This window comes from Ischnura elegans (assembly GCF_921293095.1).
Source record: "Ischnura elegans chromosome 13 unlocalized genomic scaffold, ioIscEleg1.1 SUPER_13_unloc_3, whole genome shotgun sequence".
Classification (NCBI taxonomy): Eukaryota; Metazoa; Arthropoda; class Insecta; order Odonata; family Coenagrionidae; genus Ischnura; species Ischnura elegans.
In genome coordinates, this window is record NW_025791659.1 from 419338 (window position 1) to 491426 (window position 72089).

Genomic DNA, 72089 nt, shown 5'->3' on the forward strand with positions numbered 1-72089 from the left:
ACTGGGAAGCCTTCAACAGAACAGTACAGGCTAAAACAGGAGACATCGGAGCTCTACACAACGTTCCGGAAGTCGACGCAGCGATAAAGACTGTGGAGAGGGCCTTCGCCGAAGCCGCCATTGCTATCCCGATGAAGACAATTGACACCGCCTGTCTGCCGCTCGCCCCACATATAGTGAAACTCATCAAAGAAAAGAGGGCGCTCTACCGAGAATGGATCCGGAACAGAGACCCGGCAGTCAAACAAGAGTGGAACAGGCAAAACGATGTCATACGCAGAAATTTTATCGAAATGAAAGAGAAAGCCTGGGAAAATGCCTGTAAAATCCTCGACTACCGGAATGGGGGTGCGTTCTGGAGAAAATTCAAGCTGCTGGCGGGACAGCTGACTCAGACGCACACCTCATTGAAGGGTCCCGATGACAACCCGATAGCAGAGCCAGCAGGAAAGGCAGAAGAATTCCGGAGAGTACTGCAAGACGTCTACTCTCCGATGCAAGACCCCCTGTTCAACAATAAGAACATGGAAACCTGTACCTTCCACGCCAGATGGAAGAGGGGGTGATTCCTGCCGCGGGAAGAAATACCTGAGGAACAAGAAAGAACGGGCATCCTCAGAAGCATCACCGAGGAGGACATGGCATCTGCTAAACCGAGGAAAAACAAGGCACCCGGAGAGGATGGTATAAAGGCCATACATCTGATGCACTCACCAGCGTGCTTACCACCTCTAAGGAACATCTTCAACGCAGCGCTTGCACTAGGATACTATCCCCAGGGTTGGAAGAAAATGATCATGGTAATGATACACAAGCCTGGAAAGGACAACTCGAAAGCTGAGAACTACCGACCTATCAGCTTAACCAGAACCATAGGAAAGTGGTTTGAGATAATCATAGTGCAGCGCTTGACAAAACTACTGGAAGAAAACGGAACACTACCACAACTCCAATATGGATTCAGACCACACCGGTGCACCACGGATCTCCTCACTCTCCTAACCAGCACACTAGCAGAAGGGATCAACAGGAACAGATACACAGCAGCACTGTTCCTGCACATAGAAAGGGCATTCGACAGCGTGTGGCAGGACGGGCTTATGTACAAGCTTGAGAAGCTGCCCGGGATGGAACAGGACCGCCTGCGGCTTATCAACTGTTTCATCAGAAACAGAAGCGCGAGGGTTAGAGTCGGGCTCCAGCTCTTCCCCGCTTTCCCCCTACAAGCCGGTGTCCCTCAGGGCACCGTGCTGTCCCCCCTACTCTTCTCGCTGTACTGCCACGACATACCCACGGACAAGAAGCAAAGAAAGACCGTGGAAGTTATCCAATACGCCTGCGACACTGCCCTATGGAGCACAGCCCTCACACCGAGGACGGCGGTAAACTACATACAGAGCATGCTGTCGCGCCTTGAGAAGTGGTTTAAGGACTGGAGAGTGAGGCCAAACCCAAAGAAGACACAACTGATCATCATTAAACCTCTTGGGAAGAAGCATCATCAACTGCAGCAAGTGACCCTATGGAATCAAAGGGTTCACCATTCCACCACGGCAACCTACCTGGGGGTGCTAATTGATCAAAACCTCAATTTCAGGAAGCATGTCGCCAACATCACGGCGAGGTGCAACAAAAGGAGTAACCTCATTCGCGCGGTCAGAGCAAGGTGGCGCGGAGTATCAGAGAGGTGCGGCCTGCTCCTGTACTAGTCTTTCATTACACCAGTTATGGAGTACGCCGCACTTGCTGTACTCCCGTACAACAATGCCCTACAGAGATACGCCTCGTTTGAAAGACGTGTCCTACGGCAGACCTTGTTGCACCCTCGCACCAACAGGAAGCAAGTCTACAACATAACTAATATCGAGCCTCTCCTCCACAGATTATGCCGGCTACGGAGAAACGCCGCAGGGAGGATCGCAGAGCACAACCCACGACTTTTCAACGACATCATGCTTTCTGGGAACGGAGTCGTCGTAAGATCAAACAAGCAGAAGCTCTACTCCGCTCCAAGATTCATCAGCGACCACCTTCACCTGTTCCTGCCCGACGTAGAACTGCCTCCACCATCATCCATTGCACCAGTGATCCCCGCCCCCTCAACGATGACCATCATACCAGGGCTCCCACTACGAGAGGCAGAAACGGAGGCAGAAAAGGAAAAGGAACAAACCAGCATCCCCCACCCTAGTGAGGACGACACCGTCCTAGAGCCCCCGCTTCCCCCCCTGATCCCCCAGTGATACCAGTGACAGAGCAGAGACTATCTACCTATTTATTAATTTATTTATTTATCTATTTAATTAGAGCAAAGACTATATTTATTGTTAATTATATATATTCTATTATTGTTATCATGTTAGCGTATTTTATCCTTGGCACGTTATAAATTCATAGTCTATTGTACCGTGGTGGCCTGACGGCGGTTTTACGGGTTTCCCGCCGTCCTTAGTGCAAATGCCGGGCCAATACCACTCCCGTACCAGTGTTTAACCCCAGTAGTGCTGAAGAGGCGCAAGCCTAAACAGCTCCACGAGATATAATTGTATGTATCGTTATTGTTATTGTTTCTGTTCATATTTTATGTATGTTGTCTCGTGGAAATAAACCTTGTTGAACTGAACTGAACATTCAAAAATGTTTTCGTCGATTTGAATAAGGATTTGGAAAAGGAAAATATGCGGAAAATAAGCTCAACCTCCTGAAGTATGTTGGTATCAACATTATCCACCACAAAAGATAAGGGGACCAGCCGCCGGGTGGCAGCATTTCTGCGCCATTCGTAGGAAACAGCAAAGCGGAACTATCTCGTACCTCTGCCTGCGATAGTGGCGGAGGAGTACCGAACCCTTTCCGGGCTCGTCCCCGCGGGACCCTTAACTGAAAGGCGAGTAGAAGATGCGAACGAGACTTTCCGCAACATCATTCTACCAATGGTTCCAACAATATTGGGCAGAGACCCCTATAAGAACTTCCCCGACAACCTGGATGAGGTCATCTCCTCAAACCTTGGGAAAAAATTTCAAACTACTGAAGAAATGAGAGAGAAACGAAGAGAAAAATATGAAGATTCGGTTGGCAGACAGCGATTTGACATTCTCGCCATGATGTCCTACATGTGCGACAAAAAATCTTTTCTAGTCATGCTGTGGAGAAGGAAAGGCTCCGTCTCAATTGGCCAGAAACCCAAATCTAAAAAAGGCAGTGTTTAAAAGCGGTTTCGTTATCATAGGAGAAGATTAAGCGAAAAGGAATAGCGCCCGTGGTGGCGATTCCCAAAGTTTAAAATTCTGTGTGTGAGTGGAACTTCACAGTTCACAAATACGATCTCCAATTGTATGTTAAATAGCGTGCATAGCATGATTGCTTATATTGAATTTCACTTTCCAGATTTTTTTTAACAATCACGTTTATGAGGACCTGGCAATGATGTCCGAACCCCATGAGCAACTAATATCACAATCAAATTTGGATTATCCACATCAACATCTGTACACATGTCATCTTAATGTTTCCCTTCCAGTCATTGTGGCATGTATGCAGCAGAGGGGGAGGGGTTTCAGTGGGCATGGCCTTAAGGTGAGTCCCACACTCCCCGAGAACCAAAGCTCGGGGTTGCGTAACTGCATTTCCCAACCTCTGTAACAAAAAAGACGGGTATACTGTACGTGAAGTTTGGTATAGATTAAAATTCGTTCCAGTCTTTGAATTCCAACAATTTGGACTATCACAGCCAACGCGTTTGGCATAAGAAATTGACCACTCTATGCTACGTGGATAATATCCTTACGTAGCTTAATTTTCTAATAGATGTTCCACTTCAACTTCAAAAAGCCATCGTACAGATTTACGCTGTAAATAACTTAATGGAAGATACGGCATTCAAAACACCTTAATTCAATTAAGAAAGATTCTCTGCGTCAGAATGTAAGAAGTCGAACACGTTGAACAACTTTGGCCCACGTTTCGGCCAAGTCCAACACTTGGGACCTATACTATTTGAATGACGCTTTACTATTTATTCATCTGAAAGTGTAGATTCATTTCATTCACATTTATGACGAATAGCAGAAGATTGACCTTAATATGCATCAAAATCTGCATCAAGTGCCTTTTTATCATTAATGGGAACCAGGATTTTAACGAGGACAGATGTCAAGTTAAAACATGTTGGACTTAAGGCATTGATATCAGATCCGTGGCCATATTTTGAGCTGGTATGTCTCGACATTATTTCATTGTTATTAAAAAGTCCGTCAGCATTTCATAATTAATGTCGAAAGCTTTTACATTTCAGAAATTCATAATATTAATTCCAAGGGAGGTATTTTGTTTTCGTGCAGCTTACGTCAAGAAGGCATTAAAGAACATTTAATATTTATTCATCTGGTTCGGAGTTTAGACTGACTACATGCATAGTATTTTCGAAAAGCGGAGGATTGACATAATCGTTCCTTGAAATCCGAGGACATCTAAGGGAATAATGGAGCCAAGGAGGAGGAGCCAAACGATGAGAGGAAGGCAAAAAAGAAGGCAAAGAAGGAAACGGAATGATGAGAGAATAACAGAACACGTCAAAAACCATGGTTTTTCAGACTGATTCAAATGTTCAGCTTAAGGTTCTCCACAATCTTTGTAAAGGTAAAAAGTTGGATTTTCTTGAGCAGTTGGAAATTTTAAGAGCATGTCGCAACAAAAATGTTCGGGTGGTGAACGACCTTTTGTACCCCTCCCATTCCTCCTCCTTATTATCAGTTCTGCTGGACTCGGCAAGTAAACCCACTGACCTTGAGGAAACTATTCCCTCTCCCACCATCACCGACTCCTCCCTATCTTAACCCCCCTCTCCCTAAGGTATATATAAGCTCGCAAAATTTTTGTACATTCACGTTGATAATAACGTACTGTGCAGTCGAAACCTGGGTCGGTATTAAACACTCTTGAAGAACATACATAAGTGTCTCTTCATTATGTTTCCTGATTCAAATGTGACGGTTGCAGGAGTTGATGCATGTGGAACAAAGAAGGTGGTTATTGATCCTGAACTTATTTAACGAAAGAAATTTGATCCCACCGAGAAGAACGTCAAAAAGGCAAGCCTCAGTGTTGAGCCAAGGGATGGCTCAACGTATTTCCGTTTTTGTTCCCTCACCTGACGAAGAGTGAGGAGGACACGACTGAGAGGGACGTTGAAAAGGCAAGCCCCGCTGTTGAGCCAAAAGATGACTCCGCTTCGGATTTCGTAATCCCAACTGGTGATAAATCTCACCGGACGCCAGGGTCCGGTGGTATCGAGCACTTCTTCAAATCTGCCAAGCAGAAACAGATGTATCACGAATAGAATGGCTCTGGACACAGTGGGGGCATTGAAACCGTGCCCCGTGTGCGGGAGAAGAATGGAGACACACATCGCACGGCACATAATGTCTGCTCACAAACACATTTACTACTCCCTGGGGCGGGATAAATTGGAAGCATGTGCGAGATTTGTGACTTTCTTGCACGGCAAAGGAGTATTGAGATACCCAGAGGACTATGTGAGCTACTTATTTAGTCCTTTATGGCAGAATAATAGAAAAAATTAATCAGAGGACTTGCCAAGCTCGGAATCCAAATTATCTCGTCAAGAACCAACTTGTTAGTGGCCTGCAGCACCGACATGAGAGAGATGGAGGAAGAAGACAGCTTTTCTCCTGTCATTAAAAATGTAAGTCGATATTCTACCATTGATACGTTATTCTTTAGGCAATAAATGAATTCCTATTTTAAATAATTTACCGTTCTCTTTCTAGATCGGGGAACGCCGTTCAAAAAGTTTCAAAGGAACGACGAATGACTTTTCACAAGACTGTGAAAGTGAAAAGGTGTGTTATAGATCACGTAATAAATACTCTCGTCATTGATTAATTTCGCGAAAACATCTCACTTACCATAGATGACTTCTCTTTTAGGAGTCAGTTCATGATGAGGTGGCGGAAGACGGTGACTTAACACCCGCTGCACCCGCCTCTTCTATCGATGCAGGCGTGAGTGTCAATTCAGAGAATATAGACTCGTCGCCCGAAGGGGTAACAAACCAGCCGGGTATCGAGGAGGCGAAGAAGGTAAGTGTTTTCGCCAATTCCTTAACGAAACTCATTTTTCACGAATTTCGTTTTTCGGCATTTTAAATGTGGTAAAAACGACTGATGAACATGATTAATTTATCTCCAAGAGCCCCATTAAGTGAACAAATCTATTCATATTTCAGTCCCTCCCGACGTCAACGATAGCTGCTATGGGTGGTGATATCAAAACCGTTAGACTTGCGTAAAAAGCAACAGGCCTAAATGATGGAGGAGAATACAACGATGACCATCATTTCATCAAGCAGCTTTACGACCATTGGAAGTTGCAAAGAGGAAAAGATTAGCCAAGGAACTACACCAGGAACGTATGCCGTATCCTTAGTTTCTCTACCAGATTGAATGGGTACACGGGCCGCAATGCCTACAGGGAAGCATTGATTGATTACGAGGGACAAATGCGGTATTTACATCTGTATGCGGAGGCCGGAGGATCACCGGCGTCGGCGAAGAGTTATGTCCAGAACATTGTCCAAAGCTTGAAATTTTCAAGGACATGGGCAGTCAAAGAAAACTGGGAACCGACAATGAAGGAGAAAATAAAGCAAGCGATCCTAGCCTGGGAGGATTATCGTAAAATGAATTCGAGGAGAATATCGGAAGAAATTCAGAGCAAAACATTACTTCGGGCCCAGGCAATTGACAAAATTGACTTCACGGAGGAGATGGGATTAATAAAAGAACTTGCAATGAAGAAACTGCCCGGTATCAGGAAGGACCTCGAATTTTTAAGAAGCGGGCCGTTTTCCTGTGGCGGAAAGATAAGTATTGCCCGGGAGCATCAGAAAACGGCCTATGGCAAAAAACTCAGCAGATACACACCGGAATCACAGGAAATCGCCAACGCATGGTTGCGTGTAGTCCGATTTTTGGGATGCGTAACCCTCACGAGGACCGCACAAAGGAGCGGAGTGGCCACTAACATGACGATTGCAGAAGTCGAGAATGCCCTATTAGTCCCTGGACGCAAATTATATGTGATTTACGTGGCAAAGCATAAAACTGCCACCACCGGATGCGCCCAAGTAATAGTGGAGGAAGACCTATGGGACATATTTGATATGTACCTCCGTCTAAGGGTGAGTACCAAACCATTTTCATTTTTTCTTCCATTTAACCCTGGGTATGCAATAAGTCGTACCAGACTCGAGAATGCATGTATTTACACAGACATTTAAACTTATTCCAAGTGAATAAATTAAAAATTTAGCAAATGAACTAGTATAACCCGGTTTACACTTCAGGTGCGCAAATAAGTCTTCACCTGTTAACTGTTCTTTTTCCCACAGCTACGAGTGCTGAACGCAAAGACGGACGCGTTCTTAATAAACACCGAAGGAAAACTATTTTAAAACATTTTCTTCGATTTGAATAAGGAGTTAGAAAAAGAAAACATGCGGAAAATAAGCTCAACCTCCTTAAGAATGTTGGTATCCACATTATCTACCAAAAAAGATGAGGGGACCAGCCGCCGAGTGGCAGAATTTCTACGCCACTCTGAGGAAACAGCAAAGCGGCATTACCGCGTGCCTCTTCCGTCGAGGGTTGCGGAGGAGTACGAAACCCTTTCCTCTCTCGTCCCCGTGGGACCCTCAACAGAAAGCCAAGAAGAGGATGCAACGGAGATTTACCGCAATATCATTTTACCAATGGCTACAACAATATTGGGCACAGACCCCTATAAAAACTTTCCCGACAACCTGGATGAGGTTATCTCTTCAAACCTAGGGAAAAAATTTCAGACGACTGACGAAATGAGAGAAGAACTTAGAACAAAATATGAAAAATCGGTTCACAAGAAACGAGTGGAAATTCTCGCCGTGATGGCCTTTATGTGTGACAAAAACAACTTTGCAAGTGACATTGTCGAGAAGGAAAGGCTTCGACTCAATTGGCCAGAAACCAAAATTGGCAAAAGGGCGTTTTTGAAAGACGTTTTGTTTTTATGGACGAAGATTAAGCGAACAGGTATTGTGCCTGTTGTGGCAGTCCCCAAAGTTTAAAATTATTTGGGTGAGTGGAACTTCAGGGTTCACAAATACGATCTGAAATTTTATGGTAAATAGCATGCATAGCATTATGTCTTATATTGCACTTTACTTTTCAGATTTTTTACAATCATGTTTATGAGTGCCTAGCAATGACGTCCAAACACCATGAGCAACTGATACCACAGTCAATTTGGATCATCCACAACAAAATATATGTACAGATTTCATGTTAATGTTCCCCTTCCAGTCATTGTGGCATTATTGCAAAAGAGATGTTTGGGGAGGGGACCGCACGAAGGAGCAGAGTTGCCACTTACATGACGATTGCAGAAGTCTGAATGCCCTATTAGTCCCTGGAAGCAAAGCATATGTGATTTACGTGGCAAAACATAAAACTGGCACCACCGGATGCGCCAAAGTAATAGTGGAGGAAAATCAATGGAATATATTTGATATGTACCTTCGTCTAAGGGTGAGTAACAAGACATTTTTTTCATCGATTTTGGCATGGGTTTGGCATTAATCTTACCAGAATCAAGAATGCAAATAGTTATTCAGATTATATAGATTATATGGATTAATACTGGATATCACTTAGTTAATGGATCAAAGGGTATTTTTAAGGCCCGACACTCCACCACGCCACCTTTATATATACAGCGAAATAACATTTTCTACGCCAATATGCCAGTGGTCAAACACATATATCATAGAAGGCCTACATTTCGGCCAAGTTTTTACTTTCGGACCAAAAGGAGTAGAACGACCCCCTAATATTAATTCGTCTGGTACGCAGTGTAGAATAAATGCATCAATGTAGCTTTTTACCACTGCAATAGTTATGTAACTATGAAAGGAAAAATACAAATAATGTCGCTGCATCATGATCGGAAACGGACTGTAAAACAGGAACAGTGTCACGTCTAACAAGTTTTTAAACTCAATACAAAACTGAAAGTTGCTGGCTAGTATTTTTTTACGCAGAAAACTTTAGTGTACGGAAGAAACGAGATTTAAATTCTTTCATTTTGTGAACTCACTGTCGGTAGTGTAGCACAATAGACAGCTACGGATAACGATGTGGCCGACGACCTCTCAATATATATTCACTGGTACGCCGTATAGATAAAGTGCATTCATGATATTTAATACACGTAGAACATGTACGTAAAAATCTTCGGAAACTACGAAATTCCGCTTCATCCTTATTCGAAATAGGACCCTCAAATGAGGAACGCTGGTATGTCCAACCTGAAGGGCTAATTGAATTGATGTCTGATCGCAATTGAATTCAGTAAATACAAATTTCCTGCGCTCGAATGCCGGAAGTCAAACCCATTTGAATATTTCGGCCCACCCTTCCACCAAGTCTAACCCTTGGGACGGATAGGAGTGGAATGACATGCATATATATATTCATTTGGTATGAAATGTAGAATCACTCCATTCACAATTTTGTCGACAAGCGGAATATTATCGTAATATTGCATCGGGAATCGCAGACAATGTCGCTTCTTCGTAATTAGAAAACGGATTTATAAAATCGGCCGCTGATAGGCCAAATGTGTTGGACTTATTAGATTGATCTTATAATTACGGCCATATTTTGAATTGATATCTCAAAAGGTACTTGTTATTATTTTCAAAAATATTCAGTGCCATAAAGACGGTAAAATTTATTTATATTAAATTCATATGGTGTCTTTAAGCTAAATTGGGCGATTTTGTTCACTTAATTCTGTGATGATTCTTCTGGGGGATTAAATCTGTCCTAATTGTACGTGTTTCCTTATCTTTGGTGTGTATTGAGAATTCGCTTTCTTTTAGTTGAAACAAGGTAACTAGTCCTTTTTTAAGTTACACTGGATTATGAAACGGTTTTTCTCTTAAACAGATGTCTTCAATGCCCATATCCCCATCGAAGAAGAAGAGAATGAGGAAGAATTAATAAGAGGAGAATCTTAGGTTAGCCCCAACTTATTTACCGAAAGAAATGTGGCCCAACCAAAAATAACGGCAATAAGGTAAGGCCCTCTGTAGTATCTAGAGATGACTCTGACTTAGATTTTGTTCCCTCGCCTGAAGAAGAATCTCAGAGTGAGGAGGACTTGACTGAGAACGTTGAAAAGGCAATCCCTCATGTTGAGCGAAGGGATGACTCCGCTTCGGATTTCGTAATATATACTGGTGATAAATCTCCGAGAGAGGCGGACGGACACCAGGGTTTGGTGGTACCGAGAACTTCCTCAAATCTGCCTAGCAGGAGCAGATGCATATCAAATAGAATGGCTCTGGACACAGTGGGGGCCTTGAAACCATGCCCCGTGTGCGGGAGGTGTATGAAGACATACATCGCTCGGCACATAATGGCTGCTCACAAATACATTTGCTACTCCCTTGGGCGAGATAAAGTAGAATCATGTGCAAAAATTGTCACTTTCTTAGACGGCAAGGGAGTGTCGAGATACCCAGAGGACTATGTGAGGAGCATATTTGGACCATCATGGCAGACTAACAAAAAGTTAGTAATCAAAGGACTTGCCAAGCTTGGAAATCAAATTAATCCCTCAGGAACAAACTTGTTAGTGGCCTGCAGCACCGAGATGAGAGAGATGGAGGAAGAAGACAGCTTTTCGCCCGTCATAAAAAATGTTATTCGATATTTTACCATTATTACGTTATTCTCTAGGCAATAAATGAATTGCGATTTTTAATAACGAAGCGTTCTCTTTCTAGATCGTGGAACGCCGTTCAAAATGGTTGGAAGGAACGATGAGTTACTTTTCGCTAGACTGTGAAGGTTAAATTCACAGTCTCTCGCATGCCGCAGGATAGAGGTTATCCCTTCGGAGTCATCTCTCGAGGAGGCATGCGGGGTGGAAGAGGAGAGAGATGATGACGGGGTAAGTGACGGGTCCACGGGTTATTTACTATGTTTGATTTATTTTTCTACGAACACATGTTTTCTTTCCAATAAGCTTATTTAATTATAAATTGTTATTTTCGGGGAAGCAGGCGTAGTTTTTTGCTTCTCTTTATTAAACGTTCGTGCCTATTTAAATAAATACTCTTCTATTTTTAGAGATACGGACATGAATACTGATATAAAATGGAGGATGGTATCAAAAAACAAGGGCAGCGGCTCACCAAAGCCCTGCCCTCTTTGCGGAAGAAGATATAGCACACAAATGGTCCGCCACATTGAACGTGTGCATCCTTCCATGTTTCCCAAACATGGAAAGGAAACCATTGAGATGTGCTCCCGGGCAATAACTTCGAAAGTGTATTTCGATACCCGGAGCACTACATTTTGAACATAATCGGGTCACAATGGAGGAACTCCCCTGAACAAATACGAGAGAGCCTCGCATGCCATTCTAGATAGAGGGAATCCCTTCGGGGTCATCCCTCGAGGAGGCATGCGGGATGGATGAGGAGAGAGATGATGACGGGGTAAGTGACGGGTCGTCCTACGTCGAGACATGATATTTCTCAATATTCTCATACATATACTTGGGAGACAGCAGCTCAGCGTCGTTTCCATAAGTGGGAAATTGTTAATGCTATCCCCATTGACTTTATGTTTTTCTTTTTAGAACGCTGAGACATCGGAAGAGGTAGGAGAATCGTCGTCATCGCCTCCTCAGGTGGATTCAGATCAGCGGAAAAAGTACCAACAGAAAACTGGTTCCGCCATTGAGAGCCTAGATTTTACTCCAATAAACCGCTTTTCATTTGCACAAACAATGGTTGCCATTGTCTCATTTTTTCTTCTTTCATATCAAAGAACACAGTTGGATGCCTTTACAACAGCCTGGGCATCACTAACTAAATATTTATTATATTAATGCTATGTATTTTTTAATATTCATATCGCACATATTTTTTTATTCAATATCGTATTATGACATTCATTCAATTGGCAACTGCAATCCATCATGTAATACCTAAGCTCTCCTCGAGGTGGAGACTGAAAATCTCCCGGATGTGAGTCAATGAATTATTTACACTTTTTATTAGTATATAGGACACTTCTCGTATCCCATGATTATTTTATTCCTTACGCCCTGTAATTTTACATCTTCCCTTTCAGGACACTGAAGGTACTGCTACAGAGGAGACAGCGTGGCCTGCGGTGAGGTGAGTACTTGGATGAGAAATAGAAATAAATGAGAGGTTTTTGTATATGGATACAGTTTGCACTCCACTTCAATCTTACTTCAAATGTCTTACTTCATTCTTCATTCATATCTTAGGACAGAGTCGAGGTTCACCAGCAGGAGGCAGATGTCAAAGAATCTATGAGTTAATGCTGCATTTATATTTGACTCCTAGACTTGAAAAATACTTATTACATATCATGGAAATCATCCAAATTCAACTTTTAACTTTCCTGAACCAACATAAGCATAAATGTGACTTTGGGTTTCTTTATCCTCTGTTAGGGATACATAAATGACTTGACCATTTTTCTTGCATCGAGGATTTGAGTCTTCCCGCGACGCCAGACATTTTTCAGCCACCTCCGACGCCGCGAGATAAGTAAAGGAAAAACTGTTTCAAATTGTGACATTGAAAGTTTAAGTGCTAATGTAAGCGAAAATTCTTAGCTAGATTTTTTTTATTTCAGGGGAAGACCTTGATTGACGGATGCTCGGGGGAAGGGAATGAAGCCGGGAAAATGGAACGATGTATTCTCGCGGAAGTGAAGCCTTGAAGTAAAGTATCTTCACGGGCCAACCGGCTTTGTAGTGTGCGAGAAACCCGGGTTAGAGTATCCTGCGCCCACACTGATTTTGTCCAGACCTTCTTGAGACGTTTGGACTACTAGGGCAGGCGTGTGCCCGAAATTCTTAAACCCTCAATGTCGAACACAACCAGAGGTTTAGTGCCTCGGATGGCACGGGACGCTGGTCCTCGGCCCGTGCAGCACCGGAGAGGGGCCGATGATGATGGCCCTTGCATCGACACGGCTTACGATGGATTATTTACCCGTTGGAGCGGGAGAGCCAATGTGATCTCTGCGCTGGGACATTATCCACTTGCAGCTCACTACGACTTCATTTGAAAGAGACGCACTCTGGTACGAGACAACGATTTCGCTGTGCGAAATGTGTTACTGAGTTTCGAACCTATCAATCAGCAGATTGTCATTACCGCACTGTCGGTGGATTGACGCCAGAGTGCCCGGCGAAGGCTATTTCACTTGCGAGGCGTGTCCCAGGTTCTTTCTATGGCAAAGAGGTCTGTCGACACACGAGCGGCACACTCAAGGTGAGTTGCGAAATGAGAAGTGCCTCTTAGCGACCCTAGTCCCCAAGGTGTTTAAACCGAGGGTCGGAAGGACTACGTCTGGAACGAGTTAGATACAAAGAAATTAGAGAGATTGACGCTGGAGACGATCGCATTTACGTTAAGATCGCCGCTGAGTTAGGCTCGAAAATAGCACAGAAGGTGCGAGCTCGACGGCGAGTCTAGCTTGGTAGGTAGCAAAAAGAGAGAAACATGGATTTGACGAATACCTCCGCGTTCTCCTCGGAAGATCCGAGTAACCACACCCTGCGTGACGTGACGGCAGTCGAAGGTCAGGATTTGACTTGCTACAAGAACCCGGGAGAACCGAAAGGGTTGAAGGAGGAATCGTTGCGTGCGAGGTGGCACGAGACAACGAGGTATACCCGGAATTGACTGAAGAAGCTATTCGTCAGTCGGCGTGCAGCCCCGAATGGGAATTGCGCCGCTGGCAGAGTTCAATTCTTCAAAAGGCGCTGCATTTGCGAATACCAAAAGGGGAAACGGTACGCAAACTGTGCGCAAAAATCGATGTTGTGATCGCCAAGGCGATCTTTGGAGTACCCGAAGCGGACGCACATCTTGGAATTGACAATTATGTAACCGAATGGCTGTATCCGATCCTAACAGGCACAGGGGCGAGGACGAGGCAAAGCCCCAGGATCGGACAAAATGTCGATCCAGTAGGACCTACCGGAATGGGGAGGCAGAGAAAAAGAAAGCTCATGGAGCAGCTCGAAAGCGCTTTGAGTACGCAAGAACTTCGGATATGTATCTGAATTGCCCCGGAAAACTCGCCAGTTTGATCGTGAATGATAGGTTGAGCTCGTTACGGGCAAGTGGAGACGGTATTGAGAAACAGACCGCTTCGGCAGTTCGGTCCCTCTACGAGAAACTCCGGGCAATCACATTGCTTTGTGCAAGCTCTATAACCTACTGCTGGCCACTGGCCACTTCCCAGACGAATGGAAGCGAAACCGATTGACACTTCTTTCGTAGGAGTACAAGGATACGAGAAAACCTGAGAACTGTCGGCCGATAACGACTAGCTCTCTTTTGTCGCGGGTTTACTCGGGCCTCATTGCCCAACGATTGGGCGAGACGGTACCCTTGTCCCGCAGACAAAAGGCTTCGTATCGGAGAATGGCTGCTTTAACAACCTTTTCTTGCTGAATGAGACGGTGAGGCACGCGAAGAGAAATGGCGACGTGCGACGGCGGCCCTATTGGACGTTTCCAATGCATTCGATTCGGTGCCTAACCAGGTTATCCTGAAGTGCCTCAAGTACAAGGGAGTCGGCCCACACATGACGCGCTATGTCCCTGGGATGTATAGGGGCGCATGGACAGAGATTGGCCGATTCGGTACGAAGATCCGGCTAAACCTTCTCCGGGGGGTGAAGCAAGGGAATCCCCTGGACGGCTGGACTCGTCCGGCCTAGGGGTTGCCATTCCATCGGGTCGGCTCTCGGTACGAGCGTTCGCCGACGATCTCGTCCTCCTCGGAGACACCCATGCTGAATGCCAGATTCTATTAAGCACGGTGGTGGAATTCCTGAAGTCCATTTGGATGGAACTAAACCCGAGTGAATGTGCTTGTTTCGCTGCCAGGAGTTTGGGAAAGACTTTTGTTCTGGAGGAACCGACCCTGACTATAGCAGGGGAGCATGTCAAAACTGTCGAATCAGAAAATTCGGTTACTTACCTCGGAATGACTGTAAGCCCATGGTTCGGGATTGGGCTGAAGGACGCTTCCGAATGCTTGCTATGAAGCGTTGAAAGCAGGGCTCGAATGCAACTAAAGCCAGCGGAAAAACTTCATCTAATCCGCACGTCCATCATTCAGAAGTTCATATATAACCTAGGCGAGGAAGGACCGTCGGTCGCGGCTCTTAACAGACTAAATCTTCGGCTGCGGACCGTCTATCGGCAGGCTGTTCACCTTCCAAATTGCGTCGTTTCGAACGTGTTCTACGCGAGAAGGCGTGATGGAGGGCTGGGGCTCCCCCGGTTACGGAACGCAGTGCTGCTAAGGAGCATGAAATCGATGATTCACCTAAAAGGGTCAGACGATCCCGCGACCCGGTCCTTGAGTACGCAGAGCATTGACGGTAGAATTTGGGGCTTAGCCCGCGGCCTAAGAATAGACGTGCCTGCATGCTTTGCACAGGTAAAGAAGTACAAGGAACTCCTTAACCGAAGGGAGATCCTCGAGTGGAAGCCGAGGAAGTATCAGGGTAAGGGCGTTGCCTGCTTAGTAGACGACCCTATCTCCAACTGCTGGCTTCTGGACGGCGAGACCCTCTCTCCTGGCCGGGAGAGATAGAGGCGATCAAACTTCGGACACACACCATTGCCACGCGCGAGGCTCTTAACCGTGGAAGACAGAACAATGGACGAGACCCCATTTGCCGAAGATGCAATGCTCAGATTGAAACCCTGGGCCATGTCTTGGGTCAGTGCTTCGCGGTGAAAGGCCTTCGTATGAGACGCCATGACTATCGTCAATTACCTATGTGACCGCTTGAGAGAGAACCCGGAGGTACGGTATGCGAAGGAGCAAACTTTTCGGATTGAGCAAGGGGACGAGAAACTGAAGCCCGACTTGGTGGTGGCGTTCGGAGGAGTAGCTTACATCGTCGACGCTACTGTCAGGTTGGAGGTGGAAGTATCTCTACCCGAAGCTCACGCCCAAAAGGTCCTCAAGTACGAAGTTCTGGCTCTGCAGGTAAATTGCATGTTCGCCGGGAACAGGGCAAAACTGCTGCCAATTGTGGCAGGTGCCCGAGGTGCTCTTCCAAAGCAAACTGAAGAGAACCTTGCCAAGCTCGGCCTGGGAACGAGAGGGAGACGCTGTCCGTTGAAACCCTAAAAGCAAGAATGAATATGCTCTCGTGCTTTATGGACTACGGGGAATGACGGGTGCGAGAGGACAAACATTCTTGCTACAGTCGAAGCGAAGCCTATGTTGGGGAAACTGGACGCACCATCGAAAATAGGCTGAAGGAGCATAAGCGGGACCTAAGGTTGGGACAACCGGAGAAATCGGCCATGGCTGACCACAGCATACAACACGCCCACGTCATCCAGTTTGATGAAGCCGAGATCCTGACGCGTTCCACCAAATATTGGGATAGAGTCGTAAAGGAGGCCATAGAAAATTGACTGGACCATAAAAACTTCAACCGTGACGCAGGCTATGCCATCAGCAACACCTGGAAACCCGTTCTGGCAGCTCTAAAAAGCCAAAGGATCAACGGATTGGCTGCCAAGACGCCAGTCCTCAACCAATCACGTGACACCTGACCTCCAAGCAGGGTATATAAGATAATCAAACCATCAGTCCGACATTCAAATACCCTGATGACGATGCTCGAGTCGAGCCTCGAACCGTCGGCCATGGAAAGCCTCAACCGGTGGAAAATCCGAGAAGGATTTATTCAATAATAATTAAATTTATCATTGTATTTTTTAAAAATATTTATTGTACTTTATCTCGCAGATGTACACGTGTTTTACAATGTCGACAACGCGATTCCATGGCCGGGGCGAAGGCTCCTTTAGGAGTCTGTTTTGAACACTGGAAAATTGCCTTCATTTTTCTGGTTTGTTGTCACTCGATGTTCTACTTTCATTAAATTATAGCACCCATTGACGCTACTTTGACTAATCCATTAACGTATCGTCATATATATCCTTCAGTTGTGTATGAACTTCAATTGATGTCTCACCACGCGAGTGTAGAAAAGAATGATAGCACGCAGTTCGTGTGAGAAAAACACCATCATTTCCAGTATTTAAAACAGTTTTCATTCTAGATGCTGCCGAAAGACTTGTCTTACAGTTCAGTCATCACTTTCAGGTATTGTCAAAAAGTACGCACTCCTTAGAAAAGCAATAGATATGTTTCTATTAGTTTCCAGTCTGGAGAAAAAATATTGGGGACCATAGAACTTGAATGCACCTCGTATACGAGAAAGGAAAAAAATCACCTCCAATGAGGCATTTTAAAAATGTCCACAAGCAAGAGCCAAAACCCCAAGCGGAGAAAAGGGTCGAAGCATGCGCAAGGGCCGTGTCATTACTATTTGGCAAGGGTATATCTATATATCAAGAACATTTCATCCTGAAATTTTTCGGGATATTTGGACACAAAAAAGGATGTAATAAGTTTTGGAGATGTTAGGGATTCTCAATTTATTTGGGGATCAGTGGAAAAACTCCCCAGTGGAGATGTCAAGAAGCCTTGCATGCCTCGGGATAGAGGTAATCCCTTCGGGGTTATACCTCGAGGAGGCATGCGGGGTGAATGAGGACAGAAATGAAGAGGAGGTAAGTGACGAATCTCCGGGTTATTTACTATGTTTGATTTCTTTTTCTACGAACACACGTTTTCTTTCATATAGACTTAGTAAATTACATAATGTTATTTTCGGGGAGGCAGGCTGTAGTTTTTGCTTCTCCTTTGCAAACGTTCGTGTCTATATAAATAAATATTCTTCTATTTTTAGATATATGGAAATGAAAAAAAATAAATTGGAACATGGTGTCGAAAACTAAGGGCAGGGGAACACCTAAATCCTGCCCTATATGTGGCAAAAGGTATTCTACCCAATTGGCCCGCCACATCAAGATAGTTCACCCTTCAGTGTACCAAAAATATGGAAGGGAAGTTGTAGAAAAATGCTGCCGGGGAGTAACCAGCCTGGTTTCGAAAGGTATAAGCAGGTACCCGGAGCACTTCATCTTGAGTGCATTCGGTGCAGCATGGAGGGACTCCCCTGATGAATTTCGGGAGAGCCTCGCATGCCTCGGGGTTGAAGTAATCCCTTCGGGGATATCCCTCCCGGAGGCATGCGGGGTGGAGGTGGAGAGGGATTTTGACGGGGAAGTGACGGGTCGTTCTCCATGGATTCATGATATTTTCCATTTTTTTAATAAATATTCTTCGTCGTTTTCGGTAGTGGAAAATTGTTGACGATATCCCCATTGACATTATGTTTTCTTTTTTAGAACGCTGACATCGGAAGAACGGAGGAAGTGGAAATTTTCGCCTCCGTCAGCTCTCCTCGAGGTGGAAGCTCAAAATATTCCAGATGTGAGTCAATGAGTTATTTACACTTTTTATAGTACACATGACACTTCTCATATCCCATGAAGCTTTTTACTGTACGCCCTGTAACGTTACGTTTTCCTTTTCAGAAATCTGAAGCTACGGAGGAGACAGCGTTGCCTGTGGTGAGTAGAGTACATGGATGAAAATAGAAATATATGAGAGGTTTTTTTATATGTATACAGTTTGCACTCCACTTCACCATTTTCAAATCATACAAACATTCGTTGCAAATGTCTAAGTTCATTCTTCATCTCTATCTTAGGACAGAGTCGAGGTTCCCGGACAGGAGGCAGATGGTGGAGAATCTGTGACTTAATGATAAATTTATATTTGATAGACTAGAAAAATACCTATTGCATATCATGGAAATCATCCAAATTCCACTTTTCATATTCCCGAACCAGTATAAGCAAAAATTTGACTTTGGGTTTCTTTATCCTGTTAGGGATACATTAATGACCTCATAATTTTCTTTGAGTCGGAGGAGTTGAGTCTTCTCGCGACTCCGGATATTTTTCCGCCATCTCCGACGCCGCGAGGTAACTAAAGGAAAAACTGTTTCAAAATCTGATATTGAAAGTTAAAATGCTAATTTATGCGAAATTATTACCTAGTATTTTCTATATTTAGGAAAGGACATTTCCCAGATTAATTAAAGGTATTCACATAATTTTTAGAATTGTATTTTTTAAAATATTTATCTTATTTAATATCTGTGTTTTTAAAATATTTATTGCATATAATATCTGTATTTTAAAAAATATTTATTACATTTAATGTGTTTTTTTTAAATATTTATTGTATTTTATCTGTGTATTTTTTTTAAATATTAAGTGTAGCTTATCTCTGCATTTTTAAAATATTTATTGCATTTTTAAATTGTATTTAAAATATTTAAAGTCTCTATTTTTTAAATAAAAAAATATATATGATATATATTCGATACATTTTTATTACCAATGAGAGTATACAATTCATTCGATTTATAAGTACGTATTTTCAAAATTTTAATTCGGATCTCCAGTGGCTCAAGAAATAAAGGTGTCCCAAATTAGAATATAAAGGCCCTATTGGTCTTAAAATACATCGAAACAAAGAGCAATTGGAAAGAAAAATACGAATCTTTATATGCCATAGAATACAAATTCTTATAAGATATACTGAAGGTCATTGTTGAATCTTTAACAAATTTTGAGAAATTTAAGCTCAAAATAGGACAGATCAACGCTTTTAATCTCACACGTTTGACCTACCATCACTCATATGTAAAAATTTATATTTGGTTATTTACTTTTTATTAATTCCATTTCTACGAACACACGTTTTCTTTCAAATAGACTTAGTAAATTATATAATGTTATTTTCGGGGAGGCAGGCTGTAGTTTTTGCTTCTCCTTTACAAACGTTCGTGTCTATATAAATAAATATTCTTCTATTTTTAGGTATATGGAAATGAATAAAAAAATAAATTGGAAGATGGTGTCAAAAACTAAGGGCAGGGGAACACCTAAACCCTGCCCTATATGTGGCAAAAGGTGTTCAAACCAATTGGCCCGCCACATCAAGTTGGTTCACTCTTCAATATACCACATATATGGAAGGGAAGGGATACCTAAATGCTCCCGGGGAGTAACGGGCCTGGTTGCAAAAGGCATAACTAGGTATCCGGAGCCCTTCATATTGAATTTATTCGGTGAAACATGGAGGGACTCCCCAGAGGAAATGCGGGAGAGCCTCGCATGCCTCGGGGTTGAAGTAATCCCTAACAATTTTTGGTTATTAACTTTGTATTAATACCATTTCTGCGAACACACTTTTTCTTTCAAATAGACATAGTAAAATATATAATGATATTTTCGGGTAGGCAGGCTGTAGTTTTTGCTTTTCCTTTGCAAACGTTCGTGTCTATTTAAATAAATATTCTTCTATTTTTAGAAATATGGAAATTAACAAAACCATCATGTGGAAGATGGTAACGAAAAAAAAGGGCAGTGGCACGCCCAAGCCGTGCCCGATATGTGGAAAGAGATTTACTTCTCAATTATCCCGCCACATCGCAAAGGTTCACCCTGCAATATTTCAGAGATATGGCAGGGATGTGGTCGACAAGTGCTCCCGGGGTATCACCAGGCTGGTGGCAAGCGGCACTTATAGGTACCCGGAGCACCATGTGTTGAGATGTTTTGGGGCCCTGTGGAGGGACTCCCCACAATAAATGAGGGAGAGCCTCGCATGCCTCGGGGTGAAAGTGATCCCTTCGGTGATATCCCTCCCGGAGGCATGCGGGGTGGAGGAGGAGAAGGTTTTTGACGGAGTAAGTGACGGGTCGTCCTCCATGGAGACATGATATTTTCCATTTTTTCATAAATATTCTTCTTCGTTTTCGGTAGTGGAAAATTGTTTAAGATATCCCCATTGACATTATGTTTTCTTTTTTAGAACGCTGACATCGGAAGAAGGGAGGAAGTGGGAATTTCGCCTCCGTCAGCTCTCCTCCAGACGGAAGCTGAAAATATTCCGGATGTGAGTCAATGAGTTATTTACACTTTTTATAGTATACAGGACACTTCTCTTATCCCATGAAGCTTTTTACTGTACGGCCTGTAACGTTACGTTTTCCTTTTCAGAACTCTGAATCTACGGAGGAGACAGCGTTGCCTGTGGTGAGCAGATTACTTGGATGATAATAGAAATATATGAGAGGTTTTTTTATATGTATACAGTTTACACTCCACTTCACCATTTTCAAATCATGCAAACATCCGTTGCAAATGCCTAAGTTCATTCTTCATCTATATCTTAGGACAGAGTCGAGGTTCCCGGACAGGAGGCAGATGTCGGAGAATCTGTGAGTTAATGTTAAATTTATATTTGATAGACTAGAAAAATACCTATTGCATATCATGGAAATCATCCAAATTCCACTTTTCATATTCCCGAACCAGTATAAGCAAAAATTTGACTTTGGGTTCCTTTATCCTCTGTTAAAGATTGATTAATGAATCCTCTGTTAGGGATACATTAATGACCTCATAATTTTCTTTGAGTCGGAGGAGTTGAGTCTTCCCGCGACTCCGGATATTTTTCAGCCACCTCCGACGCCGCGAGGTAAGTAAAAGAAAAGCTGTTTCAAATACTGATATTGAAGTTAAAGTGCTAATTTATGCGAAATTATTACCTAGGTTTTTCTTAATTTCAGGAAAGGACATCCCAGAATAATTTTATATGAATTTTATAAAGGAATTCACATAATTTTTAGAATTGTATTTTTTAAATATTTATCTTATTTAATATCAGTGTTTTTTAAATATTTATTGCATATATTACCTGTATTTTAAGTAATATTTATAACATTTAAAATCTGTGTTTTTTAAATATTTATTGCATTTTATCTGTGTATTTTTTTAAAATATTAAGTGTCGTTTATCTCTGCATTTTTAAAATATTTATTGTATTTATAAATTGTATTTAAAATATTTATAGAGTGTCTCTATTTTTTAAATAATGAAATATACATGCATATATATTCAATACATTTTTATTACCAATGAGAGTATACAATTCATTCGATTTATAAGTACGCATTTTCGAAATTTTAATTCGGATCTCCAGTGGCTCAAGAAATAAAGTTATCCCAAATTAGAATATAAAGGCCCTATTGGTCTTAAAATGCATTGAAACAAAAAGCAATTGGAAAGAAAAATACGAATCTTTATATGCCATAGAATACAAATTCTTATATGATATAATGAAGGTCATTGTCGAATCTTTATCAAATTTTGAGAAATTTAAGCTCAAATAGGACAGATCATCGCTTTTAATCTCACACGTTTGACCTACCATCACTCATATGTAAAAATTTATATTTGGTTATTTACTTTTTATTAATTCCATTTCTACGAACACACGTTTTCTTTCAAATAGACTTAGTAAATTATATAATGTTATTTTCAGGGAGGCAGGCTGTAGTTTTTGCTTCTCCTTTGCAAACGTTCGTGTCTATATAAATAAATATTCTTCTATTTTTAGATATATGGAAATGAATAAAAAAATAAATTGGAAGATGGTGTCGAAAACTAAGGGCAAGGGGAACCCCTAAACCCTGCCCTATATGTGGCAAAAGGTATTCAAACCAATTGGCCCGCCACATCAAGTTAGTTCACCCTTCAGTATACCAGAAATATGGAAGGTAAGTGATAGCCAAATGCTCCCGGGGAGTAACGGGCCTGGTTGCAAAAGGCATAACCAGGTATCCGGACCCCTTCATATTGAATTTATTCGGTGAAACATGGAGGGACTCCCCAGAGGAAATGCGGGAGAGCTTTGCATGCCTCGGGGTTGAAGTAATCCCTAATAATTTTTGGTTATTAACATTGTATTAATACCATTTCTGCGAACACACGTTTTCTTTCAAATAGACATAGTAAAATATATAATGTTATTTTCGGGTAGGCAGGCTGTAGTTTTTGCTTTTCCTTTGCAAACGTTCGTGTCTATATAAATAAATATTCTTCTATTTTTAGATAGATGAAAATGAATAAAAAATTTAATTGGAAGATGGTGTCAAAAACTAAGGGCAGGGGAACACCTTAACCCTGCCCTATATGTGGCAAAAGGTATTCAAACCAATTGGCCCGCCACATCAAGATAGTTCACCCTTCAGTGTACCAAAAATATGGAAGGGAAGTTGTAGCAAAATGCTCCCGGGGAGTAACCGGCCTGGTTGCAAAAGGTATAAGGAGGTACCCGGAGCACTTCATCTTGAGTGCATTCGGTGCAGTATGAAGGGAGTACCCAGAGGAAGTTCGGGAGAGCCTCGCATGCCTCGGGATAGAGGTAATCCCTTCGGGGTTATCCCGCGAGGAGTTATGCGGGGTGGATGAGGAGACGGATGTTGACGGGGTAAGTGACGGGTCGTCCTCCGTGGACACATGATATATTTCATATTATCATAAATATACTTCGTCGTTTTCGGCAGTGGAAAATTGTTTACGCTAATCCCATCGACACTATCATTTCCTTTTCAGAACGCTGAGACATCGGAAGAGGTAGGAGAATCGTCGTCATCGCTTCTTCAGGTGGATTCATGGCAGCGGAAAAAAGTAAAAAAAAAAGTTTCTGCCATTGAGAGCCTAGATGAGAATGGAGGAAACCATCAACTAATGTCAATACTTCGAGGCAAACCGTTTGGCCTTATTGAATGTACCATAAGAAAGATGTGACGTCATAACCGATGCAACCCGCAACATTTTCTGCGTGAAATCGTCCAACGCGTTGGACGTACGGACTTCACCTTACATTCATACACAGTGGAACTTTGTTATAACGGCATCGGCTGTAGCATCAACTCGGGTTTAACGTTACATTTTATGCAGACCAGCCAAAATTGACCATTTTACATTGTGCGAAAACCCGTTTATATCGTCAACAAATGTAGCGACGCGTCAAATACTTTGCGATTCTTAGGTTACAAAAGTGGTAGTGCGATTGTATTATGTCCCAAAGAAACCACGTGTAGAAACATTAAAAGCAAAAACAGGTGACAAGCTGGACGTTGAGCTGGTGACGGGATGCAACTCTTTTAAATGTTGCGTATACAGTGGAACTTGGTTATAAGGGTATCTGCTGTAACGTCAACTCGGGTTTAACGGCACATTTCATACAGACCAGCCAAAGTTGAACATTCCATATTGTACGAAAACCCGTTTATATTTACAAATATTGCGGCGCTCGGGTATAGCTTCAAATATTTTACGGTTCTTAGGTTGCAAAAGTGATACTGTGATTGTATTATGTCCCAAAGTTCATAGAAACCATGTGTAGAAACATCAAAAGCAAAAACTGGTGACAAGCTGGACGTTGAGCTGCTGACGGGATGTAACTCTTTTCTTTAATTGGTGTCTGGAGGGAGCGGGGGCTGTCCCGCATACCTAGGTCTTATCCCTCCCCACCCCTACATTCTACAAGGCCACTGACGCAGGCACACTGTATTGTATTGTTTGTTTCGTTAGTTACGGTGGATTATAAGTCACAGCACAGTAAACCTTGTTGTATATAGCAGAACATTTGCGTTTTTACTTCGTCCTTTCCCTCAGGTTTAAGGGTGATTTTTTTATACCGTCATTCGGATATAACGTTAAAAATCTTCTGGTCCCTTTGATGGCGTTATAACCAAGTTCCACAGTGTAAGTCACTCGGAATGTTCAGAATAAATGAAATATACATAAAATTTTGTGGTATTGCTCGTTACGTTCTACAAATGTTAGGAATAATGATTAATAGCCTCAAAAATGATTTTCTTAGTTTAGAAATGCATTATTTTGTTTCCATGAAAGGAATCGAGTATCATTGATGAAATCTCAGCATAGGTTAAGGAAAGAGAAAACCATTAAAGGCGATTTTGGATGTGCGCCAGTTTTAACTAACGTCGAAGTGCATAATAACCCGTAAAAATTAAAAAACAACAATCATTAAATAAGCAGAAATAATATCCAAGAAATTAAAAAGTCATTATGCAAAATAGCCCCAAGGACGACAAACGTCGACTTCTTATGTGTTAAAATGAGAAGGAGGTTTACCGAAGAATGCAACGATTAGTCGATTCGCAGATTTAATGAGAAATAACGCGTTCATTTTGAATTCACTGATCAAATTTTAACGGAGGTACTGCATTTATTTAAGTTTTCAAGATTATCTTGCGCACTCGAAAAATGTAAAATGCAAAGCTTTAATGCTTAACAATAGGAAGAAAATTATACAGGGAATGTATGATGTTCTTGATTCCGATACACATATCTTATCCTAAGTATACTTAACTCAAGTTAGAGATTGCGAGCAAACGCAGCGTAGTGCCATAAATATCAACCCTTCTAGTCCTTACATATAGTTTAGCCGTTGCCATGCGGACATAGCGGCCGGATGAGTTACCTTTTCGCCTGTTATGCATAATAATTCTATCATCCTAACACCTCTTTTGCTACTCGATGGCAGTTGATTGCTTTTACAATCTTTAGCTCATACATGACTTAATAATATACGTAAAAATCACGATACGATTCCGTCCGATTACATAACTTTTCTCTAATTGATAAAAAAAATTTATTGAGAAAATCCAAATAATTTTCATTCTGTACAATTAATTACTCCACGGTTATTTTCCACAAAATATGAATTTTATATTTCTGCCCAATTAGCGGCAAGAGGTTCCAAACCCAAATGGTCCGCCGCATCCAACAATGGTATCACAAGCTAAATACAGTGTGAGAGCTCCAAGTTGGTTACTTCGGTCGTTTAAATTCTAATTTATATAAAATAATTTTGCCTCGTGATCTACTCGGAGCAATTTAGATAACACGACTAGGACAATCTGTTTGAACAACTGTCATCATTAATAAATATTCCTGGTAACATTCCACGTTACCTATGTTCACCGAGTGTGTGTAATTAGTCATTTTTCGAATATTCCGAGTTAGGAAATAAAATTTAAAGATCATAATAACGCATAGGAAAGGGCCATCACTACATGCATTATTATCGACATGATGGTCGATTTATTAACTTCAAATGCTATTTATAGTTAAGTAGAATATTTAAAGAAATGAAATTGCATAAAAATTCACAAAACAACATCTGTATTGTGCGTTTGGCTCGGAATCATGATATGTTACGCCCCCAGGCCGAGTTTTAGGAGCAAACAATCTTTGCCTTTCGTTTATGAAGGGCTCCGAGTTACCGATACGAGTTAGCTCCGCCCCCAAGTACGCAACGCCGAGCTATGAAGGCACCCTAAGCCGCATTATGCGACAAGCAGGGATACTATTGAAGCATTCTTATATTTCCTATCCGCAGGGCGACTTTCCTTTCCTATCCACTAATGTTAATGCTATGCTTGAGAACCCTGTATTTATATAAATTGGAAAAATTGTAACTGGTGCAGCCGATATTTGTGCTGGAAATTGCTTTATAATTTCAATTCCATTGTACAACTTTAAAGGCACTGTAAAAGTAAAGCCTTCAAGTAGCCTTTTTGAGGTGCCTTCACAAGGCGCCTAAAAGACGCAATTTAGCTTGAAGATGATAGGCACTTTATAGGCGCCTTGTGTGTTCCTTATGAAGGCAGTGCCTTGCCTTAAAAAAGGCACCTTTAAGGCAGTGCCACCTTTGAGTGTCAGGCACCTTTTGGAGGCAGTGTCTTACGTGGGACCAACTTATAATTGAACCGCTTCAATGGTCAACCTCGCTATTGTGCTGTTACCCTTTTAGTCGTATTGTACGGCAAACAGGGATACTATGGAATAATTCTCATATTCCCTATCCACAGGGAATGCTTCCCTAAGCAATTACTATCCAGCACTGTTCAAACTAGATATTATAAAATCAATTAGATGTCTAGCATATGTAATTTTGAGCGGAGTCTCTTTATGTACATTTTTTGGTTAAATATAGCCTTCCATGGTTATGTGTTGAAATTCTATCATCATAGGAAAAGGATTACTTCTGAAAACATCTAAATGCTTGGATCGATTCAGATAAAGATATTGCAATGAGTCACTGACAACAAGACATCTGTCAATGCTGTAACCCTTAACTATGTGCTTGTACTACTCTGTACTATGTGCTTGCCTCAACTATATACCCCAGTACCTAGTCAAGTGAGTAAGGCTTCCCATATATAAACAGTGTCTCAAACCACAGCACAGAGCCAATGTTGTGCCACTCAGCAGCAGTAATGCCATAGCTGAAGCGTCCATCTTTAAAGCACTGCACCCACTCACTTTACCTTATTAGTCTCTTGTGCCATCTTGTACTGTGGTAAAACTCGTTCCCGTCAGATTTCCATCCGGAGAAGTTTCATCAGGACTCCACAACCCAAGAACATGCACCAACAACCCCCATGAAATCCGACCACTGTCCAACGTGAACTGAACCACTCCGTATCCCACGTATAGAACACGCTACTACAAGCGATTACATGTTACCCCTATCTCTTAGAAAATCCAAAATTCAACCACACAATATAGCTAAGCAAGGGTTCTTACAGCTTTGAAAAATACTCGATTGTGATGAATTAAACATGGCATGAGCCTGCACCGAGATTGGTAATGCATTTTGCATTACCGGGTGCTTTCGTGTTCCAAATTCATTAGTTCCAAGTAATCACTACTAGGAATTAGAATATTTCAGAATTATAGCGAATGCAACCCTTTAAGTCGCCTCTTACGACAAGCAGGGATACTGCGGAGGTATTCTCAAATCCCCCATCCGCAGGGAATGCTTCCCTAAACAGCTCAAACCTCGCATGCTACCAACAACAATGAAAACTAATTACCTTGGTATCTATTAACAATAATTCTACCCAGGTCTTCAACTGCGAAAATACAATTAAAAGGCATTGTAAAGGTCAACATTACCATCTTAAATGATTGCTACCCATTAATGAACCCAACCATTCCGCAACTTATGCGTATGATGAACTGGCCCAAGTTCTTAAACTACCTTACTCTGACAAATAAAAAATTCAAATATTGCTAAATAAGGCTTGCAACAGCTTTAAAAAGGAGATAAGATTTGGCCGATTATAAGTGAAAGTTCTGCATCGGCAAAGGTCTGCTTTGAGTAACTTTGTACTTCCTGAAGTTTTTGTGAAAATTTCAAATTTTAATAACAAAGAAGCAGTCAATAAAATAGTTTTAGTTATTGCAAACCCTTTTAGTCGCCTCTTACGACAAGCAGGGATACTGCGGAGGTATTCTCAAATCCCCAATCCGCAGGGAATTTTTTCTTAAACAATTACTGCTTCATAAATGCTCACCCAATGAAAAGTGATACCATTTTATTCTCAAGGTCATTTAAAAGCAACTAAGGTTGTCATTTGTGGAACCTCATAGCATAGAAATACTTTTAAATGACTAATTCACAATACACATGGTAGTTACAACTGATAGCAATATCGATCACATGACTTGCATGAATTCTTTTCCAATGTGAGGTGATGCACTTTGAATGCATGTTAGTCAGAATCATGTGCAGATTGCTAAGGAATAACCACGTTACAAGGAAACATGGCATGACACAAAATAGTTACTTATATCTTCACCTTTACTTGCCTTCAGTTGTATCACCACTCCCTTGGTAGAAGTCATCCTGTAAAAGAAAGTTGCCCACAAAGATGGAAGTAATGTAGCACAGTTTTAATAAGGGGTATTTAGAGAAGCACACATGAAGGCGAGATTTCTTTGTTTATTACAATCAATAAACACTTTATTAGCAAAATAAGCCAATGGTTGTTTTCTTTTGGGGTGTATTGTGTAAAAGAGTTCAAATGAAGACCACTTTATTTTCTTTCACAGCCATTGCTCTCCTATTGTACCAAACAATGAGGTAGGACAGCAGTGAAATCGAGAGATGCACACCATGGGATTCCTCTCTTGATGATAAGTTGTATGCAGGCAGGGCAGGAATGCTTCATTATCATTACAGCCAGCCTCTGCTGCCCATGGATTGAGATGAATGCCTTCTGCCTCTGCACTTCTGGGTTAACATCCATACGTCACTTCACAGCCTCGAGTTGAGCCTCAGGTCACCTCTCTGCAGTGTATTCGAACAATGTTTGGATAGACAGAGGGAAGAGACCTCCTGTTACCCTAGTTAGCCTCTGCTCTGCCTTTCACGAATCTCAGGAAATCCAGCTGAAACGTCAAAGTAAATAATGCAAGACAATAATTAGACAAACGAGCTGGATAAACTAAAAACGATTTCCTTAAATATGGCATGGCCAAAAAGGGTTTAAATGATGATGATACCCATTAAGCATATTAGGATATTTAATATTTTTCTAATGTAGGTATACCACAGTTCGAACAAGTTAAGATCCTACAGGTAATTTTACAGCTGACACAGATTTGACTACACAACCACTGACCACTTCTAGCCACTGCCTAGAGATGGCACTGATTTGTGCAGTAGGGGCCGGTCATCAGAAAACCTTTTTTGGTAATTCAAAGTTTGACATATGGAAAAATGTAGCCCGAGGAACCAAATGAACAGAAAAAATTTTGTTCCTGTTGACACCTTGCAGTGATGCCAGGGCCATTTGTGCCTAGCTTAGGACACCCGCAACACATAACCTCTTCATATGCTGCTTTGGTGATAAATGTTCTGATTTAAATGTTTTTTTCAGCCAATTCTGCACCAGTCATGCCTGAAATTGTTGAGGTAGGTGACATAGATCCAATACCAACTGTTTTTTATACAAACACCGATATTATAATGCAAAGAAACGTAAAAAACTTTGAAAATATGTTACGGGACATATTATCTTAATAGGGTGGTTTCCTATTATTTTTTTATTGCCTTAATCGAAAGATTATTACTCCTGGAGTACGTATTTCACGCTTTTAGATTTTTAAATGACAATATCTATTTTTTGCGATAAAATGAAAAGTGAAAATTTACACGAGAAAACGCGACGCTCAAGTATGAATGTCGGGAAATATCTCCGTACGTCATATTTCTGGTTCCCCCTCCTGCCCGGTGAGGTGACCTTGAGGCGAGGCTTAGCGCTGATACGTCGCAGGCTGCCAGCGGGTAGCTGAGTACCTTGCTGGAAGGTAGCGCTTGGCTTAAAAAAGGTTTATATTAACGAAGAAAACTTTCCGACCTTAGCCAGTTTTAATAGGTTATTATTAAGACATGTTTCCCTGAGCTCTGTGCCTCATGCATGCATTGGTAACTTCAGACGATGTAGAACTCCTATCCTCTCGTGTAGAAACTAGGTCCCTGTGATGTCACGTGGAGTGGAATCGCATGGGCACCAATCTGGCCTTTTTCAAATGAGGATAAAATTTGACCCTTGCCATTTGTCTAAACCGGTATTTCAATAACCAAATAATTTGTGCATTATGAATACACTAATGGTGGGTAATGAATCGCAATCAATGACTTTCGTTTTCTTTGATGAAGGAAACTACCCAATTATATCTGAATTAAAGGCAACTTACTGTGCTTGTATGGGCATGATCACACTAATATGACCCTTCCGCTTACATAGTACACACAAACAATTATTCACCGTCCTCCAATTGCAAGAAATTATTCTTCACAACTGTTTGTTTCTGAATTCAGCCTCATATTTTGCAGAAATATAATCTTCACAGCTACAGCAACAGAGGATATCATTTCCAATTTAAAAATAATGCACGTGAAATTCTGATGTCTGTACATGCAGGTAATGAGCCACTTTAAATAAAACCACTTTTCCACAAACCTTATATCCAGCTCATCCTGACGATATGCAACACCCCTATTTTCGTATGCGGAGCTGGAAAGCATATGTTTAAGGAAGTACCGGCTACTTCAACCATTTACTGCTGGAACCTAATGTAGGGAAAATCTACCACTTTAAGAATCTCTTGAAAATTTTATGCACTCCCTTTTCAGAAGCTTTCTCCCACCGACAGAAGGCAGAGGTTTGCACCCATCCTAAGGCTGGGACCCAACTCAGGAGGACAAAGATCCCCTCCTTTCCGAGTCCACAGTCTCAAGTGAATGAGGTGGTCGTGTTTCATATAAGCATGTACTTGTTGCTCCCTTTGATTTTGGAAAATATAAAATTAATTCCCTACATTTTTATGAGTAAGAAGAAATTTCAAACTTAGTCCAAATGTTCATGCTAATGGATTTAGTATATTTTTCTACTCCACATCGACTGATTTGGGACTAAACGGACTTCCTTTGATGTCAATACTAGAACTTCACTTGAAACTCTCAATCCTCAATACCCTCATGCCACAAAGTGATGCAGTGACTGGTCAAGCCAACGCACTCTCTCTTTTGGCGTCAGCCAAGCCAATATTTCTCTCTCCCGTCTACCACAGCTTGCATGATCTACTTCAATGCTTTTTGTTGTAGCGATATGCCTGGACAACAACTGCTGCAATTCCATCAACCTGATCATCACTGGTCCTTCGACACATCAATAAATATTGTTTAATACGATTTTTTGTGTCAACCCTGTCCCTGCGAAGGCCGTCTTTCCACAGCTTGAATTTTCCAACACTTAAGGTCAAAGTCCATGTTTTCACAGCTTGAATTTTTCTAAGCTGAAGGCCAAAGGCTGTGTTTACATGGCGTTGCAGTCAAGCATGCCAAGTGAGTCCCAAGCACAATTTGGGTCACTAGGCGCGAAAGGTTCGACCGTTTCCTATTGTCCTTGTTTATCTCGGCCCATTCAGGCACTTCCCACAAGTCTTCCCTTCCCGCACAAGTTCCACTTCAGGTGCTCATGGTCACTTAATTGTATGTAACTTCGAATAACTAAAAATGTACATTCTGCATTTACTGAAAATCAATGCCAAGAATGACATTCTGGATGTTCTACTGATCGGTCACAAATTTTAACCCTTTCGCACCGAATGCCTCACCTGTGCGGCGAGGATTTTCTTCCATAAGCAACAGATGCCACACCAGTGCGTCCTGAATTTTCTTATCCTAACCAACGAATGCCACACCTGTGCGGCACAGGTCAAAAAAAGTGAAGTGATGGACACAATAGACCCACGGGCGCCGTCGCCCCTCACGATCCGCCTTAGCGCTCGCCCAGTCCCATCTTCGGCCGCTCAGGTTGACCCTTTCCTATCCTCTCCACGCGGTCAACTACTGTTATTTTCAGTGTGTTTTCAAAAAAAATATTTGTAGCTTACTTTTGAAATTCAATGCTAGAAATGAATTCATCTTTTTTTTGCTGACCACATGGAAACTTCAAACAAAATTCTTATGTTAATCTCAACGGAGTTATAGAAGCACTAGTAAATACATTAAATCCGTCTAAATCAACGTTAGAACTTCGTTTAAATTTCTGCACGCTCAGAAAAAACACAAAATACATTTTGAATGTAAAAAAATCAGTGCGAGCAACAAATATTTGAATATATTTTGCATTAATATTTTAGCCAGTTGACAGCGAACTCGTGCCAGGAAGGGGCTTTTAATCCTTCTAGGGTCTGGGACAGAGGCCGAGGAAAGGGGTCGGCGCCCTCTGAGTCGGGTCCAAAAATGGTTAGGGAGGGAACCACTGCCTTCAGTTGACATGAAAACCCTTTGTACAAGGGAGTAAAGAAAACTTTCAAGAGGCTCGTATTGAGGAAGAATTTCCCTGAACCAAGGTCCGGCGCGAAAGGGTTAAACAGAACTCTAGCTTTCATATTATCAGAGTGCACCATCACATGAACAAATGTTGGAGTCGCTAAGGTTAGATGTTTAATTTTTATTTTTAAACATTACCAGTATTTTTATAGGAGCGACATTGTAATGATTTACATGCAAAGATATACATTACTCTGTTAGCCACACTCCAAGTGTAGATTTGTAGTGAAGTTTGATAAATATCCGATTAATAACTCCTATGAAGAAAAGCCCTCGCAATGTAATAAAATATGATTCTCTCAGTGTGACACGCAACCGGCTATACAAACATTTTAATCAACTTTGATTATCATCTAACCTCCATATTGTTCAACTTGTTTTGTATAAACATATCTATATAAAATTATGAGCATTGAAAAATTACAAAATTTTATTTATTTTTGATGAAATAATATTTTGTCGTAAAATAATTACAAATACGATTTACTCATGGTTTTGGGATAACTTTCTAGAATTATAATGAAAAAACTTCAGATGGGTCGAATAGCAAAGGGTCTAGCCGGTTAAAATTGCGAAAAGTGCCCCCCGATGTTTGGAAAAAAATAAATATACACTTGAAGTGCATCACAAATTATGTGTTTCCCCTATATTTCAGTTTGGACAACTATGGATTATAACCCCAAAAAAATTGAAAAACGGTTTTCATTTTTTTGACCATATCTCCAGTTTTTATTTTTTTAATGTTGTTATCTTGATTTTAAAAAGTAAAAACAAAAACTTTCTACCACCATGATTTTATTTTTCAAAATTTTGAGTTTGAAAACTAAACTTTTAAATAGTTTGAAATATTCAAAATTAAATTTAAAAATTTATGAAAGAGTTGACACGCCGAAAAAAATGTATATTGTTACCCCTACATCAAAGTATATTCCTAATGTCGTGCAGATTTTTATAATTGGTGGAACACAGTGAAAAACACGAAAAACTGCTTTGCGCCATTTGCATCAACGTATTCCAGGAGGAAATTTGAATTGATTGTTGAGAGCAACGATTGCTGATCAGTTTGTATACCATTTTCCTGAACTGACTGCGGCTGACCTTGAGCGTGCTCGCAACCCACCCACTCTTCTAGCCAATCACAGAAGAGCGACAGGAGAAAGTGTGCAAGAGCCCGCAGTCTCTCTCCGAACTCCGTGGAGTGCACATCGCTCTCCAGCTGGCAGTGTTGCCAAGCCGAATCTTTGGAGATCGCCGAGCGCTCGTTCTGCTGCCCCCGAAAGTACCGTTACTCCCAAGGCTGGCAACACCGGTCGACCGGATGGACGGGAGCGGAGGGGAAAAGGGAAGGGGATGGAGGGGAAGGGAGAGGTGGAAGGGGCAGCGCTTCCCATTGGCTACTTTCTATTTTCCACCCAGCCGCCTTCAGTTCGGGAAAATGGTATAATATTATTGATCAAGGCTACAAATTAGCATAAACAATTCCCATCACATTTAGATTACTCATAATTACTGGTTATAACCATACTGCTAAGCTTTAAGTTCTTCTCCAAGCTTCGAGAAATACATTGAATTCATCTCTCCTGGCTTTAATATGCAGCTTTGGAAATCAGCCAAAATCCTGGCCTGGGTGAATCAACATAATTAAATCAAGGTCTATAATCAGTACACCCATGTCTCGTATAGCGCAAATTCATTCCTCGGGGAAACATTGCAATGCAGTGTAGCCTAATCAAAAATCTTAAATGCTCTCGTGATAAAACGTGACCTTGCATTTAAGTACACACGAAATTTCTATCATTTTACGCATTTCATATATATTAATCAAAATCCATTGCTGTGCAATGGCCAAAAGTATTACTCGTCATTGGGTCCAGAGTAATTTATCTGGTCTACTTAACAGAATGATAATTAGTAATTTAGATCGTTAATTAAGCATGGGGCTAGTGGAAATGGATTTTTTTTTCAGCAATATGGTTTGAGACGTATGTTTGCCCTCATAGGTTATTGGGCGATTGACTTCCAGGTAGAGGGTCTATGCTAAAGCCTAAAGGTCATCGGTATTCACGGGGGAGAAATGGAGCGGTGTCCGAGTGGCGCATGAATAGCATCAACACATAAAAGGGTCCGCTATGAATTCTCAAACACAATGGCTTCGTTCCCTCCCCGCAAGTAGGCCTTCTGCGACTCAGAAATACAGTTCAGCAGTGGAAGGTGATATAGATGGAGCCATACAGAGTAAAAACCAAGAGAATATGGCAAAAAATAAGAATGCGTGTAGAAAAATCAAGAATTTATCATGAAAAACTAAAAACCTAGAAGAGGAATAGAAAGAGGTCAATTGCTTTGAAAATGGAGAGCGTCAAAGCGATATTGCGCGGAAGTCTAAACGCACGATGCCTTATTCTGAATAAAGACGAAGTTAAAACATCAGTGACCTCAGCCGCCAACTTCAACCAAGCAGTCTACACATATGGAAAGTTCATAGTGAATCAGTACAAAAAGACAAGAGTGGTAATCGTTCCGAGACGTTTAGTGAAAGCTCAGGTTGGTTCCAGAATTTCAACGGCAAGCAGGTATTTTCAGTGCCGCGATATCAGTTGAATCTGCAAGTGTTGATAGCACAGTCACCACAACATTTTCTGATGAACTCCAAGCTGTGATTGAGAGTGACTCCTTTCCCCCTCGACTAGTGTTTTGTGTTAACGAGACGGTTTATTTTGGAAAAGAATGCAATCTCGTTAATTCATTTTCAGGGAAGGAAAACCTGGGTCAGGTTTCAAGGCATTTAAAGACTGTTTCACGTAGCTGCAAATGACTTGGAGGACTTCAAATTAAAATGATTTATCATTCATAAACTTCACTAGCTATGAAATGGCATTCTAAGTAGCATTTTCCTGTCATTTCGATGAGCGACAAAAGGGCCTGAGTTAAAAAATAGTTGTTTTAAATAATCGTCAACAGCCGGCAACGCATTACGATCCCCTGAGACAGCAGATGTTAGTCCACCCTCAGGACAGGAGGGAATTTCAAAAGCACGTAAGAATTTCTTTAAACGCAAATGAAAGTCTTTGAATGTGTGCATACTATCTTTAAAGATGTTTTAAACTATAAAAATTATATATAAATAATATTTTCTAAGGCTATTTATGGGAATACAGATGTTTTAGAGGAAATTCAATACCCAAGACCTATGCTACCAGGAACGCATCCCTATCTTCCCAATGTTGAAATGCTCTTGTATAACGCAAATTTGTATAGGGCAAAGACCCCAAGGAACGCATCCCTTACGCTATACGAGACATGGGTGTACATGGGAGGAGTGGACTGAGCTGATGAAAATATTGACAAGTAACAAGAATTAATCCATGGAAAGAAATGATACTCTTCCTTCCATTAGCCTTCCGTTATTTTACTGCTGGCTTTACAAAATGCTTGGCAATTGCATAAAATAAAAGATGTGAAGCCAATGGATCTTCTTGCATACCGTCGCCGTGTGGTCTGTCACTACATAGAGACATATGGTAATACTGCTGAGCCTGGTGGGATAGGGAGACCATCTATGAATCCTAAACTTGACTCAAATCATGACAGCTTGAATCATAGGATAGGAAAGCAAGGAAAGCAAATTTGCTGTGTCCCATGTCACAAAAATAACACTTTTTAATGTAAAAATATGCAATTTATAATTGCATGTCAAGTGTTCACCTGGATATCTCTCTTAATAGTACGCTACCTTGGCTTGACAAGGTTCTAACTGACCATCAGCTGGTTTTGAGAAAAACCTTGTCAAATTTTTAAACTGCTCTATTGCTATTATTACTAGGAATTTATTTTTGATTGTTGGCACATACACTAGTGATCCACTAGATACACTAGTAATTATTACTTTAAGAAAATATGTTATTCATTTTATTTTTATACAAGTTTATATGAGTAATAAAATAAGTAAAATGCAGTTAGAACCTTTTCACACCAAATATTATTTTTTCCTCCTTGCTGTTGGAACTTTGTCACTGTTCTAAATCTGTTATTATTTTACATAGAGGAATAAAAACCGGTGCAACACATAGAGAAACATAAACTTAGCTATCTTGAGTGAAAACACCAAATTTTGCAAAAATTTTAGTTAGAACCTTGTCAAACCAAGGTATGGAGTTAGTTAATAACTGTCTGAAACTAATGTTTTGCCAGTTACCATTGAGTTCCTTATAGTAGTGGATTTACCTAGTATTCCATTTTTAGAACACCTCGTAATTAAAAATTGGCAAAAGATACATTGTCTTTTTTCTTTCACATATTGTTCTCATACGTACTTTTATCTACAATAGGTAAAAATCAGGTTAAAATTTGCATTTTTCAAACCTTCGGCATGTATGGAATTGAACACTCACCTCTCGAAAAAGCTGCCATCCATCACACCGTGCTGGAGAAGGAAAGGTGTGTCTAAATCCCCCCCTGGAAGGGAAGTCAGTAATGAGAGAAGCAAGCAAGCATTCCATCACCACCTCCATCCCCCTCTGATTAAGGTGGACACCGTCGGGACGGCGACGATTACCTTTACCCATATACCTGTACGGAAGAAGGAAAGGAAATGAAAACAACCTTAAGTGGGCATTGGAAAAAGCATATGAGAATGAAATACTAACCTCTCAAAAAATCTTACGTCTACCCCACCGTGCTAGAGAAGAAAAGGAGTCGTAATATCTACGACCCGGAGTCCCCCTGTAAAGGAAGTCAGTTATGAGAGAATCGGTTAACGTCAGGCAGCATGCGTGAATTCGAATACTGTGTAATATCTTACATCTGTTGTACCGGTGTAGCCACCGTCCCAGCGCCAGTACGTGCCTCCTGTATATTACATTACTCCACATAGCTGGCGCTGGAGGTATAGTAAGAAAGGTTACTCCAGGGGCCAACACCCGCAGCTTCATGATCAAGCGATGTATGTCGGCTCTCAAGGTGCGATATAAGCAATCCTGGATGAAGGGGGAAAAATAATACATTATTCTCCATGAGAGAGGAGTTGGAGTCCGCTGACGCTCTCTTTCACGGAAAAGTGGAAATAGGAACACTTACATTACGGAGGTCGTTCGACCCGATGAGGACGATCACAGGCCTCACAAAATATATGTGGTAATCCACGAGTCTCCTCAATTGGATGACTTTCTGCCCCGATACACACAAGCCGATGCGGGCAGGGCGAACTGTTGTAAGAAATCACAGGGGATGAATATGAGGAGAAATTATTGGAGAAGGTATTTCATCATAGTATGAGTATGTACTTACCTCCCTCCAACCGCCACCCCAAATGCGCACCCAAGCGCACCATATGGGAGTCGCCCAAGAGCTGATGTCCGAACATCACTGGCCCTTCCATGGTCCGCTACTAAAATTATAATAATAATAATGATTTATTCGACGTTAAACACAATACAATGCAATAGTCTTCGTCAAAGTCAATGATATACTAGAGCTAAATAATACAATTCTGAGTACTGCATTCATGAAATTCATTCATAGAGTAGAAAGCTTGGCTAAATATCCACAGGTGGAGACAACGCTTAAACTTGGGTAATGAACAGTCTCTGGCCTCTCGAGGTAGGTGGTTGAAAAGGCACAGTTATATATGGTCAAAAGACTCGGTTGTTGTTGACAGCCTACATTGAGGCTGAAAGAGATTATTTTTTAGCCTAGTGTTATGATGGTGAACGTCACGACCAGTTTTATGGCTGTCCAGGTTCATTTTTACATTTATAAGACATTTAATTATATATTGACCATACAATGTCATTATGCCTCGGAGAGCAGCAGGGTTTGCGAAAGTTCACTAAATGCTTTCCTTTGCATTGTTTGTGTTGTCGAGACGCGAATGACGTTTGCATGCGACCTAGCCCCCCCTTTGTCCTCCACCGCTTCCCCCACTTCTAAAAATAAAAAATAAAAAAGATGAAAGGTAATCCAAAAAGCATTTTACATATCTCATGGAGAAGCAAAAAAAGGGACACATACGGAGAAGAGAAATTGCAAAGTTTGCCTTGCGTTCTCGCGGCATTGGGAAGGAATGGGTTAGCTGTTGCAGTGGTACAGTTACAATCGGTTTGGGACGATATGTCACAAGAACTAATCTAACTAACTATGTGCAAAACATGGGGAAACAGTATTGGAATTGACATTCTTGCGAAAACGTCACTCATGCTGACAAATTATACCACCGTACGCTGTTAGATAAAATAATGAAATCACCCTACGAGCAACATCTAGGCTGTTTGGCCAGGTGTGAACAATCATGAATATGCAGCATGCAGTTGGATTCCCACTTGATTGAAAAAACGTCATGCATGCTAACGAGTTATACTGCCACACACTGTTGGAAATGGTGATATTTTGATGCTATCCCTTCATTTTGGAATTTTTTCACCAGCCTCTATTTAAATAATTTTAAGAAAATCTACAATATAGATGTCATTGTGATTAATGGTTACTTGTGTATCCATCCAATACTTCCATTGTAGTTGGCAATTGTAGTGAAAAATTTTCATCTTCTATTTATAGAAATGGAAACAATTGCGCAGCGGTAAGGATATAATGTGAAGTGGTTCAGTTTGGGGCGTTAGCAAATAATGAGATGGAAATCCTATTGGGTTGGGGTTCCAGCACGGGAAGTGAGTCGCTACTGTTAAATAAACCAAAATAAGAGGGGCCCTACCATAGCCGGCATTTGGGATTGGAGTAAAGGAGGAAATGCCACTGGTTAGAGAAGGCTTAGTACTTGCTCATTGAGACGTCAATGACGCACAGTCTCAAATCGAAAGAAGCTGGAAAAAAATTATAATATCGTAATTTCAAAAATGAAATTTGGTAGCAGATTTGAATCACTTGAATCCCGTTTCGGCATTATTTTTATGCTATCCCTTTATTTTAAAAATATTTGAGCTATTATTCAAACAATTTTGAGAAAAAACCTATAGTATAGCTGTCATTGCGACAGGCAGTAAGTTGTGGCTAATGAAGAACTGAAAACAGTGTCACTTTTATGGTAGAACATACATAAGTTATAGATAAATGGCATGAAGGAACTAACAACATTAAATTGACTAGATTCGAATCCACGACCATCATCATAGTCAGCGAGATGCCGAAATCGGAAAAAATACTCACACTTATATTTTTGGTATCCAATTATTTGATTAATCACACTAGATGAAATAAATTGACCGATACAAAGGGCATTGAGGAGAGAAATGTTTCAATTTCAATAATGGTCACTTACATGTACCACTAAAACGAATTTTAAAACAATCGTCATCCGATATCACCCTATCTGACTCAATGTCACTCTGTAAATCATTGGCTGTTGAAAAAGTGGCTATTTTCTACATGAATCGATATATAAGTTGAAGTTAATAAGGTTCGCAAAATATGACTGCATAATTCTCAATATTCTTGTTACTACAGAGCTTCAAAGTCCACAAAAATCACTTAATTCTTTAGCGCTACGAAAACATCCGGTGACGTCAGAGAGCGAGTAAGCAGATTCGCTCCATGGCAATAACAAACAGAAACGACCATAACAGAGGCTCACTGAAGCCCTGCCCTATCTGTGGGAAGAGGTTCAAGACGCAAATGGCTCGCCATGTACAGCACCTTCACCCTGATGTGTTTGCTAAATGCCCTGATGTGTTTGTCTGGGGACATATCCCGTAGCCTCTCACGCCTCGGGATAGAAGTTATCCCTTGAGGGTCAACCCTCCAGGAGGCATGCAGAGTTGGTGAGGAAAGAGGTAATGAAACATAAGTGACGAGTCGTCCTCCGTGGAGACATGATATTTCTTCATAATTTCATAAATGTACTGTTTCCGATAGTGGGAAATTGTTTAACCCTTTCGAGACGGTGGAGTTTTCGTCTTAGCATGACTGCTGTACTGAGCCCCAAGAGACTCTTCTTTCTCGTGGTACGGAGCATATTTGGAGGGCATTCGTTAATAAGGGTCTCACTGAACCTTTATCGACACCTCCACACAGGGACTTCGCATTATCTCGGACTCTGAGAGTAGTTGTACTCCCTCCTTTCCGGGTTTACGACCATACTTCAGCATTGGTTCGCGGTCAACTTATGTATTGCTTATATGTATTTAGCAAATGGATAATAGTTGCTTGGACGTAAATTGCAGGCTTTGCATTGTATTCCTCATTTTTATCTGAGCATTGTCAAATTTTAAACGAAGTTCTAAGGCCAGAATTTCGATTAAAAATTGTATTTACACATTTAAGGCCATTACTACACATGTAACGCAGCAACAATTTCCATGTTAATGTTTATACATAACTCGAAATATAAGTTAATATTTGTCATGTTTTGTTTATAAATTGTAAACGCTTCTCAGAAGACAAATAATTCTATTCTTAGTGTATATTTCCTGAGAAATTAACAAATATTTATTTCGAAATTTGACTGTATAAATAATTGTATGACCGCTGTCCCTTACCGCTGAGAGGGGTTATAAGGGTCGCGGCACCTTCTCCCGGATTCCAGGAGTTAATCCTAAACCCAGAAGCCTTGGGTCTGGAGGCAAAGATGTCGTAAACCCACGACCGTCCTAAAAGGGGGAGAGGTAGAAAACGTATATATACGGCTTTTGTTCTGCTGGCCGGGAAAATCTCACACGTATATATACGTGTACAGTAGGGAAAAGGTTAAGGTTTGCAAAATATGAATTTATATTTCTCAATATTCTTGTTTCTACAGAGCTTCAAAGTCCACAATATCAGTAAATTCTTTCACGCTATAAAAACGTCCTGTTATGTCAGAGTGTGGGTAAGCAAATTCCCTCCATGGCAATAAGAAACAGTTAAAACCATAACAAATCACCTACGATGATACTGATTCATAACATTAAGTGTGTGTCAAAAACAGTTGCGAATGGCTTTTAAGACTTTACAATGCACACTGGCTTTTTCACAATTTCACAATGGCTGACTCGGACTTCATGAAGGCGCATTCTAGGAACATTTTGAAGGTAGATTAATTCATGGTCATTTATTTCCAGAAATGAAGATTTTGCTGTGCGGAGTTGAGGAGCCGGGAAATTGAAACGTAAGATAAATTTAATGAACTATCTCGTATGGTAGTAATCTAGAGCTCATTTTGTAAATCATTCAACTACTCTCATTTACTCATTGCTTTTAACACATTGAAACCGGCCACTAGTTAGAAAACCCCACTGAAAAATCTAGCCATTTCTACTAAATTTGAAATTTTTTTTCAAAACATTAGAATCAAAAATATTTGTACTGATGTGTATTTCAATAAAAATGGAATATGCTCTTTTTTAGAACAATCAGGGGCTTTTCTAAAACAAAATGGTGGAGACATAAGAAATTCCCTAATTTTAATATTAAAAGTGCTGCAGGTTAGCTGCTTATTATATTCATACAAGTACAATCAATGACTTAGGAACTACTTCGAGGCATAACCCAGAAAATGGCCACTTTAGCAAAGTTAACAAAATCGTTATCTTTATCGCAGAAACATGGTTCAAAGACGAACAAGATTGCTTTAAAAGCAGGAGTGCAATGAAAACAATCATTTCTTGATGATGGGATGGACTGATTGATTTTCAAATTGCTGTCAGAGCGGTCAATTTTGGGGAAGGAGGCCCCCGGCTGGGAGGGTTGAAGATAAGGCCCAGCAAGGGTGAGCTCATCGAGGAAAGGGTCCCGGATTAGCAACCTTTTGGATTGCTTGGGCGAATGTGCGTGGTAGGGAGGAAGAAAAAGTACGTTCACCGCAGTCTGCCGTGCCAACATACTAGATACGTTCATAGCAGTGAAAGGGTTGAAGATAATGAAACATACAAGTAATTGATTTTTTTGCGCACTACTAATTTCCGCTGATAGCTTTGGATTTGAGAAGAAAAGTCTCGCACGTATTTCCACCATTTGTGGTACCACTACCTGCTTTTGGAATGTCTATTATAAGACCCAATCATGTCCTGAAATTCTGATGCAATTCTTCGCGAAAAAGGTTTGAAATTACAAAACTAGATTTAAAGAAGTGCCAATTTTCCAGTCCCACTGACTTCATACACATTTTGTTAAAAAGTGACACTTTCATATGCAAAAATCAACAACACTTTCAGGATGAAATATTAACAAAATTTTAAGTACCGTAGACCATAACATGAAGGTGTAGAGTAAGAAATTTTTGGGCACGGTTTTATGATATAATCACTGAAAACCACAGATCTGCTGGTTTTATTCTGGAAAAATACCACTTTTTCAACACCTTATTATGAAGGAAGACACCACATGGTGGTCTGATAACACAGGCCAACAAAAAAAGGTTTTTTTTTTTTTGGAGCCGGGAGTTTTTGAGCTGGTATTTACAATATGCGTGGTGTTGAATCCAAATATGTTATCTGTTTTTATGTAACAGCTTTACTTTTTTAGATACCGCAAATTTTATGATTAGAGTCTTTTAAATATTTGATATTATTCAGAAATTTTTTTCAAATTCAAATCAATTTATAAAAAAAACTAATTCATAACCACTATGCAGTATTTACTTTGAAAATCACCTTTTTACCTTTGAGAAAGGGGTTGGGGAGGATTTGGCGTGTTATAAGAAGGGGAGACAGGCGTAGGTACAGGTGGAGACAGTGGGAAAAGATCCAACTAAGGGATATGGAAATCCGCGGTGGAAAAGGACCCAAGTCATAACTGTGGAATAATGACTGTGGAATAATAATGATTTAATTGCTGGGTTAAAACATTATTGCTGAGTCTCGGGAGAACGGGAGAAAATCACCTTACCGCCCCTTCATGTTAAACTAGGCCTAATGAAGCAATTTATAAAGGCTCTTGACAAGGATGGACCATGCTTCGGCTACATAAGAATAAAAATGCCACAGATAGGTATAGAAAAACTTAAAGCTGGAATTTTTGATGGGCCACAAGTCAAACAACTAACAAAGGATCCTGCTTTTGTCAAGTCAAAGAATGAGATTGAAAAAAACAGTTGGCTTTCATTTGTTGAGGTAATAAAAATTTTTCTTGTTTTCTGAGGAAAAAAAAAACACAAACTGAATCACAAACTAAAACGGTAGAATTATCTCGAGCTGGTAAACAATATGCTGTCTAAGTTTAAATCACTAGGATGTAATATGAGCATAAAAGTTCACTACCTATATAGGCGCTTTGACTGTTTTCCTGAAAATTTAGGCGACCAAGAGAAAAAAATGGTGAAAGATTTCACTAGGAAATCAAAACAATGGAAGATCGCTACCAAGGAAGATGGGGTAACCATATGATGGCAGATTACTTCTGGTGCTTAAAACGAGTGTTTCAACAAAGTGCACGCAAGAAAATCACGCAAAAGAAGCATTCGAAGTGTTGAGTGACATTTTTTCGTCTTTTCTTTTAAATTGTGTAATTTCATTAAAAATGTTACTATTTACATTCAATTCTATTTTAAAACTATTGTAATTGTAGGTGATTTAACATTCCTATACATAAATCAAGTCTTTATATTTAGTGGGTTTTATCATTTATGTAATTATCCCAAATCGTCATATTGAACATCTTTTTGCATAAGTAACAACATATCTGTATCTTGAAAACTAGAGCTGATAGGAAACAACAAATATCATATTTGGATTCAGCACCCCAATTACACTTGAAATCACCTTAAAAGCTCCGGCACCAAAACCACTGTTGACCTGTGTAATTTTTACAGAGCAATTACCGTATTTGCACGAATCTAAGACGAGGTTTTTTTCCCTCCCAACTCATGCAGAAAAGAGGGTTCGTCTTACAATCGGATGCGAAATTCTCGACGTCAATCGGGTTGCATAATTTACGCCGGAAAAAGCGTGGTCATATGAGTTTGCCACCTGATAGCTATACAACGAAAAATCAACGTCAAAATAGATGAGCAGTAAGTTAGCATAATTAATTTTGCGTTCAAGTAAAAAAAAATATTTCAGTTTTGGGCAGCAGGCAAAGATTCGGTGTGTGCTCATCAGTCGCCGCGGCGCGCCGGGTTCACTTGTGCCTTATTCGCGAGATTGCCTGCTTTTCCTTTGGTTCGGCTCCATTTTAGATATAGCTCAGTCAACTCAAAAAATGATCGCGTGATTGGTTACAATTTACCTAAATTGTAACACTAAAGCCTCAATGTCGCGGAATAAACTGCTACAAAGTCGTTGCATTTTTCTCAGAGCAACGGTAAGAAGGCAACATGATTTGCCTCCAATTAGAGAGATCGATTCAGTTGGCATTAACCGTGCCTTTCAGAGTATCACGATGGCAGAGAATATTCATTGCAATGCCGCTTTCAAAAGAAAAGTTATACCTCGGAATCCCGATCCATCGTTCCCGCATTGACCATTTCCCGTCGCGTACGCCGAACGCGATAGGATCAGTTCCGAACTTCACCTCGTACGAGTGGTTCCCTACTTTCTAGGGTGGCTTGACTTCAAACTACGGGATGTTTTCCGTGTGGGTTTAATAAAGTCAGGTTTTATTTTCACCAGTTTAATTTTATTCGTATTCGGACCATGGCCCCTGCGAAGAAATATTCCTGTAAGAAATATTACGCGCTAAAATCTAATCATAATTACGCGCCAAAAAGCCTGCGTTTCCTGGGACATAGGCAACCTAGCCAAACATTCCCGCATTCATATCTTATTCGTATCGTTATTAGGAAAACTTTTTTTCCCAAGCGTAATTCCAAAAAAGGGGGGGTCGGCTTAGAATCGTGTTCGTCTTAGATTCGTGCAAATACAGTAATAACCTTTTAATATAAGGATTAAAAACTCCCAAGTTCATCCCATGGCTGGTAGTGGCTAAACGATAAATTTTATTGCTCCATGTGAAATGGCAGACAAACTTACCCATATTTTAGGTCTGGCTGCCGACACAGGAAGCTACACCTCTGACGGTCTCCATCGTATCAGGCTGACCAGGATCCTTCAAAGCTGTCTATTTCAACATCTCCTATCTGACACAACACCTCTGCTTTTCCTTGTGACCACACAGCTCGGAGCACTAGATAAGAAATGAATAATATTAGAACCAACTAAACTTATACAGAGTAGAAGTCCCTACTTCCTTGAACTAAGGGCTTGAGTATGCACCAAGCCATGGAAGAAAACTCAACATGTTATACAAATTATGCCAAAAACTTACTTTGCATTTCTTTAAAAACAAAAGTGAACGAGCAACACAAATGTAAATTCCAGTTGCAAAGGTCAAGTAGCTGCCATTCTAGAAAAAACATGGCAGTCGTGGGACTGCCGTTGGATGTGAAAACTTTTTATTTGAAAACTTTTTGACATGGATTGATGTTAAAAAATGTACAAGAAGCCTATGCAACAAACTGGATTACAAATTTAAACTCGGAAAAGCCAAGATACTAACAGAAATTCAAGAAAATAATTTTTATAACTACTGCTTAGAACAAAATTGACAGAGTAAGGTCAACACTAAACATAGCAATTCTTTCTGCTTCAGAATATATTTTCATGCATGACGAATGAGCAAATATAAAACTCTTTATTCCCCTCCCTTCGTTAACAGCGAGGCAGTGACGATTTTGAGGTGACGGTCACGCAAGTTCAGTTTATTTTACCAATCTGAAAAAAAGTGCGCCAGTTCAAAGTTAAGAAGTTTTCACTACAAAACTGTTATGCAAGTGTTTCCTTTTTTATATTTCTTCAATATATAGTCGTAAACACTCATCAAATTTTATGGCACAACATTCGAATAAGCTACTCAAATTGAACGCATAAAAAAAAAATCGAGTCACAAGTACACGCCTTTTACCCACCTACAAAAGCTCTCAGTGTGACATAAGAAGTTTTCACTTCAGAAGTGTTACATTACAAATATTTACACATGCAAAATTATTGTGTTGTAAATATTCAGTATCGATTTTTATTGGATATTTTTTTCGATCATTTAGTTACCACCATAGCTGAGAAATGTTAAGATAAATTGGATCATATACCAATACTTAAGAGGTCCGTGAAAGTGGTTTTATTTTTCGCTTATATACGTGCTAAATGAATGGTAAATAATGGTGAATGATAAAATAAATGATAAATAACGGTTCAAGAACGTTAAAAAAGTGTGACATAAGAAGCTTTCACTTCAGAAGTGTTACATTACAAACATTTACACATGCAAAATTTTTGTGTAGTAAATATTCAGTATCCATTTTTATTGGATATTTTTTTTCGAGCATTTAGTTACCACCTTAGCTGAGAAATGTAAGATAAATTGGATCATATACCAATAATTAAGAGGTCAGTGAAAGTGGTTTTATTTTTCGCTTATATACGTGCTAAATGATTGATAAATAATGATGAATGATAAAATAAATGATAAATAACAGTTCAAGAAAGTTAAAAAAGTGTCACCATAGGCGACAAGTTTGATGGACTCACAGAGGTATTCAACTAAGCCTCCAAATCCAGGATAATCACCTCTGGAGTCTCCCCCAATTTCACTATATCCGTGTGCTTAAATATGAAACAAGAATAATGAGAGACATTATCAACATATGTTTGCACGAAGATAAAACAAAGAAGTGGGGTAAAACCTGGGAACATAATAAAAAATTTCTTTCCTAATCTGCTATTCACTGAAGTTATGAACTCACCCGTGGCAGTTGTGATCGTGGGCCCCGTCCTCCGCAGACGTCTCAGCGTCCTAAAATTGTAAACATTAAATTGCTCGGAATAAAATATGTTTCCGAGTAAGGAAACAGTGGAATTTGGGTGATTAGCATGGACTAAATTAAGTATCGGTCTTGTCTAATATCGAGTGAGAACAAATGGTCGACTCACATAAATAGGTCAAAGCCTGTCCACCTCCCCGTTCAAAACAACTGGTGCTTCCTCCAAATGAACGGAATCCGTTTCCTTAGACATGAAAGAAACAAAAGGGAGACCTTTTACACTAATGTTTTTACAAATGAAGAAGTGGGATAAGTAACAAAGTGGAAATTTTCTTATCTAAATCTGCTATTCACCAAAGTTCTGTACTCACCTGTGACAGTTTTGATTGCAGAGACCTATCCTCCACAGATGTCTCAGCGTCCTAAAATTTTGAAAATTAATTTAACGGGGATGAACTATGTTTCCTCATAAGGTTAAGGTAGAATTTGGGTGATAAGCATGCACTAAAATAAGTATCCCTCTAGTCTTATTATCAAGTGAGAACAAATGGTTGACTCACATAAATAGAGCATCCACCTCCCCGTTAAAAGCAACTGGTGTTTCCTCCATTCCAACTGAATCCGTATCCTTACCCCTGAAAGAAATAAAGAAAAAAGACATTTTTAACTTGTGTTTGTTCAAATGAAAAATGAAGAAGTTCAATAAAATCCAAGCACTTATTCACAACTCTCCTCTTCGATTTCTGCTGTACTCCTGTCTTTAACTCACCCTCACAGGTAATGGTGATGGTGGGGATCTCTTCTTCCTCGGTATATCTGCGCCCTAAAAAAGTAAAGCATAACATTTCCTGAGATAACCAAATAATATCAGATGTAAATTACAATACAAATTCATGATAAGGTATTCTTAAGTAGCCCATGGCTTGCCACTTGCCCTTTCGAATGTGCCACAGGCTACATACAGAGTGAAGAATAATCTGGGAAATGTCCTCCCTTGAAAAGAAAAATCTAGGTAAGAATTTCGCTAAAATTAGCACTCAAACTTTCAATATCATATTTTGAAACAGTTCTTCCTTTACCTACCTCGCAGCGTCGGAGGTGCCTGAAAAATATCTGGCGTCGCGGGAAGACTCAAATTTTCAGATGCAAGAAAAATGGTCAAGTCATTTATGTATCCCTAACAGAGGATAAAGAAACCCAAAGTCACAGTTTTGCTTATGTTGGTTCGGGAAAGTGAAAAGTTGAATTTGGATGTTTTCCATGATATGCAATAGGTATTTTCCTAGTTTAAGAATCAAATATAAATACAGCCTTAACTCACTGATTCTCCTGCCATCTGCCTCCTGCTGGTGAACCTCGACTCTGTCCTAAGATATGAATGAAGAATGAAGTAAGACATTTGCAACAGATGTTTGTATGATTTGAAAATGGTGAAGTGGAGTGCAAACTGTATACATATACAAAAACCTCTCATCTATTTCTATTTTTCATCCAAGTACTCCACTCACCGCAGGCCACACTGTCTCCTCCGCAGCAGTACCTTCAGAGTTCTGAAAAGGAAAACGTAACATTACAGGGCGTAAAGTAAGAAGTTACATGGGATACGAGAAGAGTGAGAGAAGTGTCCCATATACTTATAAAAAGTGTAAATAATTCATTCACTTATATCCGGGAGATTTTCAGTCTCCACCTCAAGGAGAGCTGAGGTATTACATGATGGAGGCGATGCAGTCGACTCCCCTACCTCTTCCGATGTCTCAGCATTCTGAAAAGGAAGACATAGCGTCAATGGGGATAGCGTAAACAATTTTCCACTACCTAAAACGACAAAGTATATTTATGAGAATATGAAAAATATCATGTGTCCATGGAGGACGACCCGTCACTTACCCCGTCAACATCCGTCTCCTCATCCACCCCGCATGCCTCCTCGAGGGATAACCCCGAAGGGATAACCTCAACCCTGAGGCATGCGAGGCTCTCCCTTGTTTCTTGAGGGGAGTCTCTCCATACTGCACAGAATACATTCAAAATAAAATGCTCCGGGTACCTGCTGATACCTTTAGATACCAGGCTGGTTACTCCCCTGGAACATTTTTCTATAACATCCCTTCCGTGTTTTTTAATCACTGAAGGGTGCATCTTCGCGCTGAGAAACTACGGAACACGCATTAGCCACGTCCAACCCTTTGGACGGATGGGAGTGGAAAGACCTCATAATCTTATCTCATCAAGTTCAAAGTTTAGATTTACTGAATTCATAATAAATTTTATTAGCCTATGATTATCGTAATTATATGTCAGAGACTACAATTTTTGTCTGTGTATCATCAAGGAATCCGGAATTTTACATATGAGTGATGGTAGGTCAAACGTGTGAGATTAAAAGCTTTGATCTGTCCTATTTTGAGCTTAAATTTCTCAAAATTTGTTATAGATTCAACAATGACCTTCAGTGTATCGTATAAGAATTTGTATTCTATGGCATATAAAGATTCGTATTTTTCTTTCCAATTGCTCTTTGTTTCAATGCATTTTAAGACAAATAGGGCCTTTATATTCTAATTTGGGACACCTTTATTTCTTGAGCCACTGGAGATCCGAATTAAAATTTTGAAAATGCGTACTTGTAAATCAAATGAATTGTATACTCTGATTGGTAATAAAAATGTATCGAATATATATGCATATATATTTTTTTTATTAAAAAAATAGAGACACACTATAAATATTTTAAATACAATTTATAAATACAATAAATTTTTAAAAATGCAGAGATAAACTACACTTAATATTTTTTTTAAATACACAGATAAAATACAATAAATATTTTTAAAAAACACAGGTATTAAATGCAATAATTATTTAAAAAACATAGACATTAAATAAGATAAATATTATAATATAAATAACATAAATACAATTCTAAAAATTATGTGAATTCCTTTATAAAATTCATAGAAAATTAATCTGGGAAATGTCCTTTCCTGAAATTAAGAAAAACCTAGGTAAGAATTTTGCTTAAATTAGCACTAAAACTTTCAATATCAGAATTTGAAACAGTTTTTCCTTTACTTACCTCGCGGCGTCGGAGGTGGCTGAAAAATATCCGGAGTCGCGGGAAGACTCAACTCCTCCGACTCAAAGAAAATTTTGAGGTCATTAATGTATCCCTAACAGAGGATTAAGAAACCCAAAGTCAAATTTTTGCTTATACTGGATCGGGAATGTGAAAAGTGGAATTTGGATGATTTCCATGATATGCAATAGGTATTTTTCTAGTCTATCAAATATAAATTTAACATTAACTCACAGATTCTCCACCATCTGCCTCCTATCCGGGAACCTCGCCTCTGTCCTAAGATATAGATGAAGAATGAACTTAGACATTTGCAACGGATGTTTGTATGATTTGAAAATGGTGAAGTGGAGTGCAAACTGTATACATATAAAAAAACCTCTCATATTTTTCTACTTTCATCCAAGTACTCTACTCACCACAGGCAACGCTGTCTCCTCCGTAGCTTCAGAGTTCTGAAAAGGAAAACGTGACGTTACAGGGCGTACAGTAAAAAGCTTCATGGGATATGAGAAGTGTCCTGTATACTATAAAAAGTGTAAATAACTCATTGACTCACATCTGGAATATTTTGAGCTTCCACCTCGAGGAGAGCTGACGGAGGCGAAACTTCCACTTCCTCCGTTCTTCCGATGTCAGCGTTCTAAAAAAGAAAACATGGTGTCAATGGGGATAGCGTAAACAATTTTCCACTACCGAAAACGAAGAAGTATTTTCATGAAAATATGGAAAATATCATGTCTCCATGGAGGACGACCCGTCACTTACCCCGTCAAAATCCCTCTCCACCTCCACCCCGCATGCCTCCGGGAGGGATATCCCCGAAGGGATCACTTCAACCCCGAGGCATGCAAGGCTCTCCCGAACTTCCTCTGGGGAGTCCCTCCATGCTTGACCGAATGCACTCAAGATGAAGGGCTCCGGATACCTGTTTACACCTTTCGAAACCAGGCTGTTTACTCCCCGGGAGCATTTTCTACAACTTCCCTTCCGTGTTTTTTATACACTGAAGGGTGCATCTTCTGGATGTGGCGGACTAATTGCGTAGTATACCCTTTGCCACATATAGGGCAGGGTTTTGGTGTGGCCCTACCCTTATTTGTGGACACCATCTTCCATTTTATTTTGTTTATTCATGTCCATATATCTAAAAATAGAAGAATATTTATTGAAATAGGCACGTACGTTTGCAAAAGGAGAAGCAAAATACTATGCCTGCCTACCCGAAACTATCAATTTATAATTAACCAAATTTACTGGAAAGGAAAGGTATGTTTGTACAAATTGAAGTTAAACACAGGAAATATCTAAAGGTGAATTTTTCAAAATTTACTTTAAACCCATGGGAGGAGGGAAAAGGTGTCACATAGATACTCATGAACAAGGTTAATACCTAATAAGATGAAAGGCCCTTCCTTCTAATGAGAATGTACAGGCAGATTCTAAGTATTGCAACAAATGGAGTGGCGCCACTTTCGCCACACAAATCGAGTTTCGGCATTTTACATCATCATCAACGATGTTGTTATAAAAATATTTCAGGAGGGAAATTTGAACTAAATTAATTTGAACACCTCCCGTAATATTTTTATAACAACATCGTTAAAGGGAAATGTATGCAAGATATGTGCAATGTTTAATACCACATAAATTATGCGGCTCCTGCTAGATAATACATCTACGTCCAGAACGTCAATTTACCCTCTCTCGTAAGTTGGCCGATCCGTCGAATTATTATGTCTAACAATTAACGCTGAAGCTTTTAGATCAGCGATAGCAAATATAGCATACATATAAGATATCCGCCGCAATATCACAGCAAATAATGCCACTGAGTGTTTAAAATCAGTTTGATTTAGTGACACTAGAAGACTGCTTCTTTCCCTTGCCTGATAAATCTTGTCATGAATCAAAAAGGAATTTAACGAGTGAGATGGACTAGTGGTTAAGGTGAAGACTTACCACAGCAGCAATCCGAAGTCGGTAATTCGAACCTCTCGTTATCAATTTTTTTTTCAGTTACATAGTATGGCAGTAACATTTTTTTATCCACTTTAACGCATAAAAACTTAATGAAACCCTGCTGTCATTTTAAAATTTTGAATGGAGAATTTTTTTTTCTTTTTCTTTCCGCTTGTCTTTCTTTTTCCTCTTTTCGCTTTCCGCGGATATCATTATACGTTTATACCGAATATATACCGCTTTACATATATGTTAAGCGCATTAGGTTAGGAGCCGCTAGATACCCACAAGCGAAGCTTATATTGCTTGAGCAATTGAGAATGGAAATCTTTAACAGTGAAATATGATATTAGTACGCTACTACATTTCCGGGGCAACAACAAATTAAGAGAGGTATTTTGCCGAACTGATAGATGTGCGAATTTGTTTTTCACCCGTGGGATGAAGGACTTGAATGGATCCCAAAGGATCCAATGGATGGAAAGGAGAAATGAATCCAAAGATAGGAAAAACCTCGCCACAGAGACTGAAAGAAAACACTCGAACGGTGTTTGTGGGGACGCGAATTACCTCAATACATTCCACCCGCTAATCTTAATTCCGATTGGGCACTTGCTCCTGGAGTTTGACTCCAGGTTCAGTTGCTCAGTTGCGTCCGTGTCCGTACTTGTCGGCTCGCCACGAAGGCAACGGATGCAGGTTGCTTCACGTGCCAACCTTCCAAGTTTGCACAGACTCGGCCCCATCAATTAACCGGGTCTCGTGAATGTCTACATAATATTGAAAACGATAGAATATTCGGGTAATATGAAAAAGGACTTGATGGAGCAGTTTACCTGACTGAAATATTTTCCATATTATTGGTGCACTGATATGTCGGTGTAAACGTATAATGATATCCGCGAAAAGAGAATTTTCTCCATTCAAAATTTTAAACTGACAGCAGGGTTTAATTAAGTTTTTATGCGTTAAAGTGGATAAAAAAATGTTACTGCCGTACTATGCAACTGAAAAAAAAAATTGATAACATACACATTACTCCTTCACCTAACTCACATCACCAAGCTTTAAATCTGAGGTTACTTAAACCGTACAAGAGGTTTGACCAACTCGGCCAATATTTATTTGAAGTCATACGTTTTGGACCAACAATTTCATTTCTTCTCTTATGCACAAGTAGTTGATGCATAATAATTACAATATTTAATTCTAAGCAGACATCACTAGCCTCTTTAAAACACTAATCTTTCTCCTTCAGTCGAGGCTATCCCTCTTGATGACACTTTGTATACAATCGGAGGAAAACATTCATAGACCTACCAACCATTCTACACGAAATACATTTGAATTCGTTCATTTGAAGTTAATTACAAGAAAGGGCTTTACAGTCCTAAATTCGCTTATTAAAATAAAGGCGACATCATTATTAATATTTAAGTACCTGGCCACCCAGAAAAAAATTGGGGCTGGGGGATGTCGGGCCCCGCTGTTTGTTTAGATTTTGCTATTTTCAAGCATGGCCATACCTGGAGGGATCCTGTCCCCTCCAAAGGTTTCATAGTACCTCCAAAATATCTGGAGGTGGGAAAAAATACAAAGCGTCCCCTCGGATTTTGATGGGGGCATGGTACACAGAGACCCAGTAGCCACTCTGATGTTTCAGACAGAAATAGGGTAGTTTCCTTCATCAAAGAAAACGAAAGGCATTGATTGCATTTAGTTACCCACCATTAGTGTTTTCATAATATACAAATTATTTCCTTTTAGAAACACCGGTTTAGACGAATGGCTATGGTCCATTTTTAACCTCATTTGAAAAGGGCCAGGTTGGCGCCCATGCGATACCACTCCACGTGACGTCACAGGGACCTAGTTTCCACACGAGAGGATAGGAGTCATACATCGTCTGAGGTTACCAATGCATGCATGAGGCACAGAGCTCAGGGAAACATGTCTTAATAATCACCTATTAAAACTGGCTAAGGTCGGAATGTTTTCTTCGTTTGATAAGGTTTCAATAAACCTTTTACAAGCCAAGCGCCATCAGCCAGCAAGGTACTCAGCTTCCCGCTAGCATCCTGCGTCCTATCAGCACTCAAGAGCCTTGATCAAGGTCAACTCACTAGGTGGGAGGGGGAACCAGAAATGCGTCGCACGGACTTTTTCCCATCATTCCTACTATTGCGTCGCATTTTTGCGTGCTTGAAATTTTTCACTTTTCATTTAACCACGAAAAATAGATATCGTCATTAAAAAATCTGAAAGCGTGAAATACGTACTCCAGGAGTAATAATGTTGCGATTAAGGCAATAAAAAAATAATAGGAAACACCCCTTTTGAAGGAACTTCATCAGAGCTAAGGGGGGGGGGCCTCCCCAATTTTCTAGCAGGACTACAGTGATCCAGGAGGGGGGGGGGTCATAAACCCACGACCGTCCTAAAAGGGGTGTGGGAGCTAGAAAACGTATATATACGGCTTTCAATCTCCTGGCCGGGTAAATTTCACATGTATATATATGCCCGTCGTCTCCCGGGTCAGGAAACGTCCACACGTATATATACGTGCATAGTAGGGAAAAGGTTAAATATAAGTAAATCCTCCTAGCCTCCTTCTGCTCCTCTCTTAAGTGGTCTTGGGCCACAGTTCTCTGCTTAAAGTAAGCCACAATTCTTTTAATTTTCTCAATCACTTCCACCTCTTCTTCCTTAGCTCCCATAGCTTTAGTCACGACCAGGTTTATGTTGTGTGCCAGGCAGGACACATGTACCTCCCGATTGGGAATTAGTAGGCTTGTAGCCCCAACAATATTATAAGCATTGTCAGTGGTTAAACTAACAGTTTTTTTCGTCAATGCCCCATCCTCACATCATATCCTTCAGATCACAACACATATTCAATGCGGTGTGGTGTGGAGTAAATTGCTTTATCCCGAAAATCATAGATACCATAGTGAAGCTCTGTTCATATGTAATGAAGAGGAAATTGTGCCACAGTTTCAATAGAAATGTATAATTTCATAGTACAGAAATTTTGATTAGAAGAGATGTTTAAATCTCGTCAATATGGATCCAATGACTATAGTTCTAGTTACTATTATAATAGCCTAAATTTGTAAAAATTCATTTATCTCATCGACTCAACATTTATTTATCACTACAATGCACTGCAAAATCGTTGGTAGATTATGGCTTACCAATGCAGTGTCCAGTCAATACGATGAAGTTCATAACAGTTGCTGCATTCATAGTGAAAGAAACCCTCTGCACACATTGCACTGCCTGGCGGACAATGCTGTGGGCGGCTTCATATTTTTGTGACAGCATCCTCTTAATCTATAATATGGAAAAATAGTGTATTAGTGTGGCATACTTAATGTAACCATTTTCTGTACGAAAGCATTTTTTCTGATCAAAAATATTATCTTCAGACCCTTTAGTAACAACTGACCCCTCCCAATTATTTTCTTGTGCTTCCAAGATTCCAGCGACGCAAGAAGGTGCTAAAGTGCTTTTTTTGAGACTCACGGCTATTTATTTACACACAGTGCAACCTCGTTAAAATGACACCCCACGGTGCACCAATAAACACTCGCTATAGTGAATTGTCGCTTTACCGGAGGTGGAGCAAATAATAGCCAATACACCTGTTGTGAACAGTTATATAGGAACAGGAGTGGTGCGGCGACAGATAATTTCTTTCTGAAAAGCGTAAGCATAAGACCAGACAAAAGGTGATGTTTTTTTCCATCACTAAATTTCCTTACTCAAACAACGACTAATTATTCAAACAATTTATAAGCGTCGCACTGAATAAAAATCATGCAAAGCATTGTTTTGTCAATCATTATGTCAATGCAAAACCGTTGAAGCTATTTTTCTATGCACTTAATTAGTGCATTTACATAATCATTCTATTTTTTTAGTATTTTCCACTGAAAATTCAAAAATTAACTGATAAAACTGAATCGCAGTTATTTAATGCCTCAAAATTCTCCATTGGTGTATGTTTATTGTTCCTGTACGTTAAGCGGCATTGAAGTGAAATAACGTATTGCATTTGTTTCTGCAGTCGAAAACGGTAGAAGGTTGTATAACGTTCCTGCCTTGGAAGACTTTTTCTATCAGATAATGTAATTTCTTCATTATCTACAGTAAAAAGTTTGCTAAGCTTGAAAAATGATGTGATTAAAATTGCCATTGTTAAAAAAAGTTCCTTTCTCAGTGTTACGCTCGCGACGTATTTGAAATAATACACAGTTTACCACGGCACTGCAAACGAGAGTCAGTTGTTCTGTGAGTTCTTCCAGCGGCCACCAGGGGATGCTTCGTTTCTAACAGATCACCAGCAAATACAGAGATTAAGGGGCCTTGATGTAAGTTTTACCAGCAGTGAAACCCTCGCTGAGGCGAGAGCCAACACCAAAAGGGCCTCATAAAAACGAAATGCTTATTATAGGGTCTATTGACGGGGCATTGGCTATGTGTCGTAATATCGGGGGTCTCGCTATAGCCCGTACTCGCTTTAACGCGGTACCCCTGTATAAACTTGTCAAGTAAGATAAGAATACAGAAAATAAAACTAATTAACTATTCAGGAGGCAAAAAAGTGAGACTAATATAGTGCTTGGAAAGAAAAGAGACTTTATATGTGTCTTAGAGAAGGCAGAAAATAATAATGTGCAAAACTCCAAAACCCTTTATAGCACATGTGTTATGAAATTTTTTGGAATTACTGCAGTAAATATCTATAAAAACCGTAAGGGTTGCAGTTGCGTTCCTTTTGAGATAAACAGGATGGAAAAGTTGTTACAGAAAAGGTATTGGAAACTTCAATCAATGATGATAAGACCGAGTTTATGTCATCACAATTTTGAAAGAATAAAAGAATTTGAATACCACGGTGCAATAATAAGCTCAAACAATCATTAATCATATGAGACTCAAAAGAGAATGAATTCAGCAAATAAAATGCCCAGTATGAATGCCTAGAACAAACTGCTGACATCAAAAATTTTATCCATCAGAACCAAACTTATGGAACTAGAAATAAAACCAATCCTTCAATACGGGACTGAACGGGTTATCTACAACAGAAGAGAAAAGGAAGTAATTTCCTATGAGAATAAAGTGTGAAGGAAAGTTTTTGGACCAACAAGAGATACTCGAAGCAGGAGAAGAAAACACAACAGGAAAAACAGGGACCTTTTTGACTCGCCAGACGTCGTAGCTGAAGCCAAGAGCCGCAGATTGCAATGGGCAGAGTACATAATATGAAGAGAGCAAGAGGACCTATTAAAACAAGTCTGGGCAGAAAACCCTGATGGAAGACGACTTCCAGGAAGACTAGGAAAAAGACGGAAGGATAGGTGCTGATAGATACGGGGAGAATGAGAGTCAGTGGGGCAGATATAGAAGTAAGAATGAGTTGGAGTCAGACAGTTGTCGAGGCTAAACACTAACTAGGGTAAAATGGCCATGAGAGTAAGACTGTTTGACCAATCATTTAAGACCTTCAGTATAGCCATTCAAATACATGAAATGAAGGGATATAATTTTGGTAGATGTAAATCCACTTTGAGAAACCATTTTTCATCGAGTGAAATTCTAAGGTCAAATATGGGGAAGAGGTACAGCGTCCAAATTTCTCTTCTGGAACTGCATTTTTAATGGTCCCTCTTCTATGAAGAGGGACCATTAAAAATGCAAGCTAGGGGTATAAACATCATTGGCAAAAATCACTAAATTTTACTGTACAAAATTCTCTAATTTCATGTTCCAGTATGGAAAATACACTCAGTGATTCTCAAAGCAAATAAAAAAGATTTGTTTTTACTTCCTAGTTCACCCTATTCCAGATTATCTTATCATCAATGATAAACCTAACAGGATGGCCCAAACCCCTCAATTCATAAACAACCTGCACAAGCAGTAATAGCCAGTTAGGTGGTCATTCAGTTACTCAAGTTATAGTAGGAACAATTATCCCATATCTCTTGATATTTTTATCCAGGCGTTCCAAAAGGGAGTTTCGTGGTGCAAAGCAGGCTATTGAAAGAGGTGCCCCCGTTCCCCCTGCCTAAATCCACCTATGGCGGTCACATACTAATTAACAATGACGGATGTCTTCCATGCCATGACTTAGCAAGCATTTTCCCACAGAAGGAGACAAGGACTTCTTACGGGTTTTCACAAATGTATAACATTTGTAAATTTATTGTTTTTCAATTGCTAAATACAGTGTGTAAGATTTTAAAAATATATGCGTACTTTTTTTAAATCTCTGCATGGTAAATTTGCCAGCAAATGATATGAGAGGCGCAGCGAGGGGAAGGTCCTGGAGGTCCGGAATATATAAACATTGCTTGCTTGCCATCACGATTTCTGTGGCCCCATTATAATGGCCCACGGTGAAATTATTCACCGTGTATAGCAATACCGGCGAATGAATTTTCTTCGAATGATCATTCAAAAGATCTTTCGAATGATCATTCACCATGTAAAGCGGCCTTCAAGGGCTAATTATGTGACTAGATACAACTAGGCACTCCTGGTGTCACAATTGGCTATTATCAGTAAAACAAGTGTTCGGTTTTAAAAACCATTATTTGATCATGTAACAATTCCATTATTATACCATTAATAAAGCCTAAAAAAAGCACAAAAGATATCAAAGAATCATATATAATTGTTAAGTAATTATTTGCTCACGATATTCCCTAGTTCCATTAATCGATTACAACACAATGCTGTGGTTGCACACTCCCTTCGGGCTTTTTAAGTGCGCCTCCTACCTTTATCGTTAGCCGGCCCCTTACGTGTCCCCCTAGCTACTAAAATATTGCCTACATGCTTCAACGTAACTAACTTCATAACAGAGAGCTGCTCGAAAGCAACTAAATATGTACCAAACATTAATGGGGGCAAACAAACAGAGAGGTACAACGGACCCACCCCCAGATTTTGTAGCAGCGCTACAAGCCTCCCGGGAATGGCGGGATCCCAGAACTATGACTGAGCTTGAATATAATGAAGGATGTCTCAAAAATTTACGGGGACCCATATATGAATCTATCCAACCAACCATTATGGATGCCATGGAATCTTACATAATACATTAACACGTACAAGTTAATTTACTGTTTGCATGAATGATTTTTGTGAACCAGAATGGGACATTTTCAAATGCAGGCAGGGGCAGATGCAGGATTTTTTCTGGGAGGGGCACGGAGGGCCTGACAGGCAAGCGATCTTGTCTTGAGATTTTGAGAACAAAATCTTATTTATTTTTATATCAAAGTTAATAATATTGCATTAAATGATTGAGCCTACATAGTACACAAAACAAAGCGAATATAATGATGACTGTCAGGGGCGGATCCGGGATTCTGTTCTGGGGGGTACAAGTATACCTTGCATATTTCTTAAGGGTCTGGAGGGGCACGTGCGCCCCTTCCCAGAGATCTGCCTATGGTAACCATATTCTAACTTCTAGTCTAGTTTCTAAGCATCTGTTGGGGTCACGTGCCCCCCCCCAGCATGAAGGTATGAACCAAGTAAGAACAGGTTCTATTTTTCGTTCATGCATTCGTACAAGTTGGGTGGTCACACAGTACATTTTAGTGTTCATTCGCACGTTCATAAATTCAGACATTAACTTGTACAGGTTAATGTACTATGTAGACAGGCCTTTAGATGACACCATTCACAGGGGCATTTGATGATCATGCACCTTAATACCACTCTTTTAGAATTCGTTCTAATTCTTCATACCTGGAATTCTTCACATATTTTCTCCTTTTTGATAAATATCCGCACTGGTTTGCATATTTTACAATGGCATCGCAATTTTTCACCATGGTATTGAATGCTGAGACTGGGAATGCTGCGAATTTTGCGAAAACGGGTGCGAAAGGTAAACAAAGAAGACCTCGAAAACGGCTTTAGTATGCTGTTGGAAAACAGGGTCATTGTCCTGGAAGGGTAGGAGGGGAAACTGGCTAGGGTCAGTAGCTCAATGTGAGGATAGGCAATGGTGTTTATTTGTTAAAAAGGAATATTTGAGATTAAGAACATACTAAGAGGCTGTGGGAACATGGCTAGGGCAAGGATGATCAAATTACATGGAAATTTGCATGTAAGTCATTATATGCGTCCTCTAATTTGTGTGGTAAGGCACAACTTGTTTACAATCCAAAAATTCATATTCAATTTAAAAAATTGTGAAGAAACGACTGTCGAAAAGGCCTAGGCTATTTATTGCGCCCGCCAGGAAAACACAACTGCCGCTCTCTGTACACTTCTAATAAATTGCCATTGAGGATGAACGGAGTAAGCTTTTTCACCCTTCAAATGGGAATTTTCCTAGAAAATGGAGATAATAGCATGGCAAACCTCGCACTATGGAAAACCGAAATTATTCCTAGACATAACTCGCCCAAAACCTTCTCGCGAAAACTCAGTTTTCCTTAGATTTTGCCAAACGAAAGACATGAAAGTGAGTTTCCTCCAGCGTGAAGCTCGAGTCCTGAAAAAGTCAAGAATCCTCGAACTTTTGTGAAGAGGACTTGTAGGGTTGAAGAAGAGTGCCCATAGTGTTTTAGTTCGATAACCCCAGCCAAACAATTCCGTTGTTAATTTTGGTGCAATAAGGGATATTTGATTTAGCTGTCCTTGTCAGTGCCTTCAGCTAACACCTCAGTGGATATGAAAATTTTCACGCATCCTTAGATGCATGGACTGCTGGAGCAACAAGTTAGAGTTACATGAGGACGTTAATTCAAAAGTTACCATAAAAAATTTGCGGAGAAGGTTTTTTCTCAAAGTATCTTTGCCGAAGATTTGAGGAAAGCTAAAGAAATGACAGGTTTTTTAGAAGAAAGTTCCCTGATTGCCTAAATCAGAAGTTGAAATTTCCTGTCTTTATTTAAATGTTGACCCATTATATCCAGGAAGTATTTAATATGGAATTTGTGATGAATTAAGAGTGATATTCATTCTACTTCAATATGTTAATCAAAATTGCTACTTTTGAAGATTCATCAGGTTTATTGAAATTGGTCGGCCACAAAAATAAATTTGAGAAGTCCTGTGAAAGGGCCAAGAGAAGGAAAATGGAAGATCATTGAGCCAGCGTATCACCAGCAGAGCATCCATGAGTTGTCGAAGCAAAGGTGATGAGTTCGTGGCGAAAATAATAAAAGAGGTGACAACAACCACTCTCTCAAGAGCACGGCAAGTTTAATCAAAATGGGGAGCCAAGGAGGTGAGGCAAAGTCAAATCTCCCAGGAAGAAGCCCTTTCCATGATCGTGTCTGGTAATTTCACATAACCTCAGTACTTGCTCCTCCGACGGACATCCAAAGAATCTGTCCTTCCCATTGGCAACTTGTGCAAGGAGGCAAGGAATACGAACATAAGAAGATTCAGGGAGCACCATGCAATGAAATTTTCCTGGATGGTAACGAATGAAGACCTGTTTTAAAGATTACTCCTAACTTCAGATGCAATGATATGAAGTATTTCTTAAGGCCATTTTACACGGTATACGGAATTGCGCAGTCTGACGTGCGTGTGAAGGCGCAATCAAAATTGTGTCGTGTAAAGCGGTGAATTGCTAGAACACATGCGAGAATGCGTGGATACAAAATAGCCCCTGTTCTAATTTTTTTCATGCATTCGCGCAATTCCATGCCATTTTACAAATCAATGCAGCTCTAACATGCCAATTCCGTGTACAGTGTAAAACTGCCTTTAGGTTCAAAGAAGGAGTTCAATTACCAGTCAAGGTAAAGAGTTTATTAATCCTGGAAGAATTCAGTGAGCAGAGTGATGAGGATTTGTTGGATAGTGATTATGAATGTATTTAAATTTTTTTCGTAACAATGACTGAGAAAGATAAGGAGATATGTTAACTTTTTTTACAATTATAAAAACCCAAATGAATGGAAAATCTCATTTAAATTTTCGTACCAAATCATGTGCCCGTTAATTAGATACCCCACCACGTTAAGAGCTCATTGCAAGCGTATATTTGGTGTTGAGTTATAGGAGTTATGAAATTTGTCAATAAAATTTCAATGATTGTAATAATGCCCCCATTGAAACTTGAGAAATAAGGAACCTAGTGCAAAGATGCTTCCAATTTCATAGGCACGTTTCAAGGAACTATAAAATTACCCGCTTCATTAGAATTAGATGTTATAATTTTAAAAACAATTAATGCAGTGCAATAATATTAATAATATACTTGTAATATAAATTTCCAAATAATATTTGCTTATTTTTTTGTTTCAAATACGATCAAACCTGCCAGAAGGTAGAAAATGTTCTCTTGGTTCATTCAAAATCAGTTGTTCAAAGATTGTACAAAAATAAACGATGCAGACATTTTATATGCATATGTGAGTTTCAAATAACTAATTCAGTTTTATGATATGAATAATTTGTATTTACGATTAAATGGTTAATCGAAATTTCAATGAAAAAAAATTAATTGTTTAAACAAAATGTGAAATAACTATTAAAGTATTGCAAAAACACGAAATATAGTTATAAATTCAGAATAAGTGGGTCAAAAACTATTAGAATAGACCTTAAAGTCATATATATATATTCATAATAACAAAGGTGTAATTAATTTTGGCCAGCTTTTTTCGATTTGGGACCACTGTGCGGCCCTAGTTGAGAGGTAGTGCATACTCAATGTATATGTCATGCTGCGCGAAATCTTTACATGCGAATATCTCTCGAACCAAGGTGTATGTGGAAGAAAGCCGTGATTCATTTTCTACCTTACCTATATAGTTTCAGTATATAACATCCGCATCCAGATCCTGAACATCACTTTGGCTACGTCTCGTTGTTAGTTACAAAAGCAGAGTTTGCAGGCTGTGTTAGTTCCCACCAAGCATGCAATATCAAACATCTACCGTATGTTCCCTGAAAAACTACAATGCAGATGTGTTGACTAACAGTTACAATAAAGGCAAATTGATGAAGTTCCCACTTCAAGAGCATATTCACCAAGCCTCCTGAGAACTCAATCAAGACAGTTGACAATCTCTACATATGAAAAATGCCACCCCTTGAGTTTAGTGCTCAAGGAATAGAAAATGTACAGAACTCTTTTAGACCAAATATATCACCTGTTCCAGACGAAATCTTTTCTCGCATACTTGCCACTCAAGAATGAGCCACAGAAATTTCCCCACAACACATAGTTTATATCCAGTAAATCCATCGAGCAACACGAAGTGCCCAATGATTGTAAAATTTGCTAATGTATCCCCAATAGATAAGAGTGGAAACATGGAACAGCCATCTAATTACAGACCGATATCATTAACATCCATCTCATGACAAGTCCTCGAACACTTAGTAGTCAGCTCAGTAATAAAACACCTAGACTTACAAAACTTGTTAATGAGAACTCAACATGGATTAAGGAAAAGTAAATGATGCGAAACCCATTTAGCACTTTTCCCCCACAATATTTCAGTCTCCATAGGGGACACCATTCCTGGACACGATTTTTCCCAATTTCAAAAAAAAATACTTTAAAAAAATTAAATTGCCCGACAGAAAATTATTAATAAAACTAAGATCTTATAGCATAGATAAAGATGTCATTTCCAGGATAATAGTACTTTTGAGCGACCCCATGCTTAGGGTACCTAGTATTACACGATGCAGTTTCCAGTGAGGTAAAAAGTCACTTCTGGTATCCCACAGGGTAGTGTTAGAGACCCACTCGTATTCCCATCTATATCAACGATTATGGTGAAATAGTACACAGTTCACTAGGATAATTTGCTGACGATTCTGTAGTTAACAGGAAAATCCATTGAGCCCAGTAAAGATCGGGATGAACCAACAAACGACCTAGCTGCTGGGTAATTTCATCTCAATTCAGGCAGATAGAGCAAAATCATAGACCCAGTTTTATAATATCTGGTTAAACCTCACATTAACTAACGTGGAGATGATGGTGACGTACAGTGTAACAGTAATTTTGTACAGCAAACCTACAGCCGGTTGGCTGATTGCAACTTTGACGAGAGGAAAGGGTAGCTACTGTAATTCTCATACCAACAATTGATCTTGAAAAGTGAAACAAACTAAAGTCAACGAAATGCGGAGTACGGTGAAATATTTGTTTACCTTTCTATTGAATAATGGTTAGGCTTGAAAACAAAGAAGACACTACGGCCAATCATCAGCGTGTCGTTAAAATAAAAATACTTCCGTCAATTTGGAAATATTGGCAAGTACAAGAGTAATTGTAGGAGTGCTGCAATACGAGTAAACCATAAATTACATGGAGATAATGAATGACTAATTGTGAATGGATCGAATCAAAGTGGAGTCCCTTTGAAATAAATAGTGGGAAATTAATCGTTGGTGCTTATCACACAGGAACGATGATTCTCATTTGTATTGTGAAACCAATTGAAATGGATTTCTATTGAGTAGACAACTGGAGTGATTTTAAGAATATTTTAAGGCTACAATGTAACCATAGTGATGATAAATTTTAAGCATACTTTTGGAGTAAGATATATCTTCTGGTCAATGGTATGGCCCACACCCTAGTTTATCATCTTTCTTTACGCAATAGGGTAGTTTCCTTCATCAAAGAAAACGAAAAGCATTGATTGCGATCCGTTACCCACCATTAGTGTATTCATAACATACAAATTATTTGATTTTAGAAATACCGGTTTAGACGAATGGCGGTGGTCCATTTTTATCCTCATTTGAAAAAGGCCAGATTGGCGCCCATGCAATGCCCCTCCACGTGATGTCACAGGGACCTAGTTTCTATAGGAGAAGATAGGAGTTATACATCGTCTGAGGTTACCATTGAATGCAGGAGGTGCAGAGCTCAGGGAAACATGTCTTAATAATCACTTATTAAAACTGGCTAAGGTCAGAAAGTTTTCTCCATTTGACAAGGTATGAATAATCCTTATTTAAGCCAAGCGCTACCAGCCAGCAAGGCACTCAGCTACCCGCTAGCAGCCTGCGTCGTATCAGCGCTAAGCCTCGCCTCAAGGTCACCTCACAGGGCAGCAGCGGGGACCAGAAATACGTCGCACGGAGAGATTTCACGGCATTCATACTTACGTGTCGCGTTTTCGCTTGCTTGAAAATTTTCACTTTTCATTTAATCGGTAAAAATAAAAGCATGAAATAAGTACTCTAGGAGTAATAATCTTTCCATTTAGGCAATAAAAAAATAATAGGAAACCACCCTATTAGAAACTTCTTGCAGATTGTGAATAATCAAAGCCTTAACCCTTTCCAAAGCGCTCATCATGGCCATAACCTGATAATAAATCATTTAATTTACAAATATTTCATGGTAATTCATTTGATTACTTTATGCCTATATAGAAGCATTTTCAGCTTTATAAAAATGTACACAATAAGGTGGTATTTAGGAGGTAATTAGGTGTAAGAGACACGAAAAGAATTGAGCCATATGATTGTCAACAAGCTGCAAATATTTCATAACTTAAAATCATATCACCATATTTGTGACTATATATACTGGTAAGAAGGAATATGTTTCATGAAATTCATAGTCTCGGCCAAATAAAATTATAATGAGGTACAGGACTAAGTTTAAATTTCTTCATTAGCAAGACGAAAACCTATTGCAATCAGCCCTTCCCATTGAAGTATAAGGTGAAACATATTATGAAACATGCTGAGATTAGTGAAGCTGATATTGTAATAGAGAGGACTGCTTTTTTTAAATGGTAATTCCATTGAGAATGAATTCATTGCCATCAAAAATTGAATTGATGGTCATAAATCACTGATTATGAAAACAACATTACTGTCTAAAATTAAAATATAAGTAGAATGAATGAAGTTTGAATTACCTAAAAGAACATTACGTAGCCCTACCACAGTTACTTCAAGGGCTCGTGGACTAGTAAACTTGACATCCAATTGTGAAATAAATGAACAGTTTGCAGCAAACCTTTCATTTATTCATGCTGTCTAAAAACAGCTCAAGGCCAATATCACAGGACACACAATACCAGGAGAAACAATTTAATAATATTACACAACGTAACCAATAACGAACAAACAATATTCAGCAGTATTTACAAATAAATAACAATGAATAATAAACTTCATTGGGTGGTGCAAGGAATAGGAGGGAAATTACGATATTAATGGTTCAAGATGGATGAGGGATGAAAAAAGGATAAAAATTTGGAAAATAAATGGCATCCGAATAATCGGTTAATGGAAGATGGAAGTTTGAATAGAAAAGAACGTTACAAGACAGAAAGGCAGAGGGCGAAACAATGAAATAGGCCACTCGACCTCGTCGCGCACGAAGGAACACGAAGCAGAAAAAAGGAAGAAGGTCAGATGATGTGTATTAGCCATTAATGAAATTAAAGAAGAGTCTCCGGCCATTGAAGATATGGCGATCAGCTAAAGTTGTAATGCCAAGAGAGGATCTAATCTTATTGAGGGAGAAGTTATGAAAAGGCAAGGCATACTTGATAAAAGGGTGCATGTTATAACAATATGCATCCATAACAAAAAATAGCTACTCTTTCTGGCACACAGCTTGGGATGGGGATGTATTCTTTACGTAAAGACTATTTTCGCAAAGCTTGTGTTAGCATAAGTTTTAAGTGCTATCACAAGAGCAACTAGACTTCACATCTAATCAACAGCAAAGTAAAAATAAACGGAAAAGAAACAGGCTACGAATATATTAAAGTTGTTGGGTTCAATTTATAAAAAAATAATCTATTGAAAAGCCTATCTTATCAGAATGAAAGCTTGAAATGAAATTTTTCAACTCTCAGTGGTGTTTTTGGATACTATACATATATGTGATACAAATTTTCCTTTATTCTCAGCCCACCAAATATGAAGCTTTCATTGAGCATGTTTGAAATATTGAGCAATGTTCTAAATTATACAAAGACAGTAGTGACTCCACAATAGGGACAAGGGGTTAAAATTCCAGCTGTAGTGGGGGTCGAAAAAAAGTCATTCTATCTAGTGTGAATTGGATAACCAAGGGGGGGGGGGATATATCCCCCTTAGCCCCCACATAGAGACACCACTGTACAAACATACCGTAATTTACATAGCATTTAAGGAATTTATTTGTAGTTAATGTAAAGCATAATGATTCCAACATGATGACCACTGAACTGCACCTGCCTTTTTGGGATATGGGTTTTCAAAGGAATTACGTTGTTACCAGGTGTCACAGCTAGTCATTTTTTTTAATACCTACATCTGGGGTAATTCTTTCGAATGTGGCACCAAATAATCTCTGAAAGCACCATAATGACATCACTCGCTCATAATAAATGTATATGCTTTCATGACCATGACTGGGATAATATGACCTCCTCATAGAATTTTATCATACCATGTTCTATTTATAAGTGATTAAAGAAGCAATTTCTCTTACATCCACTCCACTTTCATAAATCTTTTAAGAAAATTAGCCTTTGTGACATGATCATAGACCGTTTCTCACTACAGAAATTGCTGCTATGCATGTTAAAATACATCTCTAGGAGTAGAGATCGGAGTGAGACAGACAGGCAATAAATAAAAAGAGGAGATTTACGGGGATAATCACTGCACCAAAGTGCAAATAAAAGTCTGGTTAAGAGATATGGAGTTATGTTAAGAGTGACACTGGTATTGACCCAGATAAAGGATAAGAATAGGGGTACACTGGAACATATAGATAAGATTGTCAGAGGGAAAGGAAGTAGGAAAGGCTAGACATGATAAGTGAGGTGAGGGAATTAATGCAGGAGATGAATTAGATATAAAAATGATGTAGATGAAGTGTGCATCAAGCTTGAAATGCTGACAACAGTGATTTAGGATTTTTAGTAACGAGCAAGGGCAAGGAGACAATGGTTCTATAATAAATGGAAGAAATATGTATGTTACAAAGAACTATGTCCACCTTAATGAGTAGATTACTTCATAACATTAAATAATGGAATGAGATGTTGAAGATATTATGCCTAATGGATATTTGAACTTTGGTACTCATTATTGATTGTCCAATGGATAGATCATGAAAAAATTAATGAAAGCAACATATGGGATTGAAATCCCAATAAATTAACAAGTGTACCAGATATGTGATGTAAAATGGCTGTTCCGTATAGGAATATGACTTTACTTATCCTTTGGAAACTTATTAAACGTATTAGTTAGTTAAACGTCGACAAGTAGTAGTGAAGTTTAACATTTTAGGAAGAAACCATGCCAAGTATCCCATTTGAGACTATGAAAGAACTTATCGATGAAAAAGTTTCAGTGGTCACCAATGAACATGGTAAATAATGGGCGGTGAATGAAGTCAATTCCTATAAATTCAACCTCATGAACAAATACATATGTACACGGACAACAGATTTCCCTATAGCCAGGGTAGCCCAGCAGGCTAAATATTTACAACTGACTGGTCGTTTCAAACATTCCCTCAGCAGGCGATGCTTGAGAAGCTTAACATAATATTTCTTTGATTCATCCAGCCTTTGATATTCCTCAAGTCTTTAGGTGTAAGGGTCCCAATTCTATCCATGAATTAAGGTTCAAATGCGTGGAAGAAAATCAAACTTTTTAAGGATAACGCATCAATTTGTTTACATTCAGTAAGTTAAAATATTCAAATATGAAAAAATATAACCTAGTATTGGTAACCAAATGGCACATTGCATTAACCTGAGGTATAGGCACCAGTGATTCTTTGGCTCTGAAGCTACATTTGACGGTAGATAATTTGCAAGGAGGTTTCAACAGTACATACAATTATAATTATTTATGATAAGTATGAATTAACCTGAGGTATCTAGATAGGCACCACTGATTCTATGGCTCTGAAGCTACATTTGTTGGAAGATAATTTGCAAGGAGGTTTTAACAGTACATAACCCGTGTTTGACTAAGAACAGTACTTCGGCTCTTTAGTCACATTTCTTTTCTGTTGAAGGCAACACACAACAATATGCAAAGAGAAACTACAGATGGGATAGGAATTCACTCTCTTGCTTAAGCTGCCTTTCCAAATACTTTTCTATCAGAAGGATGACAGGTCATTACTAAAGTCACAAAAGTCACAATAATTAGCATTGTTCCACACTCTAAATGCTAATTTGCCAAACAAGTTCATTAATAATTAATACATCAACCATCTCATATATAACTCCGTCATTCTTACTTTATTACCCACACGAGGTATATTGGTTGAATCAATTTGCCTTTCTCAACTTCCGAAGAAAACTCGGAACAGCATCTTGTATATACTGCGTACGAAACGTGCTAAGTCTTTTCTTTTTCACGCAATCTTTCACTTTCCCCGCTCATTCCCACATATTTATCTCCAATAAATATCAAGGCTTACGCCACATATTGTTTATGGTGCTACTTAAAAATTTTGGCTACGGAAGTTGTAAACACCGTCACATTTGGAATACTTAGATGAAGACAGCAAAATCAGGTTATAATAGATTTATACACCTACACTCCTGTTTCACCTCCTTCCTTTCATACGATATGTAATTTTAGAATTTTTCACCAACACTTCGGCTGGTACAAATCATAACAAACGCCACCACCGTCACAAATATTGCATTATTTTCAGGGGTTGATCACATGATCTCCGACTGCAGTCCACAAAAATTACAGTATTAATTGGATGGTGATTATTATCAAACTACATAATTAGTTTAGGATCTTGTAGCGTATAACCGAAGAATACTTCTAAGAGCATGAAAACAACAGGTCAGCTCCAAATAAATCACCGATCTTATGAAAATATTTCACTTATTACATTGTTATTATGGTGCTAAAAATATTGTGAATTGATAACTAACATCGCAGATACGAAGGAAAACGGAGGATGCCGCGCTTGGTCAATTATTTCTTATTGTAATATCGTAAGGTACTTCAGCATTTCAAAGCGTCCGTCACTTTTAACCTTCACGTCAACCTTTAATATCAACAATCTTCCCGTTAACCTTTTACCCCGGGAAAATCCACGGTTTAGCTTGAATACCACTTAGACGCCCAGAATTGACTTGACCGTCAATTACACAACAGAATTTCGGGACTTAACTGACGCTAAGCGTAAACTCTAGTTTAACCAGGCATAAATAAGCCGGCCCATAATATGCAACCTCTCAGTAAATTACACGTCACCGTTATCCCCACCTTAGTTAACGTGAAGTTTAGTCAGGCATTATAAAACCGGCCCTAAAATATCTTCGCACTGGTTCAGCATGATTTATGAACAAAACCAATTCTTAACGCCAAAACAACTGATTCAAACAAGCACAATAATAAGTGAGAGATTTCAACGGAAAATTTATTGATCTCGTAACGGGAAAAAATCTATGAAAAAAATTACCTATGAGAAGCACGTAATTTAAAAGAAGATGAACGCACAAGTGAAATTTTAAGACTATCATGTTTTGAGATTCACGTATTTTAGCCATTGTAAATACAGCGCTCACTAAACAATGCAACAGTTGTGCAATGCGAAACTAGAAAATCATTTGTCGTGAATATAATCTTCATGCATCTGGAAAATGATCTGAAAATTTTACAAGGAAAAAACGTCCACTATAAATTAAATTTGAACTCTTTAACATAAGCGCAGTTGTATTTCAACATTTCTAAATGATCTAAATGCTTGAGTTATTTATCTTTCCAATTAAAACAAATCTTTCCGTGAAGGCATTTATTTTCCGATCTTTAAAACCGATTGCAAAATTGCCAATAATAATAAGAAATGCCACTATATATATTAACTGGAAAACACCGGCTACCTTCCCTACTTGTAATCAGAGCGACACTGACTTTTCGGAGCTATCATCAGCGAAAATCCGAATTCTAACTAATGCAAATGCGGAAAAAAATTTACTCACGGTAGATGACCAATTCGCGTACTGGCCCCAAGGAAGATATTGGTCCAAAACACAGGAATGGCAACAGGTCTTCCAACAAACAACAAAGATAAGTTCACGGCGCATCCCGAGTTCAGCAGACTTCAGGGCACTGGATCTCAGCGTACACGGTCAGGGTGGACGGCTGGTGTCGACCGTTCGCAGCGGGCCTCAGGGAAGATGTGGAAGATGTGACTGATGTGGAAGATGTGACTGATGTGAAGACAAGTTACGAACTGACAGTGGGCGTCGATTGCTTGCGCTTAAGGCAGATCATTGGACGGACGGCCAGATGGGTAACCAATGAGGCTCCAGCCACACCGCGCAGGCGCACTTCCCCCACCCGCTGATCCCAGCGCAGCCCCTGAGCAGTTTCACCCCATCGACTCAACCCCTTGAGAAACATGACGATCCCAAAAAACTGCGTCGTTTTTTCTGCTACGGATTCTGCGAAGACATACTGTGTACCGGAGGGCCTCTTCCGCTTGATTGGAAGCTATTTCGTTCATGAATGAATCGTTCAAATGAACGATTCGAGGGCATGAAAGAAACGAATTGAATCTACGATTTCCATTCAATTCGTTCGAAATGTACCGCCGAATCCAATTCGTTCAAAATGAACCGCCGAATCCAAATCATTCTAAATCTTCTAAATGAACGATGGAAGGTTCAAATCCTCCAAATCCAATTCCTTCGATAAGAATTATTTGAATTAGGCCAGACTGCGTACATGCTACCCAT

General features: G+C 39.7%; 3 long non-coding RNA genes across 3 annotated transcripts; all 3 read right to left on the reverse strand.

Moving 5' to 3' along the window:
• Positions 1-28744: 28744 nt before the first annotated feature.
• On the reverse strand, positions 28745-37380 carry LOC124172894. The gene is made up of 3 exons (XR_006868316.1): positions 37312-37380; positions 37057-37234; positions 28745-29211 (listed from the first exon to the last, which is right to left on the reverse strand). It is a non-coding gene; the product is annotated as an uncharacterized LOC124172894 (long non-coding RNA).
• A 9668-nt stretch (positions 37381-47048) lies between these two features.
• On the reverse strand, positions 47049-48193 carry LOC124172995. The gene is made up of 6 exons (XR_006868329.1): positions 48115-48193; positions 47906-47980; positions 47717-47767; positions 47515-47589; positions 47328-47377; positions 47049-47187 (listed from the first exon to the last, which is right to left on the reverse strand). It is a non-coding gene; the product is annotated as an uncharacterized LOC124172995 (long non-coding RNA).
• A 2464-nt stretch (positions 48194-50657) lies between these two features.
• Positions 50658-51072, reverse strand: LOC124172811. The gene is made up of 3 exons (XR_006868280.1): positions 50984-51072; positions 50844-50879; positions 50658-50703 (listed from the first exon to the last, which is right to left on the reverse strand). It is a non-coding gene; the product is annotated as an uncharacterized LOC124172811 (long non-coding RNA).
• Between the last annotated feature and the right edge of the window lie 21017 nt (positions 51073-72089).